Source organism: Amblyomma americanum, chromosome 3 (genome assembly GCF_052857255.1).
Source record: "Amblyomma americanum isolate KBUSLIRL-KWMA chromosome 3, ASM5285725v1, whole genome shotgun sequence".
Taxonomy (NCBI): domain Eukaryota; kingdom Metazoa; phylum Arthropoda; class Arachnida; order Ixodida; family Ixodidae; genus Amblyomma; species Amblyomma americanum.
The window spans coordinates 101,931,887-102,003,975 of NC_135499.1; the positions used below are offsets into that span (position 1 = coordinate 101,931,887).

Consider the following 72,089-nt stretch of genomic DNA (forward strand, 5'->3'; position numbering starts at 1 on the left):
TTATTGGCATTTGTAAGACTTCAATGGTAATTGCGGAAATAATACGATGAATTTTTGAAATATTGCTGCATATTGTTTTATCTCAATAACCTGTGGCTACATCTCAACAAAAACTAGCGTAAAAACAGCGCTGTGTGCACCGAACTATTTTGTTCTTGAACCCGTGTGCGTGAGTTTGCATTGTGACATTTTACAGGGTAATTCATCTGAAAAGATGCAGCACCCGGATAAATTATACAGCCAGAGGGGTTTGCTTCTAAGCTGTTTAGGAGGGCTCCTTGGCACATATATAGCATTTCAAAGCTTGGAGAGAATGAGGACACGAAGCTTCTTTATCCGATCAAGAAAACTTGTTTTGACGAAGGCGCCACCCGCTATGGACAATTGATTTATATTTATCGGAAACTGTATGTGTGTGTTGCAGCGCTTTGTGTTTTGTGCTGTGCGTGTGTGTGTTTCCGCGTTTTGTGCTGTGCCCGAAGTACGGCCGCTGGAAACCCTTCTGGACAGTGACGTGACTCATCATGCGCCAAACTCATAGGTGTCACTGTAGTTATTTTTTCTCCCTATATTTTTTTCGGGGGGGGGGGGTTATTAACTCGGGCGCAATGTAGCAGCCTTCTTCCAACCCCTATAAACACTCGTCTGAAATAATCATGTGCCAAAATGAAGACTGGTCCCAAGTCGAATATATATATATATATATATATATATATATATATATATATATATATATATATATATATATATATATATAGTTCATAGAGCTAGGTTAGGTTGGCAATACACTTTAAAGGGAACATATGTGGTCAAAAAACACTGCTTTTCTTGACGTTTCTTCCAGTGACCGGCCTTTGTCTGAAGAGCCCGAGCTGCAGGCAGTCTTTTAAATTTATATGATGAAGTTATAAGCATGTGCAGCAACGACGATAAATATGTAAGAAAAAAAAAACAAGCTACAATGAGGGCGCAGTCATGCGATCGCAAAGGCGCTAAAGTTACATATCATGGAGTCATCTGAGGTACAAGAGATCACACACACGTGGCGAACTTACAAGGTGAAGGATAATGCGGAGCACACGTGCCTAAAAGGGTGCCGTGCAAACAAAGAAGAAAAAAAAGGACACGAGGCGAAGCTTCATTTTGGTTGAATAGGCGTAGCTTGCGATATGCCCACATCTGATAAGATGAACAAAACCACGCAAGGGTAATGACTGACTGTGTCACGCTACCACAATGCAGACGTCTTCTGTCGTCATGTATAACGAATTTTATAAACCTAATAAAAGATACCAGTCAGGTCCCCGCTGTTCTAAAGAAGTTGGCCAAAAACGGGGCGATTAGGATAGGCAAGTTAGCTTACTTATGTTTTGTTTTATACCTGGCGAGATGACTTTAAACTTGTGAATTAAGAATGATTCTCTGACTTCTCGGCAGTGGTGTGATTGAACCTCAGATGCCAGGATGGTGGATTTTAATATATAAAATAAGTGACCCGAAACATTTAGATAACTAGATAAGGGCAGGTTGGGTGGACTTGTACTGCGAGCCTTATGATTGTTAAAGCACAATCTGAAAGACGTCGCAGTTTGTCGTGGATGCTGCAGCTGCAGACGCAACATTCTAGTAGATAAATTATGTTTTCACTGTTTCAGGTGAAGTTACCCCTAATTATTATACTGTAGCTCGAAGCAGTGCTATCTGTGACATCATCTGTAGGCTAATTTTACAGCGAGATTTGTTGCATGGTGCACAGCCTGAAAACACTGAACGGGTGACTTTGGAAGTTAATAGATCTCGCAAAGTTTTAGCACGTCGGAATATAGTTTGCGGTGTTTTGTTAAAGACGTTCTTTAAACGGCCACTTTGCATCACGATATTAAGATGTCTTCTTAGAATGCCTGTGACATTGTGGCAGCAGCCGTGTGGGTTAAAACTATGTTAGACTTTTCAAGATAGGTTCTTTTGTTTTGCACACTAATGACCCGCAGTCACGTGCATCTGCGTGCTTCACAGTGTCGTAAATTACGCCAGATACATCTGTTTCACAGGAACACTGCGAAGCTCTGCGCAATTCTAGCAAAAAGTTGATGGCTGTCAGCATATTCTTTTAAAGCGGACGGCCTGACTGCAGGAAATGCTAGTTTCACACTGCTTTGCATGACTGCTGTTAAAATGAAGGTCCTAATGGCGGTCCGTAGCTTTCCTCTAAAGGCAGGCTCTTAGTCTGTTATTGTCAAAGACACTGTGACATCAAGAAAATTAATAGTTGAAGATCAACACGCATGCGAGAATGAGATTGAAGAATGAGAACTATTAAATTCTGCAATAAACGTAAGCTGCCAGATTATAAAAATATCATCACTGAAGTGTCTTAAAACAGTGTTAAAGAACGGCTCTGAAAGAATTTGGTAACTAGGTAAACGATGGAGGTATTTGCAAAATCAGGTTCTAATTTGCTGCCCAACGAAGTTCTGCTAACTGCACGTAGTGATTTCCATTAAATGCAAAATTGTCCAGTTCAAACACAAGTTTCTAAATAGTGTGTTGAAGTGGTGATATTGAGGGATTTTTAATGGCAGTACTTTTCATAAGCGATCATTACAGACTGAGCACTATCCATTTGACCTTAATTTGTATACAATGAAGTCATATCTAATGTGACAAACAGCCTGCTTGGACACACCTGAAAGGGAGTGAGTGGTATCGTTAATGGAAGATGGTTTATGGTTTACGGGCGTTTAACGTCCCAAAGCGACTCAGGCTCTGAAGGACGCCGTAGTGAAGGGCTGTGGAAGTTTCGACCATCTGGAGTTCTTTAACGTGCGCTGCCATCACACAGTACACACACCTCTAGAATTTCGCCTCCATCGAAATTCGACCGTCGCGGCCGGGATCGAAACCGCGTCTTTCGGGTCAGCAGCCAAGAGCCATAACCACTCCGCCGCCGCGGCGGCTCTTTAATGAAAGAAGGGAACTTGGGAAGAATATTATTAACGATGGAATCCACATAACATATTTTAGTAACCGGGAACTGAATTAAGTGGAATTAGCGATTGGCGCACTTTACCTATAATTTTCCCAACTCTCAAGAGGCTTTATAGCATGTCAGTGACTTCTGAATTATGCTACACGAGTACACTGGCATGAGTATAGTACACAGGCCTTTAGCATTTCTCCTCCGTCGACCTACGTCTTCCGGGTCAGCAGCCCAGCACTACACCGACTGATACACCGCGGTGGCCTAATCTAAGGCGTTCATTATAAACACGAAGACTAAAAGCAAGTTTGCAGAAAACCACGAACCAGTATCGAGATGTTTAGTAATATTACAACTTATGCAAGTTGTAGTGCTAAAAATAAACCATTGGTGTGAACAGGTACTTCTTTTCGTCAGAGATTTGCTACGAATGCATCATTTTAAGTGGATTGAGAGACTATCAGACGGCACTCCTTACTGATGCTTGATCCGAGCACGGAAGTATTCGAAGTCGTGTGATGTCTTGCAGTCACAACGGCGATGGTCAGGCCGTGTCTATCAGTCATCACGTGCTAATGCAGGTAACCCCTGTCCATTGGAGACACGTGTTGGTCGGGGTCGCATATGGTAGCCTATACCGGTTCTCTGACTCATGATGGTTCACCAGAGGTGAGCACTTTCGTCGTGAAATTGAGAACTGGTAGCGTATAGTATGAAGTTTTTGGAAAAACCATATAATTCGATAACAAAGCTCAAAATGTCTTGAAAAGCAAGCACAATTCTGTGATACATGTGCAGATACAGGAATAGTATATTATAAGGTTACTTTCTTAATGAAGTTTTTTTTACAGTTCTTAAACACACGCTACCGTCCAATTGGGAAGCAGGAATTACGCCACAAAGTAAATTCTCGAATTTACGCTGGTGGCTCAGACCTTTTACTTCATCAACCCAAGATTGCTGGAAATTTAAATTTTTATAGATGTTATAACGACTTTGCAGAACTCTGCATTCTCCACGTGAGAAAATTCAGGTGCTACCTTAGACAAAGGCGAAGGAGTTACGATACCATATGCAGTTGAAGAAGAATTGGAGCAACCCCGATGTCGCCTACTATCCGCTTGATTATACCATTGTAAATCTTCGAATGCGGCCACTTGATATGCCACGGTTACTCTATCATTAGCAGATGTGGGTGTGGCATTAGCCTTGACCGACTGGCGGGCAATCCCCGGTTGTTGGCTTCGCACGTAATCTTTTAACGCGCTGGTACACATACAATGCTATCGCTAGGAGCAAAGGCAAAAAAAAAAGATAGCTATCAACATGCGCTGCATATAAAACTTCGGCAGAAGTCGGTGCTCATGAGCGTCTGATTCCCACGAGCCACTCATCGCATCTCGAGGCTTCAGTAACCGGTAAGTACTCATTGAAATATAGACTAATCTGCAAAGTGCGGGAACTTTTCATGTAAAAAATGCAGAAAGGAAACATATTTGAACACGATATATTGCATGCCAATGCCACTCTTCGCCAGAAATCGTTCAAGAGCGGGATGACAAGGAGGTTCTGTTCCTTATTGGTCTTAACCGTAGTGTCTTGATTTGTCTTTGTTGTATTTAAGCATCGTACACATTATGCAAGGGACCATATATTCAAAAAGCTATTAGATATGCATGTAGCTATAACAACTGAGATTGTGGACTCATAGAACTGTAACCTTTCCTAGCTCTATGAGTGCCGTCATTGTTATTGTGCTTGTGCAGAAAGTGCCCATAATCCCGAAAAGCCGACTCCATCGTTGGATTCAGCTTTTTTTGAGGCCGAAAATGATTACCTCTTCTTACTGGAAAATTGAAACAGGTCCAAAGGTTCACAATTTTTTAAATCACTAAATTGAGGTGGTAAGAGGCCTTCCTTTTCAACAAATATAATTCCCGAAATCCGAATTTAACATACACATTTCAGTGCTCGGTGTTTTCAGAAAAACCCCCAAAATGCAGGTAGCCATAAGTTTTCTGAATTTTCAGTCTTACCTCAAAATTGCCGGAGGTCTCACTCTGAATTTTCGCCGAATTTTGACCAGAAAATCTCAGTTACTGCCATCATGCAACAAGCTGCACGACAAAGGTTAAAGACATGCAGGACTGCAGCTATATAATGCATGGCTTTTGAGTATTCCAGCCTGAGTTAAAGGTCGGTCTCCCGTGTGCTCACTGACTCCAGCCCTTTATCCAAGAAGTCCTATAATATATGTACGCCTGTTAAGAGAATAATCTGCCTGACTACTTATTTCTAGCAGGAAATTGCGCATGCGCATCCTTTACATATTGCAACACTAAGAATAACGAGGCACTGATTAGAAGGGAACATTTCTGCCTTTCACCATTACTACCATATAGTAGGTGAGCAGTAGGACAGCACTGTAGACTGAGATGTTAGGCACACACAGTAATATACTCGCGATTCATCCTGACACTGTAAAAAATAATTAAGCTCAAACTAAAGGAGGTATTGTGAGGAATGTTGTCGAGAAATATAAGTCATGGTTTGCTGTCGTTGTGAACACAATGACGATGTTTACTCTCTTGTACCTCAGTTCTTGAAATATAAAGCCCATTTAAGTTATGAGCGAAGTTGTTGAAGCCAGTACCTCGAAGTGAACACGCAGTATAGCCTGGACCATCCTAGACGAGTGCAAGCGTGTAGTGCAAGCGTCGAAGCGGGTTTTCTGGTGGTCCTGCCTAGAAGAGAAAGGTGGATGCTGAAATTATAGGAGCAAACATGTACGAAAAACATGCCTGCATAGATTAGAATCAGTTGTGAAGAGAAAAAAAATGCTTTTTCTCCTGGGTATTTAATAAATAAACATCGAGAAACACCTACTATTGTGCATGACAAGAAGCAAAACTTTCATTGCAGGCCAATGTCTTGAAGAAAAGATTACGGAACGCGTTTACCAAAGCCCGCAAAAACTCCCGAACCTAGGCTGGAAATGGTGACAATGAATTCGAATGGAACAACGCTAGCTTTGTTCACAGAGCGCCTTGGCGCAAACTGTCTTTTCTTCTATTCAAGGTTCTTCCCAGAAAAACCAAACACAAGGACAGGGTAATGCTTGTATTTGCTGTACAGAAAATCAAAACTGCTGAAGGAACAGAACAAAGGACAGAAGTAGGCAGGACGAGCGCAAACTTCCAACATCAATGCGCATCCACGCCAAGCGCTCATGTTTGTGTTCATGTTTTTATGTTTAATATTTCATTACGTGATACCAATTAGCTCCCAATCGTAGAATCCTGGATTGTACTAGCCTGAAACAGGTGGACAGCCGGCGGCACTGGGAATCAAACCCGCACCTACAGGGTACAGTCTGATGCTCGGACAACTGAGCCACCACTGCGGCACTAAAGAAAAACATAGGAACATACATGATATACCGAAGTTTTAACGGCACATTAAATATTCGTTTGAGATATTGAATATCTAACTTCCAGTGGGGCGAAAACGAATTTTAAACCCGTAATCATCCCGTAATCATGCAGTGGAGAACCGGTCAAGAAATGCCGGGTGCTTGTTTGATTCAGAGTGGCGGACATTGCATGACTGAGAATAGTGCCGCTTTTCTTTCCACGCAGTCAAAATGAAGCACGTTCTTGCCACCATCTGTGCATTGGGCTTCGTCGCCTTCACCGGTGAGTTTAATGTCAAGCACCTTTTGCGTGAAATTAATACTGAATATGTATTTGAACTTTCACAGAAAGGCAAATTCGGTTAAAAAGCAGTCAAATCGAGGACTTCTAAACGAACAAAAACCGACTCCTCTAGTAGCTCCTGTTGTAGCTTCCATTGCCGTCAGATATTGTCACATTAGGTCTCAAAAATTAAGGTTTTTGCGCAATCGTCAAGACAGCTAGGTTGCATTTCGTAGCTGGACTAATTGTAGGATATGCACCATTGAGCGCAATACGTTGGAGTGTAGGAATCATAAAATATACTCGACTTAGAAAAATTAGTAATATACAGAAGTAAATTGCATATTCAACAGCGCCACATATTCGGGAAACCATCTAACATTATTGAATTCTTGGTGCATTTCGAGCAGAATTTAGTGTAGCAACCACAAAAGCGGCAGTGCGAATTGAATTAGAATTGAATTAGAATTATTCATGAAGGGCAGCAATTCTAACCGGTATTACTAACGTCTGTATTCCTGTTAGAAGATAAGCCAAGTCACTCAAAGAGGAGGAGTAATGTGCAAGTTTCGAAACATGTTACTGGGTGAACGAAGCTTTGTTTATGTTTGTGGAGAAATGCATTGGTATGAAGGCGTAATACTGTTGAAATGGTGTCCATTAATTTCTTTATGAAGCGAGCAGGTCGACTTCATTGTCATAATACAGGGCTGTCACGAAGTGCTGAATTCTCCGTCAAGTCTTCCTCAACATCGGCAACTAGCTCCGCCTGTGGGCGCCTTCTGTAACTCAGTGGGGACATTTGATAGTTGTAATTTTTAAAAACTGAAGAGTTCTGTGATATCTTGCGAGAACTCGGTGATTGTCACGGCCGAGTCTTCCTTCTTTGTGCCGAAGCTGATTTATAAAATGCAGTCTGCGCTTCCGTCAACTATTCCCAGGACAACATAAAATCAAAGAGGCACACAGAACATTCGAAACTCCCGCTGTGATTTTTAGTGTTCAGCGGCATGCGGCTCGTTGTGGCAGCCGTGCGAAATAGAAAGGATTGTCTAGGTATCCTGGGCTCCTTTACGCATTTAGAATGGACTACATGGAGTCTAGCACAACACTAGGCGGGTCCAAAGTTTTCATTGAAACAATGATTTCTGTTCCTGCAGCCACCGCTTACACACTTCCTGAAGAAGAGCCGGCCTTGGACGCAGTTCTCGACAGCCAAGTTAAGGCCGCCGCTGAAGAGGCCATCATTGTGGGCAAGATGCTTATTGACGTGGCACAACAGCTTGAGGATGAAGCGGATTTTGAAGCTGAGGTGAGGAAAGAAGTGACGTGCAGATCAGAGCTCTGCGGACAGTTTTCATGATTTATTCAGTTTGGTGCAGCAGTACATGTATTGTGAATTCAGTTCCCTAGACAGTAAGGTGTCGGAGGTGGAGACATTTTTATGCATCCGGAGCAGCATTCGCATGAAGAAAGGCGACCGGTCTTGGGCTTTGTAGTGTGAGGTAGTTCTCTCTGGCGCAATCAGCGCGTAAGGAGAGGCGGCAATTAGAATACTGGCATACATCGAATGATTATCGTTCTATTTTAATTTTCCTGACCTTGCAAGTTTAAAAGGTTAGCTGTGGTTCAACCCGGCTGAACCTAGTAAGACGAGCGAAGGCTTTGCTAAGGTAAGCACACGCCAGATGCTTTTATATAGCGAACGGCACGTCAAGCGATTTCCGGCAGTTGCGAGAGTACCGGCGGGTCCGCATACGCAGCTGCGGCGAGGCGAAGCGAGTCACGTGATTCTCTAACTGCGAGGCGAGTGAGCGCCGTCGGTTCAACGCGCGAAGCTGCGGCGAAGCGTGGCGATTCACCTGACATGACGTCAGTGTCAAGCCTCCTTTCCTCCTGGATTGAAGGTCAAACGTCATTGCCACATGACCTTCAGCTTTTTATGGAAGGAATAGAGCATTCGCTAAAAAAATGTATTGTCTCTAGAACGTGACTCAAATTGTAATGTAGCAGTTCTATGGCATTTGTCGGGACCACTAGCAAACTATTTCTATACAAGAGAGGGAGGATTAACGAATCTAAAGGAAACGCAGGCTGGGGCTATACAGTCGAAATAAAAAGTGCCAAGTACCTTATACCGAAATGTCTGCATTGCCTGTTGAGCCGAGGCGACAACGTGCGCGCAGTAATAATCACGGGCATAGGGAGTCAGTTGTTACGTTGGTTTTTTGTAATAAATAAAGCTATTTGCTTTAACTACAGCATAAAAGTAAACTGAAATAGGCACCGAGATTAAAAAAAAATAATGCTCAGTTATACACATTGTGGGACCTCCAATCTTTTTTCTTCTAAAATGTTTAAAGCATGACAAATTGAATATTTTAATTTTAACACATTGCCCTATATTTTAGCAGAAAAACAAAAACATCATTTTTAGCCTTCTCTGCGTTAGAGAGGTGTGAGGTGTAGGAAGTTCCACACGCGTTCTGAACTCATTAAAATACGCTCGACAACACCCAGATTTGCCCGGCCTCTGTACACTGTCGCCCTCAGAGGAAAAATATGGATTCTTCAGCACGAATCGCCATAAGATAAACGCAACGGTTTCAGAGGGTAGTTTCCGGTACATCTGGATAACATTTTTATTGACTGTCAACTGAATATGGTAGATCTGAATTTTCTGTATAATGCGTTCGGTAAGGATTCCATTCAGCGGAGTAGAGAAAGCACTTAGTTTGCGTTAGCGAGTCGGGAAAATAGGGATTTGTCGAGAGGGTCGTGTCGTCACAACGAGATGAGCTCGCGGAAGGAATTGAACCACCTTACAACAATTACGCAGCACAAGAGTGATGAGGTCACCACACAATTGGTCTATAGGTTTTTGACGTCATTCCGCAACCTTTACGTAGTGCCCCTTAAGAAAGAAAACCAATTGCGCTGAAAAGGTGTCAAGTAGGAACTTGAGGCAGTGCCCCTTGGTTGCAGTACCCATGATCCAGTGCCGCTACTCCTCAACCACTGAAGAACGTTGGTTAGACTTGGTTGAATGAAGTGCTCGTGTGTCTTGTGGTGAATAGAGAATATAAAAAAAACAAAAAAAAAAACAAAGAATACGGTTCTTGGCTGCGGAGCGATATGCTAAAGCCCCAATACGCTGAAGGAACCAATTAACGCTATCACGTCACTCCCTTAAAGCGAAGCTTAACGGTGCTATATAGTTGCGGTATGCCTGGGATGTTAACGGTCGCCGCTCCACGAGTATCTTCTACCAAAAATTACTTTAATATACTTTGCAGAAGCTGAGTTATCGAATAAGTAACTGAATTTCAGCGTCTTCGCAATTTTTCTCGCCTCTCGTCATTTTTGCACACTGAAAGGCCGGCGCTCTACCAAAGGCCCCACCGCCGACATGCACAGGAATTGTCAGGTGGGGGGGGGGGGGGAGAGGGGGGGGGGCGGAACTTCTTGGGAAGCCGGGGCGGCGCGCCTAAGTGGTCTCGGCCATGGTAGTAGCGTGAAGTCTGGAAGAATTTAACTAATAGCCATGCCTTAACAAGCATACACAAGAACCTGAAGCGGAGGACAGCTAGAATAGGAAAAAGTCGCCGTGAAGGGCTCGCCAACTTTCTTGCTGGTTGCTGGTTCTCTGCTGCCTGTAGAAGTGTATTATTTTGGGGAGGTGTTCATGACAACACAAGCCTGCAACACAAGCAGTACTTGTGTACTTCCCTCAGAAGGGGTTTCAGAGCCGCTTTAAGTGTACTTCGAATTTTTTTTGTATTCAGTCTGCACAGATTGTATCAAACGTTATCATGGATCTAGCAATGCGCATAATCGCACGCTATAAGTGTGCCTACTACTACCAGTCTTTTGGAATATATCAACTCAGTCAGTACAGTTAGCGTGGAAGGTAGAGTAAAAATGAGGGCATAATGATGCACATTTGTTTCGCCTCAGTATCCAACACAGCAAATGTTCGTGCTACCGATGTCCGTTCTTGCGAAAGCATAGTATCGCTCAGTGACCGCCGCATTATGTAATGAAAAGTACAGAGCACTCCTAAACAAGAGCAATGTGTATCCTTGGCATGTGTTTCAAAACATAGTACAGTACGGACAAGCAACTATGGACAAGCAAAGAGCAAGAAACTTGGGGCCTTCTTAACCACATTCTTAAAAGAAATGCGATAGCCTCTAGAAGCTCGCCTGTTGAAAAATATTCCATAGAACCCCACAGTTTTGAAAGTCGAAAAATAGATTTAATTTAATTATCGGAGATTTAGGGGTAGAATAAGTGGATTAGTGTGAAATGGTGGTTAATTTATGAAGAATTAGTGGGAGAATTAAGGTAGAAGAGGGGACAGGCTAGCTTAATTGCATGCATACCCAGAAATTATGGACAAAAGCATTTCTCAACGGGAAAGAGTTTATGAACCTATTATTTTATATATACTAAGATTTCACTATAACAATCGATATATGCGAAAATCTACCGACAGCAGGCATGTATTTTTTTTGCTAATAACGTTTTTGCTATCGTCAAAAACGTTTCCCAGTGGATTGGATGCCAGCGATGGAAAAACTTAGAAATATTTTGCTGCGCATCAGAAGAACGCGCTTATTACCTTCAACATGTACCAAACATTATCTGATATTATTCTAATATTCAAATTATTTGTCCAAGGATGCTAGTCAAGAATAATCGAATTGAACGCTTTTGAACATTACAGTCCTCATCCTTTCAAATTTGACGGCGCTGATGGCGTCACAACCACCTCCACAAATCAGGAAAATTCATTACAGAGAAAACCGATTGTTTTTTGCAAGCAGCCTAAATGGTTTTGGCTTAATTGGTGACGCATAAAGATATGCACAATATTTGTGAAAAAAAAACCTCACGCTAAAGTTGTAGGCTGATATTACAAAAAAATGTTAGATTATTTCAATACCCTATGAACGCTACTGCACAGTCACAATAAAAAAAAAACTTATCCTTTAGGTATAATTTGACTTTGGGTGTTCAGTTACTTTTAAATATCAATAAAGGATTCGTTACGAGGCACAAACAGCGAGTTTGGTTTCGCTGATTTTAATGCTAGATGTGTTAACTTACAACTACATGACGCGATTTAACTTGGATGCAAAACTACGCAGATATCAAATAGTGCTACAGATGCATTGCCAGTTTATTTGCCGTGAGCAGCGATTCAGAACCACCAGTTTAGGGAACATAAAGCTATGGAATGGAGGGAGGGCGCAAAATTATTCTCTGACCGATGCCTTAACGAATGAACTTCTCTTCATGTGCTGCGAAATATTATTAATTATCCTTCTTTACACGTAGTGCAAGATAGGTTTGCGCCTCAAAGAACTATATTCCTCTTGCCTCCTGTTGGGAGAGAAAAAAAATTTTATGGCGTTTTTCGCAGTTTGATTACAGATTCTATGGTTGACTGCTACAAACGTTGCTAACATTGTTAAAGAGCGAAGCCCAGCGTTCTGAAATTTTCGAAGCAGACATAACTACTTGCACAGCGAATAGAAAACAAGGATATCACTGAGGTTTGTGTACGGCTTTCGTATGTGATTTTCAATCAAAGGAACCGCGCAGTTTAACGCCTGAAATGTAATAGTGTGCACCTAATACAGCGTTATTACCATTCATTTCTTTTAGAATTAAACCTTGAAAACTTCTTAAGCGGAATTAGTAATATATCGACTTCTTGTTACGTTTGAAAGTCAATTCCATATTTATCACTAGATAATATGGTTTATGTTTCCCAATCTGCAATACTACAGTGCAATCAGTGCACAAAATTGCATGCATTTTATTATAGGCGTTGACAACGCATTTAAGGTAAAGGAATCAATTGTTATGCTTCATAGACGACTTTAAACTTTTACTAAGTATTGCCTTTACATGTGCGAGTATATCTCTTGCTTACTCTCGTCAGCGGCAAGAAAAAGGCTTAGTTTTGCCTGCGTCTCCCCAAAGAAGAAATGCCAATTGATGCATTGGGGAAGCTGCTAAAAAAAGCAAAAAACGAAGAGCAAGAACTTTTGCATTACGTCAGAGTAGTCTGACAGTTGACTGATTCTGATTATTTTCCAGGGGAATGTTATTGAATATATTTGTATTCAATTGCCTCTAAATATACGAGTGTATCTATGGCTTACTCTCGTCAGCGGCAAGCCGCAACGCTTTTTCTACTACGTTTTCATTAGAAACGACCAATTTATACCTTGGCCAAGATTTGTGTAGAACGCGGTGCATTTCTTCATAATATTCCTGCATTTACGCCCTATGTAAATATGCGCATCTCTATTAAAAAAATTGTGTTATTATTTCTTCTAGGATGACGAATACTTCATTAAGGGTCTCTGGGAAAAGACTAAAGCAGCCATGAAAAACGCCACCTCGAAATTCAAGACGGCAGTGAAAGATGCCTACAAAGATGCCAAGAGCCATGTGAAGGCCACCGCTAAGGAAGCGAAGAATAAGATCTCAGATAAGGTGACGGAGATACTTTCCAAAATCCTTGGAAAACTGGGCCAAAGTTATTCACTCGAAGACTCCGTGAGCCGCGTGGACATCGTGAAGGACGTGTGCGCCAACATTGCACGGGTGGGGCAGAGGCTGGTGGAGCAGGGACAATCTCTGCTGGAAAATTAACAGTCATTGCAATAAAGTACGCTGCCAAATGGACTCAGAAAGAAATGTTCGGAGTATTGCGTTCACATTAGTTCATGGTGCTGAAAAAGAAGAAAAAAAAAAGCGCTGGAACGCATTACGTCAGAATGGACTCACATGAAACTGACTCTGCTTGTTTTCCTTACTGAATGTAATTGAATCTAAATTTACCGCTGTTTAGCCAATTGCGAGGGCAGTAGTAGATATGTAGGAATTGTTGCGAAATTTCGTTGATGATAGTACCAGTGCTCAGCGCCCACACCTGCTCGAAGGAATAGGTAGAGGTTCAGTGGCACTTATGGCCTCAGAGTTTCTCCCAGGTGTTTCAAGGAAGACTTTAATTAATTTTCAGAAAAAGGCTTCTTGGAGTAAAAGTTGGCTTGTAGCACAGTATTGCCAATCTTGGCGGACACGGAAAAGCTGCTGAACTGTCTTCAGTAGTAAGCTCGTTAACTAATTTCTAATAAGCAACTTCTTAACTAACACAGCTAGGCAACTGATTGCAATTAGATTTGTAGCCCATCGTTAGTAATACCCATATAAGTTTTAAAAATTAAGAAAACGCTATTATTCTGCACGCACTGGCTAGACAAAATCTGGCTACATCGTGCCAAAATACATGCGCTTTCGAAAAGCATGCAGGCAAACCAAGCTTTCTTGTGGACGTAAGTAGTAAAAAAAACCAGATACTGCCGAGCCAGAGCGCCAAGAGTAATCTCGTTTTGTAAATTCCAAAAACTGATACAGCTATTACAAACAGTCGGCTACAAATCTCTAAATGCAACTAGTTGCCTAACTCTAATAGCCAAAACGGTAATTATTAAAGATTAGCTAATTGGCTTAATGCTTGAAACGATTCACCGGTTCTCTTTTGTCCGCCTAAACAGGTAACGCTATGCTGAAAAGCCATATTTTTACTTCTAAAACTTGTTTTCGAAAATTACTCGAAGTCTTTCCTGAAACACTGTTTACACTACGGATCTTAAGCTGCGCGAAAATCAAGGACAAAGCGAGCGAGAAGCCATGACACTCGCTCCCTCAGTCCTTGTTTTTCGCGCATCTTAAGTATTAATCCCCACCAACTTGAAAAATTTTCTGTCCTTATTATCTGCTCTCAAACTTCGGTGAAGCTAGTTGGCAGGGGGCGATGCCCAGGCTTGCGTTCACCTGACCGCACGCTACTGCTCCAAAGTGGGCAGCTAAAACTAGAGTGAGTAGTGAGCTCTAGTTTATCATAAATCTCGAGGCTGGTCCGGCTAGGGCTGCTGGCCAGGACAAGTACAGCAGTTTTTTCTGGGCCCGGGTTTTTAAAAGCCAAGCAGGGCCGTGCTAAAGCCTGTAAAATTGCCATCCTCAGCAATGCTCAGCTTTGCGCACTAAATAGTTACTTCTACTACAGACGCTCTCAAATTTTTGTACGGACAAGGTTAACAAAAAATGGCTGAAGAAAAAAGCTGAAATATCTAGCTTATCTATTTGCGGTGTACGAAATTATTAGAGTTGTGCGAAAATGACATGTTGGAAAGCAAAGTTAATACAATGAAGAAGAAATACTTCACATTTCCGTTTCGCTAAAGCTCATTTCCTCTTCCCTGTGATTCTGTTAGCTTGTGAACAACTTAAAGTATTTTAAATACCCTGCCCTCTTCGTTGCCATTTAGGCTGAGCGAAAAGGTGTATTTGATATTACAGCCATGAGTACAACGTCCGTGCTCTATTCAAAAGAATGTTCCTTCATCACTCGAAGGCAGCCTAGAACCAACACGAACAGATGTACTGTATTCACTGTTTTCTTCCAACAAAATTCACAGTAGTGGTCATCACACACACACACATATATATATATATATATAGAAAGATAAACGTATTTGGTTGCTAGAGGCAAAAATTCAAAGTAGAAAACGCTTCATTTAGCCATAGATTTATTTTAAGTCGACATTTCGGACAGAGCCTGTCGTTTCTCATATATATATATATATATATATATATATATATATATATAGGGGAAGTTTTTGTTTTTTGTTTTCAATATTTAGTGCTGGTAAATGGGAGAAATATACTTCGATTATTCTGACGCTTAACGATAACTACTTATACAGCAGCAGAAAAACAATCATGCAGCAGGTGGGATCCGAACCCACTACCTCCAAATATCGGGTCCGGTGCTCTACCAACTGAGCTACGGCGACGCCTTTTCAATCTGCTGCTCTCGTGGGTATTTATGTTTTGCGTGTAAGCGAACCATGAGAGAGTTCACCAGTGTCATCTACGTTCATAGCGCCAGACGTAGCACGTTCTATATTACCGCGATTGTGACGTGGAACGTCATGCAACGACGAAGGCAGAAAATGTGCGAGAACCCTCTTATATATATATATATATATATATATATATATATATATATATATATATATATATATATATATATATATATATATATATATATATATATATATATATATATATATATATATATATACTGCCCGCCATAGCAGGTTGAAGTTCAGTTAATGATAGACCGCGAGAGGTTGCTCAGAGCAACCTGAGCCTCACAAGCCCCACTGATGACAACACGTACCATCAAATGGCAGTGGCGCACTGCTTAACCACTGCACCATTGAGCCTGCAGTGTCACGAGAACACCCGAGGATCTATGAATGTAGAGAACGACCAATTCCACATCTATAGGCTTCATCAAATTATCGCTATCCAAGCTTCCATACGTGAAAAGTGGATCTGAACATAGGAACCGAAGTGAAAACCGAAGTGATTGGGCAGCTAATTCGCATTTCGCCTGAGAAAATCAGCAGTGAGTTTTTTCGGGTATTTTCGTTATTTTGTGTGTTTTATATAATGTCTTCAAAACAATAATTCGCCGGTGCAACTGTCACAGAGGAGGAAGGATTCCGGGAAGAATCAACTGATGGCATGCATACACATGCGTTCTCAATGTCTGGTTTAAAGGACACCCACTTTGTCCTGCAACTAAGCCAACGTCACGTGCTTGCTCTTCACGTTTGTCCTAAACCTAATTTATTTTACTTTGAACGGGCTCCTTGGCTTATAACACCCTGAAAACACTACCGATACCCCACATAAGCTCGCGATCTTCATCATGTGCGAAGCGCCGTGTTTGTTTAGAACAACTCCAGCTGGACACTCGGTATTGATTCATGACCTCCATACACTTCCTCCAAACTAGAGATTAGTATGAAGAAAAGCGCGAAAAAAGGTGGAAAGGTGGAAAAGTGGAAAAGCCTTAGGTGTAAAGGAATGGCTAAGGTGGAAAGGCCGAAAGCTCTCGTGTTGAATGCGACTCACCAAGTCTAAGACGCTATCTTGGACACTGAGACCTCGGCGGAATCCTGTCATACATGTTGGCAGTGCCTTGCTGTCGTCCAGCCACCACTATAAGCGTTTATTAACCAGCTTCTCCATCAGCTTAGCTACACAGGAGGTCCATGAAACATGGCGATACGATTCAAGGTCTGTCATGTCTTTGCCAGGCTTCAGTACTGGAACTACACATGGCAGCTTCAATGACGGAGGAACATCGCCAGTCTCCCAAACTCGATTGATGAAATTGAGGAGCTCCTTCCTGAGTTCCAGGGGCATATTATGCAGCATTTGTTTGGGGATACCGTCGGGACTTGGTGCACACCGGCGCCGCAGGCTACTAGGCGCAGTCTGAAGCTCCCTAAGCGTGAACTGGACATCCATGATATACATGGAGGAAGCAGATGGTGTATATATATCCATCCCAGAATTAGCACGTACAAGTGCGTCTGCAAACATCTCTGCCAAGCACGCCATAGGTTATCCTTATCATATTTCAAGAGCTTCAAAAGGCTTCCAAGGGTGGGAGTCTCCAGCAAGGCTGCCAATAACTCGCCATATTCCCGTAATCGGTGAGAACAAAGTCAAACTAGCGCAGAATGAGGCCCACCGCGACCTATAGAGCTTGTTTGTGTGCCGTCGAATCGCAGAATTCAGCCTATTGAATGTCGTCTTCAAGTCCCATCGTTCTTCTTCCCCATGAGTTTTCGGTCCACCCTTCTTCTCACTGTGCAAAGGTTCCCGAGTTTTAAATCCGGGGCCGGAAAATGATCAAGTTATTTGACCGCCGTAGTTGATGCCATGTTACTAGAAATAAGTTTATCAATAACATCACCAGAGACACGTTCTAGGTTCTCTCTGTAATTGATCCAGTTGACCACAATGCTGATTTTAGTACCACGCATACGAAAGTTGGCAGAAAACACAAAAATCAGATTAATGATCCCTTCCCATGCGGTTAGGCGACATTGACCACCTCAGGGGCACGTAAGGTAAATGAAATCGGCAACTGCGTATTTTGCGAATCCCACATCAATTTTTTCGGGGCGCTCTGAGTTGGGAGCGAATGCCAACACGATAGATTTGGTAGGTTTCGCAGCCCATTCTTTTTCCGGAGACTCCCATGACGCACAATTCGTTTCACGTGCAGAACACCTTGTGGTTTCAAATAATAAAATAGGTCGCGTTCTGAATACCACTTTGATACATCCTTAATAACACAGGTGTTCTTCATGTAGGAATGGGGCAACCGCACGTTAACTTTGATGCCAAAAATCTGAGAGCTCTGCAGGAGATTGTCAACCTGCTCTTCAGTCGAGGCATCCAGCTGAAGAGCCCCGTGCATGGTGAACCGACTACGAATCGGAGCTGATCCCAGCAGTGATTGAATGGCCGAAAAAAGTAAGATGGGATTCCTCTCTCTTAGATCAACCCCTTTATCTATGGGCACAACCACTACCGGAGTCCCGACCGTTCGTTCCTTGCGATTACTCACCAACTTGAAGCCATCGTTGTCCACGTCAGCCATATCGGCCACTGACTCGTCCCCGTCCACGATCGTTGACTCATCCACACTAAGCGATGAGGTCTCCATGGAAGGGTGGTTGTCTCCATATTCCGGTCGATCCACGGCCTGAGAAGCCATGGCCGCCTCTTCCGAGCCAACCTCCTTAGATTTGCGTGGTCCGTTTTAGACATGCCGGTGCCGGAGCAGCCGTACTCTTGCCATAGAGACAGTACCGCCTTGAAGATTCAGCTGTCCTGGGATAATCAAATTAAACAGGGTAAATTAGGCAAAATTAGGTAAATTACCACAGCTAAGGCGACAGTAGGTCGAACAACCATTGGGAACTGGTGCTTCGCAGGGACGTTTCAAAGTGAGAATTTCGTTCTGGCATCACACTGCGACGGTACGGTATTACACCTAATATGGTAGTGTATGTCGTTGTCACTGGGAGGGGATTGCAGCCAAAAAGGCGCGATTTATAACGCCATTAGGGGGGGGGGGGGTGCCGGATGTTACCTTAAGACCATTGCTTTGTAGTTTCTACGGAAGAGCGTATTCCTTGGCGAATTCTGTTAATTTCCCGGCGCCTGCACTTGGGCCGAATGATTATGCCTTGTGTTGAATATTGTGGGAGAAATAACTCATATGAATTGATTGTGTTCACAGTGCAGAAAAGCCACAATCAACATGGACTTAGCAATGTAATATAAATTGTAATCATAATGCAGAAGTCTTGCATGAAGTGCAATTTCAGTAATTTCAGGTATACATGACTTCTATATCGCTCAAAATACAGGGGTCGCTTTGGTATACGGAGAACTTTATAGCCCTATCTCTCAAAAGCGAGAATTTAGCGCATCCTTGAGCATTTGCTTAACATATTTCTGACTGAGCACTTAAAACGGGTACTCAGAAGGTCTTTGTATGCAGTGGCTTTTGTAGATATTATATTGTCGTGATAATTCTTTTTTATATTGCCTTGTTTTCGCAGATCACAGAAAGGTGCGATTTTTTTACGTGCCATGGTGTGCTTCCCTCGCAAATCTCTTGCCTGAGATGGTAATTTTGTTTGCGCGCTAGACAGAAAGCAGTTTTTAGTGATACTAGTTGTTTTATTGAAATCTTCCTCGATAATCTCTTAGGGCAACGCTTTGCATGGATATTTGTATGACTACAAACTCACTAATATTATTTGCTCATTAACCCGCAGCTTCTTTCTTCCTCATTGTGTCAGCCCATGACTTTATGCTTGATGTATTCTCGCAGCTTTTGATCGTATTAATCAACACGTCGGCCCACGATATGCTACAAAACTCAGCCCCAATGGCATTTCGAAAGCTCAGTAGCATTCAGGTCACTCTTGCGTCATATATTCGAGGCAGGCAACTAGCTCATTGTATTCTGTCAGTCTATATTTTAAAACTTTACTCGTGAACAAATACAGCCGTCTGTCTCTCAGTCTGAGTAGTGTATTGTGGTTTTCAGATTATTGTCTTGCAATAAAAAATTTTCTAATGTGTATTTTTGTGCAAGCGAAACACGCCCAACAATATTCTGTCACAGTGCACTCATTGCAAACTCGCGTGCTAGGAAACAGCTCCTGTAGGCCTGTGCCTGTCGAGGATTAATAAAATTTAGGGCCTTTTGTTACGGTAACACCTTGAAATTAGGCCCGACAAAGGAGTCGACTACAAGTGAAAAGACACTACGAGCGCTGAGTATCAGAAAACTGCAATTGTTCTTTAGCATTCGCCATGTCTTCTTTCTTCGCCCTCGTCTTGTGTGTGGCGATGACCGCCGAAGCGTTTTGAACATTTCTTTCCACCCCCCACCCCTCTCTAGCAGCCTACTTTCTATGACGTAACGTTTTTTTGTTTTTGGTTGACGTCACTGCTTAGCTATCGACACACTTCAGGGATGGCGATGGCTGTGTATTAGAAGCCATTATATTTGAAATGTAGGCGGTTCTGTTCAACCTACGCTACGCCGCTGCATTCTCAGAACAAGAATAAACTTTATTCCGAAAGGCTTCTCAATGAAGCAGTATGGGACGCTGAGAATTATTTTTCTAGTCCAGGGTTTCTTCGGAAATTTACCCAGAAAATCTCTAGACCATCGTTCGGGACTGCACAGCTGCTTAAAAACAAAGTCAACAGTATACGTTGCCAATCGAAGGTGTAGTCGAACCTGACACAAAAACAGCATGTGGCTGAAATGTTTGTCAGACAGAGTGTTAAGGGCAAGTTTCCCCCAGATTGTCGAGAAAGCCAAAAAAAAATATAGGCTTCATTCCAGAGAATTAGAAGCACGCCGATGGCTGATAGGATCGAAAACAAACTTTGCTTCCTTTTGTCTCCATTTCTAATTATCATCGCAGATCCCCGCGAATAAAGGCATCTTATATTTTGGTTCATTTTCGACACCTGAAGTCAAATTATTTGAAGCTAGGCATCCAAATGGAAGCAGAAAGCTGTTTCTAAAATGATCAGCTCCGTGTTTCAGGTAAATGCCAGTGTAATGCCAGAATGTGCGTCTATTAACCCATAAGGGTCCAAGAAAACTAACTGCGGGATTTTCTTCATTTTTAACCCGTAATGCTGTGTTATAACGCAAACCATATTCTTGAAAGTCCTTCAAGATTTCTTTGTAAGTTTGAAAGTTTAACTCGTGTACGTGAACGGTTGCGGTGGCTTACTGCTTATGGCGCTCGGCTGCTGACTCGAAAGACGCGGATTTGGGCTTAGCTTCGGCGGTCAAACTTCGTTGGAGGCGAAGTTCTAGAGGCCGGTGTGCCGTGCAATGTCAGTGTCCTTTAAATAACCCCAGGAGTTGCAAATTTCCGGAGCCCTTTAGTCCGGCGTTCCTAATAGCATCTGTCGCTTGCGGACGTTAAGAACCCCCCTTAAACCATTATTTTTGTAGTACGCATGCTCTTCCCTATAGCATAAATGGCTACTTCGCGATACTTCTACTTCGCTGCGTGAATTTTGTTAAAATATCCGAGGTTGATAAAACACTTCTCGCGGGCTCTCACGAATACTTTCTTGTTATACTGGCACCACAGTTGTTTCTCTAACTTGGCCGGGAAGTTTATTCCTTTCTCGAAGAAGCCTCACTGACAGTTGAGCCAGAGCGTCGAAAACGGCTGGTTGTTGCATGTCAAGACGTAGGTAATGGCGAGTGACCGTTCTTGCGAAAGTAACAATGGTCATCATGTTCGTCTCTAGCTATTTGGTTCTTTGTCCGGGCGTCCATATTTGCGAAGCTGAGCTTTCGTGTCAACCGCAGCCGACGCCACTTTTGGCTCTGATTCCAACTTAATAGCAGGTGACAGCTTGATTCGAAAATACGACACCTGACATACCAGTATTGTAAAAAGAAATGAATTTTGGTAGCCAAAAGTTGAGTTTTGGTGCGCTGTAGCGGCCAGCGCTTTAGAAAACGTATTGCCTCAATGCTGTCATAGTTGCTTGTAATAGTGACTACACTTTTGTACTTGCACTTGAGTAAAAGCGCGTAACCTAAGTGACTGAAACAAGAAACAATTTCTGCTTGTTGTTTCTATTTTGATTTCTTTTTTTGAGTAGAGTGGAAAGTTCCTAAGCCCGGTTTTGGCGAACGCTTCTTGTAGTCCAAATTCTTTTCCGGCGGAATGTAAAAACAATGTCTTGACTAAACATTAATTGCGAAAAAGACGTAATAGTCACTAAACGTTGAATTGCCTGACAACGACAAGACAAATTGCACTTATATACAGAGGTTTCTTTACCGCACTCAAGGACTTTCCACAGTAGGTGTCAAATTCATAAGACTAATCGTTTGTACTGCACCACGTTTAGGTCTTATTACCAAAACTTTTTTACAACCAATTAAAAACACATCAACGTGATATTTAGGATCGCTAGCCTCAAGTACCACACGCTCTAATGCCTTGTTTAGCACACAATGTGGTTTGTTTCTAACAAATTTTAAGGAACCAAAGATCCATCACCTGGAATAGTTAGGTGTCATTTATTTATTTATTTATTTATTTATTTATTTATTTGTTTATTTATTTATACACATACCTCACAGGCTCCAACTGAAGTATTGCGTGAGGGGGTAAGACAACCAACATATAGCGAAAACAGGAGCAAGAAACATAGCTAACAACAAATTAAAGAATCAAAAGAAGCAGAAAATTGAATCGAAAGACGCCGAACAACATCAAGCAAACGAAGAAGAACAACAACACTCTGGACGATCAGAAACGCGCATGGCTCATCGAATTCCTGCAATGAACTGCAAACGCATGTATATTTATAAACTGCTTGCAAGGATAGAGGATTACAGCCAAGTCGCATGGTGCAAATGAAACGTGTGCGCATCACTACGGAATCAATTTTTTAATGTTTCTCTAAACGTGTCTAGATTATTAATTTCAACAATGTGGCTTGGAAGATCGTTCCAAGCTGCTATTGCCAGAGGCAATGCAGATTTGTTAAATGCATTTGTGTGGCCAAAAACACGTGTGAAACTGTGTGCGTTATATAAGCGGTGAGATGTGCGAAATGGGCGGGAAAGGGGTAATGTAGTTGCGTGTTCACTGTGAGTGATTTTGTGCAGTAAGCAAAGCAGAGCTATCGTCCTTCTAGATTCAAGAGATGGGAGTGATAGTGATTTCTTTATAGCAGTTACGCTAGAATGCCTACTGTAATCTTTCGCGATGAAACGCGCAGCAAGGTTTTGAACAGATTCGAGAGAATTTATTAAATATTCCTGATGTGGTGACCAGATGGCGGAAGCGAATTCGAGCTGAGGACGAACAAAGGTTCTGTACGCTATTTCACGAGTGGCTGAAGGGGCTTCACGTAGGTTTCGTTTTAGGTAACCAAGTGTGCTAGACGCTTTTGCTGTAACATGTTTTATATGCGCCTTCTATGATAAGTTTCTTGTAATATGAATACCGAGATATTTGTACAAGGGGGTGACAGTGACAGCACTGTTATTAAGCGAGTAAGTGTAAAGAGAGTTAGTTTTCTTTCGGCTGACAGTCATTAATTTGCATTTTTCTGTATTTAGTGACATTTGCCATAGCGTGCACCAGTTTGTAATATTATCTAAATCTTTTTGAAGAGCGATGTGGTCGTCGGGTGTCTTAATTTGGCGATAAACTACGCAATCGTCAGCAAATAACCTGATTGCTGTTGTTATGTTGGATGGCAAATCATTTATGTAGATGAGAAACAATAGCGGACCCAGCACGCTACCTTGAGGTACACCGGATGAGACATCGGCCAAGGAAGAAGAATGATTGTCAGTAAACGTAAACTGTTTGCGGAATGTGAGGAAGTTCCTTATCCACGATATTGTAAGGCTGTCTAAATGTAATGATAATTTGGCTATTAATCTAGAGTGTGGAACGCGATCAAAGGCTTTGGCAAAGTCAATAAAGTTACTATCAATCTGGAAACCATTGTCTATGTATGTGAATAGCTCGTTAGTGAATTCGATTAGTTGAGTCTTACAGGAAAGCCCTTTCCTAAAACCGTGTTGCTTCGGATAGAAGAAATTGTTAGTTTCTAAGTGCTGAATAATATTTGATGCTATCACATGCTCTAGTAATTTACATGGAATGCTTGTTAATGATATGGGTCGGTAATTACGTATCTTACTTTTATCGCCCGACTTAAAGATGGGAATGATTTTCCCGATTTTACAGTCACATGGCAGTTCCCCTGTGGATAAGGATTGCTCAAAAATGCGTAATAGAATGGGGGCTGTATATGTGGATGTATGCTTCAAAATTTTATTATTTATACCATCAACGCCGGCTGAGGTAGAGACCTTTAGTTTCTTAATTAGGGATGAGATGCCAGAGGCATCAATCTTTATTGGTGCCATATACCTGTAGTTTACGTCTGCGATTGCGGGAATGGTAGAGTAATCCTCGCGTGTAAACATCGACATAAAAAAGTTATTAAAAGCAACTGAGGATTCTTCTGAAATAGGTGCTCCGGTATTGTCTTGGAGTGAAATACGGCTCGAGTCTTTTCGAGGGGAAATCACTGCCCAGAATTTTTTAGGATTATTTTGGATCATGGATTGGAGGTCATGTGAAAAGAATTTGTGCTTAGCGCTACGAATGTTGCAGCAATAATCTTTTTCGTACTCTTTGTTTTAACCACGCCACTGCGGTTCCTTGCCGCTTAGCAATTCTGAACAGGCGTTTCTTTTTATTTTTTAATGAGCGTAGCGTCCTGTGATACCATGGTTCTGAACTATTTACCCGGAAGTGAATTAGTGGAATATGAGCATGTGTAAGCTGCATTAGTGTTTCCTTAAAGAGCTTCCAGTTTTCCTCAACAGATCGGGAAACAAAATTACGTAAGAACGAGCTGTAGAAATTCTCCAAACCTATGTTGATGGCAGTGAAATCAGCCTTCTTATAATTAAATATGCGCTTAGGTGTCGTAGTGCGTTTGTATAAGGGTAGTTCTATTGTGAGGTTAACGAGTAGATGATCACTAAAGCCAGGCATCAAAGAAACTGATGCAACTGTTTCAGGGATGGATGTGAAAACGAGGTCAAGAACATTATTGCCACGGGTGGGTTTCTGAATCATTTGCACTAGAGAAAAATCTAGTGCAAGCGCTACGAAATCGCTGGAGTGTTGGCAGGGTGACGTTAGGTTAGCCCAGTCAATTTCTTGGTAATTAAAATCGCCAAATAAGAATATGTTAGCTTTAGGAAATTTCGTTGTAATTTCGCAAAGATTTTTATGCAAATAAGACGTGAACGTTTCTGTACTGTCTGGTGGTCGATAACATATTCCAAATACGTTCTTACATCGAGACGAACCCCGGTCCAGATCTCGCTCAGATTTCCAAGCAGCTAGAGGCAATTGCCGGAGACATAAAAAGCATCAAAGAGGAACGACTAGCATCAATTGAAGCTAAATTGGAAAACATGGCTGCCCTTGACAAAAAAATATTGGACTGCATAGACCAGGTCGCCAACATGCAAAAAGTCGTTGCCTCACTTGAACTAAAGCTTGATGACTTGGAAAACCGATCGAGGCGGAGTAACCTTTTAGTATACGGCATTACAGAAGATCCTGATGAAAACAGTGAGTCCTTAGAACAGATTTTTAATGAAGACATTGCTAAAAATATCCTTAAAATTCAACCTGTCGCCATTGAACGCATACATAGGTTGGGAAAGCCTTCAGCTGAAAAAACCAGGCCTGTAATACTAAAACTTCTTGACTATCGCGAAAAGACTCTTGGGCTAAAAAACTGTAGTAAACTTAAAGGTAGTGAATATGCGATCAGTGAAGATTTGTCAGCCCGAGTACGCGACGTAAGGAAAAAGTTGTGGATTAGTGCGAAAGCATTGAAAGATTCCGGGGCAAAGGTTGCACTAGTGTTCGACAAAATACGCATAAACGGTGAAATGTTCCAATGGGATGAAGAAAACAACTGCCGAGTACCCGCAAAGACACAGACAAACGCGACAACTAACTCGTGTCCGGAGACAAATGCGAGTACAAGCCAAAAAAACGAACATGGCAAAGCACCAAACCTACGCCCCCGTCATCCCACAAAACGAAACAGATAGCTTTTGCAAATGTAAATGCGCGAAGTATACTTAATAAACTTGAGTCACTAGAATCTCTTCTTATCGGCCTCGAACCTGACTTCATAGCGATTACAGAAACTTGGCTCACTGGCGATATCAGTGACAAAGAAATTGCCCCACCAAACTATGCTATTGTGCGCAAAGACAGGATAACACGTGGAGGAGGAGTGGCTATACTAATAAACAAAAAAATTCCCTTCGAAATCTTACCAGAAGTTGCGGGTGCCGAGGCACTCTTTTGTAAGTTGTTATTTGGAGCGAACACTGTCACTGTAGGTTGTGGTTACCACAGTCCTTCGGCAGATCAGCCTGCATTGATCTCGCTGTATGAATATATGCAACAATATGTTCAAAAATCCAGACTGATCCTTCTTGGGGACTTCAACCTACCAGATATAGATTGGCAAAGCATGTCGTACCGCTCACCGTGTTCTGAAACTCTCTGTGATATTATGTTTAGTTTTGACTTGTTCCAAGTTATCAACGAGCCTACACGTGTTCAAGGTAGTGCATCTAACATTCTTGACCTCATCTTCCTCAGCAATCACTTTGCGATCGATCAAACCAACTTAGCAGTCCTCGCTGGCATATCAGATCATAAGCTAACATTGTGCACCACACCCATTCAAGCAACAGCAGCTCGTACTATCTCGAAAACTATTTACCCAGACTTCACAAACGCTGATGATTCAAGCATACTTAATTACCTAATTTCGGAGTACGAATCGTTTTAAGAACTCGCTAATTACCAAGGTACAAATATAGATACGCTGTGGGGAAGCTTCAAGGCCATTGTATCGCACTGCAACAAAAACTTTGTACCATTGAAGACCAAACGAACAAATACGTGTAACCCTTGGATAACACGCGATATCATTCATGGGAAACGCAAAGTAAAACGACTAAGGAAATCACTAAAATCAAAAAATGACTCTCAGGTAAAACATAAGCTCGCGAACGCCATCCGTGAAATGAAAGCAAAAATTATGGCAGCGAAAACAAACTACTACTCAGTTACGCTTCTTAATTTTTTAAAACACTCCCCTGGAAAATTTTGGAAATACCTCAGCCCCAAAACACAAGAAGACACCTTCATTTGGCAAGGACAAAATCAAAATTTTGCAAATTCCTTAAATACATACTTCCAATCTGTGTTCACAGTTGACGATGGCTGCACACCGGAGAGTATTCAGCGCATTCAAACACCGCTAGACATGCCAACAATAACTGAGACAGGCGTGCTCAACCTACTATTATCAATAGACACAAAAAAAGCAAATGGTCCTGATAATATTCCAAACACTTTTTTGCAAAGATATTGCTACGGTTGTGCTTGTGCTCACGCGCTCGTACATTGCGAGCCAGTCCTCCACGTCGACGCCGTCCGTTCCGTTGAAGGTCCCAGGATCTCTCGGATGGGCAATGATGAACGCCGGGTTGGCGGACGCCGACGGAGCGGCCCCTTCGCTGGGCATGGTTGAAGAGCCGGCGAGCTGACGACCGCTGCGGAGTTCCGTGCTTGCTGTGGCTGTACCCCGCACCTCACACCAATAATGTAACGTGAAGATGTGCACACCAAAAGGGAAAAATATATTTACAGGGAAACAGCTTACAGCCACGCAGCCGAACAACCGGGCACGCGAAGCCCAGCCGCAGAAACGCACTTCGTCCTCTTCGCGTTCCAAGCGCGAGCGCACCAAGCACGAGCGTTTCAAGCACAAGCACAACCGTAGCTCGTCTTCGCCGTCGCCTAAGGAAAGTGCTCACTCCTGCCCCCTCAACTGTGGTCCGTGTTGCAGATGGCGGTATGTCTATTGTCGTCGGAATGTGTACTGCTCGTGTTTCAATAGCCGGCCGCCATACTTCTGTGCTCTTCACTGTCCTCGAACACTGCCCTCATGACATCATTCTCGGCCTTGACTTTCTCACCGACCATTCCGCCCTTATAGATTGCGCCACAAGCATCGTTCAACTCGCTCTACCTGTTCCTTCAGAGCCACCGGATCCAATTGTTCACCGACTGTGCACCGCCGACTTTGTCCGCCTGGACCCCGATGCCGCCACTTATGCCCGTTTCTCCTCTGTTCCGCCAGTTCCCGATGGTGACTACATCATTACTCCGGTTCCTGATGTGCCCTTTACACGCAGTGTTGCCCTTGCGCATACAGTTGTCACCATGTCGGCAAATCAAGCGTCCCTTCCGGTTCTCAACTTTGCCTCTTACGTTCAGCCGCTCCCACAAGGTATGTCGCTCGCCACGCTGTGCCCTGCTGCCGAATGCGTCGTATCGGCGGTGAGAAGCGTCCCACCCTCGTCGAACTGCCGCGACTCTGACGTCCCACCACCTGATGAATATGCAAAAATGATTGCTGCTGACCTCTTACCAGGGCAAGCTCACGACCTTCGGTATCTTCTGTCGTCTTTTCGCGACATCTTTGACTTCGATGACCGCCCTTTGGCTCGAACATCTGTGGTCACGCATCGCATCAACACCGGTGACGCAGCTCCTATTCACAGACGACCCTACAGAGTGTCCAGTACAGAACGCACCATCATACAGCAAGAGGTGGACAAGATGCTCAGTAAAGACATCATAGAGCCCTCGTCGAGCCCTTGGGCCTCACCAGTTGTGCTGGTTAAAAAGAAGGACGGCAGCTGGCGCTTTTGCGTTGATTACCGGCACCTAAACAACATAACAAAAAAAGACGTCTATCCACTCCCACGAATAGACGATGCTTTGGACTGCCTTCACGGAGCCAAATTTTTCTCTTCAATTGACCTTCGGTCCGGGTATTGGCAAATCTCTGTTGATGACAATGACCGCGAAAAGACGGCATTCGTCACACCGGACGGCTTATATCAGTTTAAAGTTATGCCATTCGGTCTCTGTAATGCGCCAGCTACCTTCGAAAGAATGATGGACTCCTTGCTTCGCGGCTTTAAATGGTCCACATGTCTATGTTACCTCGACGATGTTGTGGTTTTTTCGCCCACGTTTACCACGCACCTCGAAAGACTGGCGAGCATTCTTTCTGTCTTCCGTAGAGCCGGGCTACAGCTCAATTCGTCGAAATGTCAATTCGGTCGCCGCCAACTCACCATTCTCGGACATCAAGTCGACGCTTCTGGTGTCCGCCCGGATCCTGTTAAAGTTAAAGCCGTCAAGGACTTCCCTATTCCCCAGTCGTCTACGGATGTGCGCAGCTTCGTCGGCCTCTGCTCGTACTTCCGCCGTTTCATCAAAAATTTTGCCGGCACCGCTCGCCCCCTGACCGACCTTCTAAAAAAAGACACCCCTTTTACCTGGGGCCCTGCCCAAGAGGAGGCCTTTTCTTCGCTAGTCGACTTACTCACCTCCCCACCTATTCTGGCCCATTTTGATCCGTCGGCTCCGACTGAAGTTCGCACAGACGCCTGCGGTTATGGGATTGGCGCCGTGCTAGCCCAACGTCACCAAGGGCAAGAACGCGTTATTGCATATGCCAGCCGCCTCCTTTCTACAGCTGAGCGAAATTACTCAATTACAGAGCGCGAGTGTCTAGCTCTTGTTTGGGCTGTAGCTAAGTTCCGACCGTACCTGTTTGGCCGTCCATTCTCCGTAGTGACCGATCACCACGCCCTTTGTTGGCTGTCTTCACTGGAAGACCCCACAGGCCGGCTCGGACGTTGGACGTTGCGCCTCCAAGAGTATTCTTACACTGTTCATTACAAGTCAGGGCGTCTCCATCAAGACGCCGACTGCCTGTCTCGGCACCCTGTAGAGCCGCCTGATCCTGGAGACAACGACCTCGGCCCGTGCCTCTTCGCTATCTCCGATCTGGTTAACATCGCGGACGAGCAGCGACAAGACTCTTCCTTGCGTATTCTCATTGATCGCCTCAACTGTGCCAGCCGAGATCCTTCATTGCAACTGTTCGTCATTCAGGATGGCGTCCTATACCGCCGCAACCTTCGTCCTGACGGACCTCCGCTCCTGCTAGTCGTTCCCCACCGTCTCCGTTCATCTGTCCTAGCGGAACTACACGACCTACCGACCGCAGGCCACCTCGGCGTCTCCCGCACATACGATCGGGTCCGACGCCGCTTCTTTTGGCCTGGTCTATACCGCTCTGTTCGGCGTTACGTTGCCTCCTGCGACCTCTGTCAACGCAGGAAGAGACCATCAACGTTGCCTGCTGGCCTTCTACAGCCTATTGACGTACCTCTCGAACCATTCTACCGTGTTGGACTCGACCTTCTCGGACCTTTTCCGACGTCCTGCTCCGGCAACCGTTGGATTGCTGTCGCGACCGACTATGCGACCCGGTACGCTATCACGCGTGCGTTACCAACAAGTTGCGCAACCGATGTCGCCGACTTCCTATTGCAGAACGTAATCCTTCACCACGGCGCTCCACACCAATTGCTGACGGACCGCGGCCGCTACTTTTTGTCCCGAGTAGTTGACGATATCCTCCGGTCCTGTGGCACGCAGCATAAGCTCACTACAGCTTACCATCCCCAGACGAACGGGCTTACCGAGCGCCTCAACAGGACTCTGACCGATATGCTATCCATGTATGTCTCGCCCGACCACCGCGATTGGGACGTTGCCTTGCCTTATGTAACATTTGCTTATAATTCGTCGCGGCATGATACCACCGGCTATTCTCCTTTCTACCTTCTGTTTGGTCGGCATCCTGCGCTGCCATTGGATACATTACTACCGAGTTCTACTGCCTCGACCACAGAGTATGCACGTGCCGCCATCTCCCGAGCAACTATGGCCCGTGAAATCGCCCGAGACCGGCTCACCGCATCTCAGACCTACCAGAAGTCAGTTTACGACCGCCGGCATCGCCCAGTACACTATCCGCCGGGCTCACTCGTCCTCCTTTGGTCTCCTTCTCGCCGTGTAGGTCTCTCTGAGAAACTTCTACGTCCGTACAGTGGCCCTTATCGAGTTCTCCGTCAGGTGACCGACGTGACCTACGAGATTACACCTCTTCATGCTCCGACGTCGTCCACTAGCCCTTTGACTGACGTCGTTCATGTAGTCCGTCTCAAACCGTACCACACGCCTGCTACATCATCCACTTAGCACCGGGACGGTGCTTTTGCCGCCGGGAGTTATGCTACGGTTGTGCTTGTGCTTGGAACGCTCGTGCTTGGTGCGCTCGCGCTTGGAACGCGAAGAGGACGAAGTGCGTTTCTGCGGCTGGGCTTCGCGTGCCCGGTTGTTCGACTGCGTGGCTGTAAGCTGTTTCCCTGTAAATATATTTTTCCCTTTTGGTGTGCACATCTTCACGTTACATTATGATGAACTCAACGCGAAATATTTACATTTATTGTTCAATAAATCTTTATCAACCTGTAGTCTAGCTAATGAATGGAAAATAGCGAAAGTTATTCCTATACACAAAACAGGAAGCAAAGATGACGTTTCAAATTATAGACCAATATCACTAACGTGCACGGTAGGAAAATTATTGGAACACATCATACTAAAGCATATCACCAGTTATGTTAAGCAAGAAAACATTTTATCGCCTGTTCAACATGGATTTCGAAGGGGACTTTCAACTATCACCCAATTACTCGAACTAACACATGATTTGTTCCAGAGCATTGATAACCAAAAGCAAGTTGACTTGATTGCACTTGATTTCTCTAAGACGTTTGACAGAGTAAGCCATAAAAAACTAATTAGCAAACTTAGATCAACTTTAGGTAACGGCCCTATTATCAACTGGATCGAGGACTACTTAACTAACCGATCTCAGTATGTTGTAGTTAACAATGAAATTTCTTCTACTGCGCTCGTTACGTCGGGAGTACCCCAAGGGTGCGTCCTTGCTCCACTTTTATTTCTTATCTTCATTAATGATCTGCCCTCTAACATACAAGTTAAAATTAAACTTTTTGCCGATGACTGCATACTTTACAACGAAATTAACACTGTAAATGACCACAATGATTTAAACAGCGCCCTTCATGAAGTGGTAATATGGTGTCACAAATGGCAAATGGAACTGAACATTAAAAAAACAGCCTTCTTATGTGTAACACGTAAAAAACAAAGGTCCGAATATGTGTACAGCATCAATACCATACCGCTCACCCGAGTTCACGAACACAAATACCTTGGATTAATCATTTCACATGATCTAAGATGGGAATCACATATTAACAGTATAGTATCATCTGCTTTAAAACGATTGTTCTTCCTTAGAAGACGGCTTCAAGAAGCGCCACCGGAGACCAAACTGTTAGCATATAACACATTTATACGATCAGTTCTCGAATATGGAAACACGATTTGGTTTCCCTACACACAACAGCTCATTAACAAACTAGAAGGAGTACAGAGAAAGGCAATTAGATTTATCTTTAACAAATACAGGACCAGTGATTCACCATCCCAACTACTAAACCAAGCATGTATTCTTACTTTACAGAAACGCGCCAGACTAGCACGACTAAAATTATTGTTCCAATTAGTTCATAACTCGTTAAACATAGATACTTCGTTATATATATCTGTAGATGAATCGAGACCATCCCGGCATAAGCACCCATTAACCCTTAGAGAGTACGCATTCCGAACCGACTGTTTCAGATATTCATTTTTTCCGCTTGCCATAAAAGATTGGAATAGTTTGAACCCCTCTAACACTACTAATACATCTTTGCAGAAATTTGTAACTCTGGTAGAAGAACAGTTGCGCGATAATTAAAATAGAGAAATAAATAATAATTATACAAGTACAACAGACCGCTCGTATCACTGCATATAACAGCATCTGTATGAACATACTACTTACAATGTATAAAATCGCACCCTTTTCTGTGAAATATACTCTTTCGTTATGTGTTTTATTTTCAGCTATCTGTGTTTTTTTTCCCATACTCATGTAATTACTTGCAAACAACAGTGTTCTTAATATATACCATTCCATTTGTATTCGCTTTGTACCTTCTTACTATGTGCCCATCCTGTAAAAAACTTAATGGGATTGACAGTATCTGAAATAAAGATGGAATGCAGACCCAGGTTATTTCAAGTGGGCTTGAAACTTCAAGGGGAAGGCAGTAATGTCTTTTTTTACGGCTATCAATACCCCGCTGCCCCCTCTTCCGTCCCTGTCTTTACGATAGATGCTGTAGTCAACTGATGGTTGTAGGACTTCGTCATCAGTGATATCGGAGTGGAGCCATGTTTCTGTGACTAGTAGAATATCACAATTGCTGTTTTCCAGATGCGAGCAAACTTCGACACGTTTTGGGAGTAAACTGCGCATATTCGTGAACGATACCGAAATCTGCGCTACATCATTATGGACACTTGGATTAGGAGGTGGATCACAATCAGATGAGACTGCCGGCCTTTGAAACTGCTATCTAGATGATTAAATAACACTGTCAGTGTCAGCGCAGTAAGTGAACACGGTATTTTCTATGCGCAGTTTATCCACGACTAGTTTAAACGGCCCATTTTTGGACTTCGCAAATTCTTCGGCATATGACCTGTAGAAAAGAAGTGGTGCGTACGAACTACGGTACACAAACGCTAAAATATCGAATCGCTGATCTTCTAAATAAGTACCCGGGTATTATAGAAACCATTCACAACAGTCGTTCCATGAAAGCATTTAGCAAAAAGTTAACCCATTTCTTTTTGTGACATAGCAATGGCTTACTTTTTCTGCACATATCTGCCCTATATTAAAAAAAAGAAAAATCCATGTTTTTATTAGAAAAGAAAACCTTACTTTGGCCGGCATAGTTAAGCTCTTCTTTCCTTTTGTTATATTCAGTCACACCGATATTTGTATTTTATGTGCAATTTTGTGTAACAATGTTGACTCGCGAATATACTTTTTACAGCATTTCTTAATTGTGTACCTTAAATGAATATGTGCTGTTTTTTTATGTTTTCGTGTATAATGTTATATGCAATGTCTCTTTGGTTTTATGATCTGTTTTTCTTTGGTTAAACCTGCCCACTGCTCAGTTGTAGAGTGTAAAGGGGGCGGACGCTTCGTCAGGCAACTTTTGATTGCCTTTTTGTTCGCCTCCTCGGCAACCAAGTGTTGTTGAAATAAATCTGAATCTGAATCTGAATCTGAACTTTCTTCTGGCTACTCGTGTTTGCAATGAAAAGTCTTCGCGCACAGCAAAATTTGTATTTTTGAACTTATAACCTTTTTCTATTACTCTTTGCTTATCCTTGAAGAAGGTGAATTTAGTAATAATCGGTCTACATTTACCCACTTGGTATTTGCCAAGACGATTCGCACGGTCGAGTTGCGAAGATTCGATTGTAACGCCACTTTTTTGAACAAATATCAATGATTCTGCCTTCTGACGCTGACCATGTTTCATTGGAATCGTCGGGGTTGCCAAAAAAGAGGAGATTACATCGCCTTAGCCGATTTTCTGTGTCATCGCATCTTGATTCAATAGTCTTAATTTGCTCAGATATTGAATTAATAGCTTCAGGCGAGCGGAGTGGCAATGTACTTTGGTTTTTTTCAGCGATGATGTGTCAACCTCAAGAACACGTATTCTTGAAGATAGCTGTTGCAGTTCCTCGTTGACAGATGCTTGCCAGTGCTTAAGTGCGTGTAAATCACTACGCATATCTGCCTGCCCGCTTTCAATCCTTGCTACGTTTTCCAAAACAGTAGTTGACAATTTTTTGGTAGAAGGTCCTGGATTTGTCTCGACATCGCCAGATAGAAGCAGAGCCATTATTTTAACACACATTGCTACACAGCTGCTACAACGCTTACGCAAGTTAGAGAGCTCAGTGGGGCACAACACCACAACAAGACCCAGTGTACTATAAAAAGTACAGGAGTAAATACTGCATCATAGCAAAAAGAAATCAAAGATACGGGAAAATCAAAGCATCTATTGTTTGCTGCGATAACGCGGCAGCAAGAAAATTAGAAACAAGTGAATACCTGTGCATTTGGTGCGAAACAACCATCCTTGGCTTCCCCATGGACAGATGACATACGGAGGACAGGAAACGCGCCTTCCTATTTAACTGGCGTTGGCCTGGCCTAGCCCTCGGTGACAAAGGTACGATCCATCAGAAAATAAATATTCAATCTTTCACTCTGAGATCTTGCAAAATTTAACGACAGTTTTAAATGTACGATAGACCCTAAAAAGTTAAATTCACTCGTTTTTCACGTAAGAGCGTTTTAAAGAGCCTTTTAGCAGGCTTAATTTTTCACACAATGATGTTTTGATAGAAACAGGCAAAATCATTTTAATTGCCATCCTGAGTGTGATGCAAAATAATGATATGTAGATATCAGGATCCAAAAGAAATCGCAGAATTATTTATTTAGGCGCTCTAAATTTTTTCTTTGCTATGTAGTCATGTTGTGAGCGAAAATCAAATTTAGAAAGTTTTGCTCCGAAGGAATGATATTATTGGAATGAAGGCGATAACACAGGAGGTGGTATTTCAACTCTTGCCTTAACCCTCGACATGCAAGGTTGGCTGAGTCGTTATTCTACCTTTTCAAGAAACTTATCAAGATAAGTGCCTTTATTTCTCAATATATTCCCCCCAGAACTAATCCACTTTGTCCACTTTTGCCCAGCAAATGTGTCCCAGTAGAAAAAGGTATTCTTGCTGTTCTTCACAGTGGTCACCATTGCCATCTTGACATCGTCTCCTGCAGATTGCTGACCCTGACAGAAATTTTTAAAATGTCAATGTAAAAAATAATCCGACGAAGTTAGATGTGAACATTAGAGCGAGTGACTTTACGTTTGGAAACTATATAGTCGGATGGCAGCGTGGCCATTTCTAAAGATTCTCACCGGCGATTTTTCACGAAAGATCAGCACGCCTACACAGATCTTTTCTCGCCTCTTCTCTTTTACAGCCGCCCGCAAAAACAGTGATTGTGTTATCTTACGTCTTTCCAGTTCGGCTGCTGTTCTGTGGTTAATTCTAGAATCCAAGATCAATTTCCGTCCCAGAAAATTGTTCTCTTGATTTTTGAATTAAGTAGATTTTTGAAGCTTAAGCTTTTCAGGAGCCGGATGTGCAATGCAATTCTACTGAACGAACCCCATTTTAGAGTCCTAGATTTATATGCTGAACCCAAGTCTGGTCATTTGCATTAAACACGGCCAGAAAATGTTCTGCAGCCCGTATGAGATGCTACAATCCTCTTGGCAGCACTTTCAACGATTGCCCTTTTCTAAGCCGAAATCAGGTTTTTCTTAATCTGACACATTTTTTTTTTTCACAAGTCGCTTTTCCAGCACGTCGAGTGTAAGCGCCTTCCTTAGTCTAATCTTTTCCTCACTAAACTGGTTATTCGAAAATTGAACTGCATTGTCACATAGTAGGACTCCCCGTAATCTGCAAGTATGCGGTCAAAGATCACCTTTGGCTTTTTAGTTTTGGCAGCAAGAAACTTTTAACAGATCTTTGCTACAAATCCAGTAGGTTTTTTGAAACTTGACTGCCTGTAAATGTGACAGCTGCAATCGCAATGAGCTTGGGCTTCACAAGCGTCGCTTAAACATACCGGCTGAAGTGCGCACATTACTCTCTCATTACCTTCTTTGAAGTCTAAGTAGAAAAAATATTTTAACGCCCTTCGTACAGCTAAGACTGCCTCCTGCCAGCAGAAATTATTTACTCAGTCGCACTGTGTTAGTCACAAACTAATTGCTCGCTTAGTTGAAATATTTTCCGTAAACTTCTCAATCCAAAACCACACAGGAATTACGTTTAGCTGAGCGAAAACGTTGCTTAGGGCAGTCATACAAGGAAGTGCGCTGCTGTCTTTGTCGTTTAACGTGCTGCATAGTAGACGCATTCCTCTATTATTCCTTCGGTAACAATCTGCCTGCACACGTCTTAGAGCATGAAATTTGTGACTCTGGGTGTCGTAACATTTATTGTACTGATTGGTACTTCGCAGTATTCTATTACTTACTCACGGCCAGTCACATGTAAAAGCACTCGTCGCGTGTGTGGTGCATGGTGTGGTGCGTATGTGGTGCAAGAGCCGTGCCGGGTCGCTATCGTCTACTTAGCTCTGACTTCGGTTTTGGATTGAGAACATAATGCACTATTTTCGGACAATCTTTTATTGCCTAGGTCAACGCGGCAGATTATCTAGCATAGACGCTTGGAGGATGGCTCGTGCTTGCAACTCTTGATTGTTTTTGGTTTAAGTGGATGAATGACGTTTCGGTCTAAGTGCATTTTCAAAAGATTAAGCCCTCTGTATTTAGTGTGATATCTTCAAAAGACCAATTCATTTCTGAATGAAGTGTTACAAAAATTATGCTTCTAACACCGTTCCAATGACTCAACCAAGCTTGTAACCCGTAGCGTATCTCGGAAATCTGAAGCTGAAAGATTTACCGCAATGTAATTGCCTAAAGTGCGCAGCATTAGTTCTTTTCCTTTATTTTTTAGTTTGGATTAATAATGATTGTTTCTTAAATTGTATGTATAAATTAATGTTATGACTGCTTGTGTCCCATGTATATTAAGAAAAACTTTGTAAAATTAAAATATTTATATTTCTGATCTTTTAACAACTTGATTACGATAAAACAATGTCATTGTAAGAGGTGACACGTATGTGCACTTTACAACTGCTATGAAACATCTCTTTCACAACTTTGCTGCAAATATTATGTTCAGTGAGAGCCGGAAAGAAGTAAACAGAGATTAAAGCTTTTTGGAGGAAAATGCTGAATTCCCGAAAACTTTGGAACCGTTTCAACATGTCCCTGACAGAACCTGGTCAAGAACACTATGTGAAATCAAGCTGTCCTTACTTGTGCTGTGGCAACTCTACCTTCTGTTTGGAAAATATAGTATGCATTCATTCATTGATTTTGATACATATTACTGCTTACTACAATAAAAAAGTACATATTATTGCGGGTAAAAAGTTGCATTTTTGGAGCAGTATATTTTTTAAACAGCCAAATAGTGCTATGAGTGCGCTCGTCAAGTATTACAAAATTATAGCCATGCGCGCATTTTCATTTTCTGAGGGAATGAAATTCTGGTGCAATGACCGGGTATTGTATGAGCGAATTAGCCCTACCAATAGTTTAAATTCCACAAGGCGAAGTAAAATGAGAGAACTAAAACTTCAGATTCCAACAAACTGGAGGAATATTTTTATTATGTCTTTGTATTTATTGCTGCACGTAGAAATGGAATCTTTGGGAAGAAGTCTCTGCATGTCCAGTCTGCTGCATTTTTTGCTACATCCTTAATTTTAATTGCCTGTGCTTATGTAGAAGCCCGCGCTACAAAGGTGAAGCTTAGATATCATCTGGTAACTATTAATCAATCATTCATACAGTGTTTATATGCAGCGCTCTCAAAGAGCAAAAGCCTTTGTGCTGGCACAGCTTAGGGGGGAATAAAACTTGAAATAACAGCAAAAAATAGAGCTCGAATACGATAGCTAGAGATACATAAAACATGAACCCTATAATTGTGAGATCTCAGTTACGTCCGCCATCTAGGAGAAATAAATCTCCGTTCCCAATATTAGAGTAAAGAAACCAGGACGAAGTGAATGTGGCGAAAAAATAGCGAAGTGCACTTGTGCAAAGAGCTATTGAATGAGAAAAGTGGGTGTAAGATCTGAAAGACCCATCCGAATCAGATCGGTAAGCAAAAATGCTGAGGAGTGATTAGAAGCAGATAAATAACAAGCGCTTTCTTGACGTCCGTCTGGAAATGATTCATTTCGAGCCTACTTTGGTTTGCTTTTTCAGGGTTAAACGTCCCAAAGTGACACAGGCTATGGGGGACGCCGTAGTGAAGGGCTCCAGAAATTTCTACCACCTGGGGTTCTTTAACGTGCACTGACATTGCACTGTATACGGGCCTCTAGAATTTCGCCTCCATCGAAATGCGACCGCCGCAACCAGGATCAAACCCGCGTCTTTCGGGTCAGCAGCCGAGTGCCAGGACCACTGAGCCAACGCGGCTGCCAAACCGAGCCTACTTTAAAACAGGTAATGCGAGTACGTGGCATATATGCATTGTAGTTTCAAGGATGGACATGTACACTGCACCTTGTGCGTGTTCCTGACGGCATCAGGAAGCTCTGCTGCTGGCTTTTAGTGGTATTTTAATGCCTATTCTCCCAAGAGGTCAAGTCAACACAAAGTGCAACGTATAAGTTTGAATAAAAAGACGAGGTTAGTATGCGTGCATCTGGCGTTCAGAGAAGAAAGGGGATTGGAAGTGCATGAGTGGGATTGAGAGTCATCAGCGTTGCTAAAAAATGCTGCTTGTCAAGTGGCTAAAATTTCTTTGCACGATATTGATCATCCCATTGTTTGACCGCCATGTGCTGTTCGAACAACTCTAGAGTATTCAAACAGAGGTAGGCAGATGGTCTTGTGTCATATCTAGAAGGAACTGGAATGACCAAAGTTTTTTTATGCACTACATGAAGCACTCAATAAGTGGAAAACTCGATTCAGTGTCCGAATATAAGCCAGAAACCGACAGTGACATTAAAAATGGCGATGTCTATAATAACAGAAATACGATCTGAAGGGGTATTAAAAGGTGTATATGGAAATTAAGCGTAAGAATATGTGCGGCTCTATGCTCACACCCTCGTTTTTGAGGTGTTTAAAAGTATTTGTTTTTCTTAGAGGAGTATAGCTTCGTACAGTGATGGGTTATACATAAGGCGCCATTAACAATGAATTAGAACAGAAGAGGTCCAAGAATGACTCCGTGAGGGATGCCAATAGCGGCGACATAATTGAATGACTTCTGATTATTAAAGTTTACAAGAAAAAGGCACAACCTTGAAGGAAGCTCCTCGTCAATACTACAAAATACTCATGGACGACATTGAGGAGAAACGTGTTCAGTCTGTGTGTTCACTGAGTAAGGCCGCCATTAGGTATCCTGGGTACTCCATACGGTACGATGTACTAACCGCGCAAGCAGAATCGACGGTTTCAAGAACGATGGGAGTCAAATTTGGGATAACATGTCAAAAAATTCGGAGTGCTGAATGTTTCTTTTATGAAAATTTTCCAGATCCAGATCCTGATGATTCACCTGAATTGGAGCCTTGCTGTTTGCTGGGAAGTATTTGAACTCCGAAAGACGGCGGAAATGCAATATACGTTACGCCGTCTATCAGAAATGAAGCCTTCTACTCGGGAAGACACATTAATTAAATTCAGTGTAAACACTTCCGACCTTTTGTTATCCGATGCAATGGCTGGTAGTCAAGTGAAAAGGCAGTGAAACAAAAACAAACTACCGGCTGATCAGACATCTGAATGAGCACTCCTGCGAAAGCGGTTGGAATGATTATTTTGTTGCTTTGACTCTAAGCCCAGACGCCACACAAGCCAGAGAATTTTACTGACGTGTGCTGGTAGGTAGCTGTGCCTACCCTATTAGCACCTAAGCTTGTTTTTAAACTGATTATATAAGGTTCGTCGTCTTCTACTAATTGCTGTATTTTATCGCTCATGTCTAGAGCACTGCTAAATATGTTTGATGCTGCAAACGCCGGTGCTGTCACCACTTTTATTCAATCGACTCTCGGCCTCCAGACCTCTCTTCTTGGTCTTCAATTTATACATGGGAAAAATAAGGCCGCGGTTTATGATGGGAAGGGAGAAGAGGGTTCTTGGCCGTGAGCTCCAATCCCGGGGCATTCTGGTCACTTGGCTGAATGTACTGTCGGAAACTCCAAGAGCCACGTACTGCACAAATAAACCTCCACTGAAGGTGCGGCGATTGAGCGGGCTCTTGTGCGTTCTTGAATATTGTACAAATAAGAGACTACTTTGGCTTTTTTCGCGATTTCAGTTGCGTTCGAAGATATCATCTTTGTACATTGCATGCCGCCGCGGTGGCTCAGTGGTTATGGCGGTCGGCTGCTGACCCGAAAGACGCGGGTTCGTTCCGCACCACGCCGCTCTAATCTTGTTGGCGACGAAATTCAGAGGCCCGTGTAGTGTGCGATGTCAAGGCACGTTAAAGAACCCCATGTGGTTGAAATTTCCGGAGCCCTCCAGTACGACGTTTCTCATAGCCTGAGTCGCTTTTGGACGTTAAAGCCCCATAAACCATAAACTGTTCTGCATTGCGATGTGTGAGCGGTGTGCCAATTCGGAGGCAGCGAGCGATGTCTTACTGCTCTTTCTTTAAACCTGTAGTGTAAGAAGGCACGTGTTTCATCGTTCTGTATTTCATTTCATCGCGCCTATTTGAGGCAATGAATGTGGAACAGCTGTCTGTCTCCGTCCAAAGATGTAATATCACTGTCTCGTCCACTAAGCAGAAGAATGCATTAGTGGCCTAGTAGTTTCAGCATCAGCGTAGCATGCGAGAAGCACGAGGTTTGGGTTGAAATTTGGAGTAAATTGCTTGGAAAATGGGTCCTTGATCCCTCTTTGTGTAGCCAAACATAGCTTGTGCCATGGCGCACTTTGCCTAAAGTCTGCCCTTGCGCTAAACATTCATCTTTAACTTGATCGCGTTTTCTTCCGATAAATATACAATCCAGATTTTCAGCATGTTCAATATCACCTTCAGTATCTTTATTGAGTAAAGAATGCTCTGAATTCATCCGAGCTCTGCCAGAGCCCTCATTGAGCAAGTATAGACGTGTTTTTCTGGATATAGCTTAGAGCTTAGAAAAGTGCGCAAGGACAACACTCTGGATTTATGCCAGTTGGTGACGTGGGAACGTAATTACAAAAGAGTACAAAAATACAGGACACGAGAAGAGTGAACACGACGCTTCGCCTCTTCATAGGTTCCTTGGCAGCGGCTGCTTTCAAACTCAGCGCTTCTAATGCCGAGAGTGCCTTCGTGTTCGACGTACGCCTGGGAGCGCCGTTAGTTTTTTTAATAGGCTACGATAATCGTTTCGGTCGTATATGCGGCGTATTTGATCAAAGCCTCGTAGGTGCGCTGTTCTTAAATTTCCCGCCGTTGGAATCTCGAAACAACTAGTTGGCATGAGCCAACTCAAGGCTGATCCCGCTTCGTTATCCTTTAAGCACTGTGCTCTTTTATACAAACAGTGCCAGCTCTCGCCTCTAACCAGTGTTCTCCAAAATTATTAAAGTTTTTTTGCAACATCGACGTCAGAAAAAGAAACCACTCCTCTTTGGTGCATCACAGGGCACCTGTGCACCAGTGCAACAAGTGCAGTGGCGTGTGCTGGGGGCTGGTAATAATAATGTATTTAGCTTAAGAGTGATCATGCCGCACGTAACAAGTTCTCCAGGTTCTGCATAGAGCGTTTGTTAAGACGTTTATACAAATTTCGCTACTAGGTAGTCAGCCTTTCGATGTTTTTCCTACCAACCCTACCCGCCGCGGTGGCTCAGTGGTTAGGGCGCTCGGCTACTGATCCGGAGTTCCCGGGTTCGAACCCGACCGCGGTGGCTGCGTTTTTATGGAAGCAAAACGCTTAGGCGTTCGTGTGCTGTGCGATGTCAGTGCACGTTAAAGATCCCCAGGTGGTCGAAATTATTCCGGAGCCCTCCCCTATGGCACCTTTCTCTTCCCTTCTTCTTTCACTCCCTCCTTTATCCCTTCCCTTACGGCGTGGTTAAGGTGTACAACGATATATGAGACAGATACTGCGTATTTCCTTTCCCCCAAAACCAATAATTATTATTCCTACCAACCCTACGGCTTGGGACCGGAAAGCACGTAGCTTAGAGTGTGCTTGTTCGAAAGACGACAAAGCATCTTAGACGAGGTATTGCGAAATGAACGCGGCGCTCTTCGCAACGCGCACTATCGCGCCAATATGGAGATTCTGCAAGAATTTAGGGCTTTTTCGCAACATCAAGATACTATATATCTCTGAAATAATGCACGCGTTTACAATGCCCTCAATGCTTTTGTTTAAAAATTGAACATTATATAACTGAAAATGTGGGTCGTGTGCAGGATTCGCGTTCACAGTAGGCTGGAGTTATCTCTGAGCCCGTGCTATGAAAAATCTAGAAAGCCATAAGCTGGACATGAAATACTTAAATCCCAAGAATTGATATCTGCAGGATAAACGTTGAACTTCTGCAATATTATCACTTTTGTTTCTAATTATTCACTTTAATCTATGCCAAATCAAAGAAAATAAGTAAGTGGCACTAACTTGCTAAATTCCTGCAAGTCGACCTGGAATTTGAATGACTGTGCCACTTTGTTCACAGAAGTTCTTGAGAAAAGGGGGACTGGACTTTCCGTCTTGATACAAAGTTCAAGAACGGTTCAGGACGAATTACTGTTGAGAAAAGGGCGGAGGAATAGTTTACCGCCACCGACCCTTATCTTAGCACTGGATGGTGGTATCATCACCTACTCTCTACCACTACTAAAACTTATTATGCCACCCTATCTAGCACTATTAAAGGGTGCATCGGCAACCGTTTCGTTGCAGCATATTCCTCCTGTCGTTGCGAGAATTTATGGTGCGCCGAGTTTTATTAAAACGCCCTCAACGAGGAATGACGCGAGTGCCTACGTAAATGCGATACGAGAGCTTAATTGTTTTTCGAAATGGCTGCAGATACTGCGTTTTCTTTTTAGTATTTCTTTAGAACATAATTGATTGATCAGTCTGAAACTACAGATGGACCTTTGTTCTTTCAGCGATCATTGCATTTGTTTCTTGTCATAAGGGGCAACGATCAAGCTTATCGTTTTATCAGCCAGGAGCAGGCGAGGATGGCGAGGCGTGCTGCAATCCACCCCTTAAAAGACGGGTGTGAACTGGGGACACAAAAGTGGCTCAGTGCTAGTCTGCTCATCGTCTGCCCTGTGCTCTTATAATCGGTAAGTAGATTTTATACTTAGCATCGCGATTTTATAACCAAGTTGATTTATAGCTCGGTGCTTTAACTACGGGAAACTATGTACATGATAATTTACCATCAATGACTGCTTTGAGCTATTGCGTTGCAGAAGCCTATCGGAAGAAGATCCTTTTGTTATAAACGTGTTTTTGAGGAATATTTTGCTAATGTATTCTTTCTTGTTCATTAGTATTGGTATTGAACGCATACCATGTCAAGTGTCATAAGTAGTAAAGGGTGCCTAGAAGTTGATTTCGGAGGTTACTAATATCAAAGGAGCCGCGAATGAACGTGGATAAAAAAGCATGGCAGCAAAGAAAGTTTCATCTTGTATTGCCATGCGAAGTTGTACACTTTGAAACAGGGCAGGGAAGGTAACAGTATTTTCACACCTGAAACCTAAATTATTTATTATCCTGTTTGACCTGCAAATATATAAATATACAGGCGCAGGGAAGGCAGCGATAATTATTATTTCAGTTGCCGAAAAATATCGCCAACAATACTAAATTTTAAGGTGAATGGTAAAATCTATTCAGAATAAAACTTCGGTCGTTTCTTGAAGCATGCACCTTACATACCTATGGAGCTATGAACAACAAGTTACTCAGAATTGCATCTAAAGTATTTTGCACTGTTAAAGTATGCTCGTGCGCTCGAAGGACTTAACATGCAACCTATTTTTTTTCAACAGGACGTCAACTTTTTCAAGCCCTGCACAATGAAACAAGCTATTGCTAGCATCTGTATTTTCAGCGTGTTTCTTTTCGCAGGTAAGTCTTGGAAGTTTGTTCGCCCAGACATCTTGTCGCATTTAATGCCATAAGCTACCAATCAACACTGGAACGAATCGCTCGTTAGCACAATGTTCCTCACTGCGAGCGTTCTTGCGCCGGGAGGTCGTATACGCGGCGTCTCTAATACCCCGGCTGTTCGCAGGGCGAAGCTACAATGAACACCATTATGCTGTCGGCGCACTCGCGCTGCACACAGCGAAATAGAAGAAAAAGAAAGCCAGTTATAGGGCTCCTGTCAACCCACCGCAATTAAAGTTGTCATCAAGAACAGCGGTGTACAAACGCAGGAAGAGACAGCATGGTTCGAATGCCTAATAAACCATTCCTGCACCCAAACCTAATTTTGTTTTAGCAGCACCACGATCGGCGCCAGAAGGTTATGCACTTAAAGTATGACCAATTCTAACTTACGAAAAAAAATTGCCCTTTACCAATTTTACAGACCGGTCTACACCTTATTTGAAACAATGTTGACATCCACCAGTATATCGCCTGACCATAAACCAGAAGAAATATAATAGAATTCAGGCAAGCCAGCAGAATAGTAATGGCCAGAAAGCAATAACTGGCTGTAGCGTGGTGCCTAGTGCAAAGGAAAATGTGTACTGGCATGTTCTGCTGGCCAGGCTAGGTATATGAAGTACACAAGCCCAGTCTTAGACTCCGGCGTGAATTGTATTTACATCACAGAATCGCGGATTTTGAAGGCTTCAAGGAAGAAAATAATGCGTTATTCTTCACGAATATTGTCCGACTGACGTCTAAAGCTTTTCAATGAAAATTGTCCATTAGCGTAATGAACATAAATGAATATTCAGAAGTGTCAGAGACAAGAAAGCTTTCCTCTCCTATTACGCGATTCTGCTGTTTACGAAGCAACAACAGCGCCAGATTTTCTCAGCGCTGTTAAGAAGTTTTAGCATGGTATGTAGGAGAAGTGCACGTGGTAATCCACGAATAATAATGCCTTACGCATCATTACAAATAAAAAAACATGCACCCAAAATTTGAGTGTCTATACTCCTTTAGGGCACATTGGAGGTATCCACGAAGATGTAAGAGAGTTAATGCGCCATTTACTTTCCTCAAAAAGCAATTTTTGTATTGAAATCCTGGCGCAACTGTTCGTAGCACACCGTTTCGGGTGGTATCATGGGCGCGCGTGTGTGTGCGTGTGTGTGTGGGTAGACGTCAGTGAACCCAGGGACATATTAGTATTGCTGTCGCATTCCAACACGCAGGCCATCTGAAGTGTATCTGCCGAAATTTTTCTTTGTTTCCTCATGTCATAGGAATTGGCCAGGCAAATCCTTCATACATCTAGCTTATTCATGTACATCTGCATTTCAAGAGATACAGAAAGAGTTTGCCTCTCATGTCGAAGGGCGTGGCTAAGTTGGAATTTTGTTTGTCGCAAAGAAAAAAAGGGCTATGTGGTTATTGTGCTGCGTACACAAGGAATGCCGGGCGGTGCCTTTGTTTTCCTCGTCCTCTATTTATGTCTCCTGAGTAGGATGCCGTGAGAATGGAGTAAAGAAATATCTAATGGTGACATCGCTGCAGCAACATTATATCAACTACTATGACTCCGTTCCCTACACTCTGAGGTTGATGAGAAAATGTCTTGCCTGGTTCAGAAGAAGTGCTATGTATATTCGCTCTGCAACTAAATGAAGTTCTATTGTTACATAGGTGTCCTTAAATAGGTAACAAGAAATTCAGCTGACAGATATCAGTGATTTTCGAATATCCCAAAGCCACAAAATGTATTGCAATCTCAATATTTCAGTATTACAAGTGCGAACGTTTGTCAACTTTTGTATTTGTTACTATTCACGCTATCTTTTCTTTTATTGCGCAAATATGGCCTTCGGCATAAAATAATTATATGTAGATGTGCAGGATGTACGTTTAGCCTGCATTACGGACAACTTGATTTTAATAAAAGATCAGAAGAATGCGAAAGAGACAATGTATTGAGTCGCTCTAAATTGAATGGACATCTACTAGAGAAGGCGAAACTCACATCGTTTAATACATTAAGCTGATCCCATCTTTTGAGTGTCATTGCAAAGCACACTACTAATTTCAGGCAATATTTCTTTCCTTTCCAGCGTCAGCCTACAAGCTTTCTGAAGACGATTACAAGTTGGATGCTTTGGTCGATGCACAATTAAAAGGCGAAGCAGAGGAGGCGATCCTTGTTGGACAAATCTTGCGCGTCGCGGCAAAAGACATCTCCCAGAGCCATGCAGAGGGGCTTCAGGTAAGAAAAAGCAAATGTCGAAACGCCAATTCGACTCATTGAAATATGATCAAACATTGCCGAGATTTCACGAGGCTTTGGGCTGCTTCAGTAGGTAGAGGCCTTGAGTGAGTACTATATTAAGGCTTGTTTTGGGGCAATTTAGTTGAATCGGAACACATGTACACTTAAAAAGTACAAAGGGGGCCTTTTAAAAAGACACGGGCAGACCAGGCAGAGTTTCTCCACTTGCCTTTATATCCCATCTTTCCGCCGAATGAGTGTTGGGCGCATCAATACGCCTATTTTTCTGATATTGTCGTTAATCTATGTTTACTCAGCGTTATGAAATTCATCATCATCATCATAAGCATCAGCCTGACTACATCCACTGCAGGGCAAAGGCCTCTCACATGTCTCTCCAATTAACCCCGTCCTTTGCAAGCTGCGCCCACCCTATGCCTGCAAACTTCCTAATGTCATCCGCCCACCTAACGTTCTGCCGCCCCCTGCTACGCTTGCGTTCTTTTGGAACACACTCCGTTACCCTTAAGGACCAGTGGTTATCTTGCCTTCGCAGTGCATGCCCTGCCCAAGCCTCTTGATTTCGACTAGGATACCATTAACATGCGTTTGTTCCCTCACCCACTCTGCCCGCTTCTGGTCTCTTAACGTTACACCTGTCTTATTTCATTTCTATGGCTCACTGTGCTGTCCTTAACTTAAGATGAACCCTTTTCTTTAGCCTCCACGTTTCTGCCCCGTAGGTGAGTACCGGTAAGATACAGCTCTTGTAATTTTTTTTCTCTTGAGGGCTTTTTGGTAACCTGCTATTCATGATATGAGAGAACCTGCCACATGAGCGCCGCCCCATTTTTATTCTTCTAGTTATTTCGCTCTCAAGATCCGGATCAGCTGTCACTACCTGCCCTAAGTAAACGTATTCGTTTGCCACTTCCAGCACCTCGTTGCCATTTGTTAACTGCTGTACTCTTGCTGACTGTTGAACATTACTTTGGTTTTCTGCATGTTAATTTTCAGACCCACCGTACTGCTCTGTCTGTCTAGCTCATTGATCACGATCTGTACTTTATCTCCTTTTTGACTCAGCAAGGCAATGCCATCAGCGAATCGTAGATTACTTAGGTGTTCTCCATTAACTCTTATCCCCATCTGTCCCCAATTCGGGCCTCGTAATACCTCCTGTAAACATGCGGTGAATAGCACTGACGAGATCGTGTCTCCTTGCCTGACAGCCTTCCTTATTAGAATTTTTTTGCTGACTTTATAGAGGACTATGGTGGTTGTACAGTTCTCATATCTTCCAGTATTTTGACATAAGGCTCATCTCCACCCTGATTCCTCAATGCCTGTATGACTGCTTAGGTTTCCACTGAGTCGAATGTTTTCTCATAATCAATGAAGGCTATATAAGGGTTGGTTATATTGTGCGCATTTCTTTATGATCTGATTGATAGTGTGATTATGATTTGTTGTGGAATTACTTTTACGAGAGCCTGCCTAATCATTTGGTTGATTAAAGTCCAAGGTTGCCCTGACTCTATTAGCGATTACCTTAGTAAATAACTTGTAGGCAACGGACAGTAGGCTGATCAGTCTGTAATTTTTCTATCCTTGGTGTCTCCTTTCTTATGAATTAAGATAATATTTCCGTTCTTCCAAGCTTCTGGTACGGTCGATGTGATAAGGCATTGTGTATACAGGGTGGCTAGTTTTTCTAGCAGAATCTCCTCTTCGTCTTTCAACAGATCTTTCAAATAAGCATAGATAAGCATTAAGCATCCTTTCAAATAAACAGACTATTTTGAAAAGTCGATGGTCACATAAATATTCGGCGATCTGCCCATGATTTTGCTGCATCATGACATGAGCGGGATCGCGTTGCATTTAATTAAGTGTAACAGAGTACTTGCTGTGCCAAGGTGAGAAAGCGCCAGTACTTGGGCACACGGGCAGATGGCGCCAGGTGATTGCACGTGGCGCCTGAGCCAAAATTTGCGCATAAGAACAAGCAGCACAGCAGCTCTGAATTGCGGACCGCCGTAACAAATTGCAAGGTATATTAACGGCATTACGAATAGCATTACGAGCGGAGTGAAGAAAAAAGTCGCGCAACTCTGCTCCCACGAAACCATATGGGGATTCTACTGCGCTCCACCCCTTAGCGCCACCTTTGGGCTGCCAGTAGCAAAAATCACCTAAAGCAAAGGAAAATTTTCACCAGAGGTAACTTTAAAGCATGGTGACATGCTGCGCGAGCCAATTGACAGTACTATCCTGCTCATCCTATGCGCTATCATATGTGACGAGCAAAATGGTTTCTGTAGAGGCAGCAAATAATCCTCACGGCCACACATCGGCAATGAGTTGCACGAAGCATTTCGAATTCCCGCAGTAATTTCGGATATTCAGTGCCATGCGGCACGTGTGATCAGCCACGGTAGCCATGAGCAAGAATTCGCGGGCTTGTAATTGAAGCAAAATAATGAATAGAAGAGAGAAAAGGAAATGCAATATGCAGAAAGCTAATAGATTGGGAGCATTTTTGTCACTTGAGGAATTCAAATTTCTTTTTTTTTTGGCATTTCCTGGTTTTTGAAGTCAATGTTTGCATGATTAATTTCTCAGCATAATCCAAATATTTAGGTTAATATAAAAAAAGGGCTCTATAAAAAACATGGCAACATGAGTTAGCAGTAAGTTTGCAGTACAGTGCGGCCACTGAACGCCACTGCTTAAAGAATGAACATGGTAAGTTTATATGGACCCGCTTACTTAAGATCACGCTTGAAGCATACTGGATGTCTTCGTCAGGATGGCCATGCATCACCTCGGTGGTGCTGATTGTTCGATGAGAGCTTGATTCAATGGACCCCCGTTTTACCGACATCACTGCTAAGACACCATCCAAGTGTAATGTCGGAAACGCGTTTTCCACCTATAAACGAAAAACAATGCAATCGGGTGAGATATATGAGGGGCTGCTTAAGCCCACAAAACGCCGTAATCAAAATCAAGTCGATGAGAGGGATCTTGCATTCGGGAAAAAAAGAACACACCAATGAATGAAAAACGAAACGAACTTGACGGTCTCACGCCGTTTACGTGATTTGTCGAATTGAGAGTCCTTCCGATACATTACTCTTTGCGTTTTTATTCTTTCAGACGGAGGAGTACTCGCCCCGCGGATTTTGGGCGAAGGTCAAGGAAGCAATAAAAAAGGCCGCTCTTAAAATCAAGGGATTCTTCAAGATGATTGGAAAGGAAGTCATGGAATCTGCGAAGGAAGTCGCAAGTGCAGCCGCCAAAGCCGCCCTGGAGAAAGCCAAGGAAAAGGCTAAAGAGAAAGCCATAGTGCTTGTGAACAAGATTTTTGACCAAACCGTGGCCTCGTACAGCACGCAAGGCTCCGAGAACGACGCGGACTTTGTGAAATATTTCTGCGAACGAATGGACATCGTGGGGCAACGCCTCGTTGAGCATGGAAAGAAGCGACTTACTCAATAATACGGGTTTGCGGAATGCTGGCCGCTAAGATGACAGCGTTTAAATATGAAACTTCCTCCCCCCGCTCTTACATGGGGCGACTTTGTCCACAATGGATGAGACGAGGAGGCTAAACAATGGCGAATAAATCCCAGTCACCAAACGTACGATGGCTTCAGGTTGACTTTACATTCATTATAGCGATCTGGTTGTCTATCAGGGTAGTTTTCACAGAAAAATCACAATGTTCAACCGGCGTACGCATCCTTTCTTGGCCGCTGGATGACGGAAATAATTTTTTCGAAACGTCCGTTCCTAGCGCAGATGTTGACAGTTTTTAAAACTGTTAGATTTGCTTACCCTGTGCCTACTGATAACACATTATCTGCGCAGCAAGATGTGGTTTGTTTAATAAGCAATTTTTTTTTCATTCAGTGCAATTTGACAATGGGCAGCTACACATGTATCACGCGGTTGTTCGCGGCTAATGGTGGAGTATCTGAAAACACTCATTGTTATGGGTAAAAATGAAAATTGCTGCGCTTTACTAGAAGTGAACCTCTCCTTAACGCCAGTAACAGGGAAATAAGTAGGCAAAATTAACGTCAGGATCCTGCCAAAGCAAATTTGTTCTGAAAAGTATCACTTGTATGGTGCCCTATCACTTACAACAGGGTTCTTGACATTCAAACAGAGGTGTTCGTCTGCAAGTTTATTGTCACTCGTATGCAGAAGCACATGCCCTGAGCAAAATGCTGGCGCCTGGTGTCACTCGTCGACACCCGTGCGTAGCTGTGCGGGCACTCCGGTTTAAAGGCGGACAAATAAAAACGCTTGTTAATTTTTGTGCTAGAAGTCCTGATGCAATGCTGGTGTCGAAGCTTTCATTTGTATGAACTGGAAAAACGTTTAAGGGTGCATAAATGGTTGAAAAGCTTGTTTTTTTTTTCCTGAGAAGTGTATTGCCTCATGGCATAAGGAGGAAGTGGTTATAAATATGCAAGAAAAAATGATATATGTATAAATGAAAAGAGGTTTGAAGATTGAACGAAGTCTAGGAGGACCGATAACGTGGTTCCTGCTTTCAAATATACGGATCCTGAAAATCCCACGAAAGACCCACCGCAGCCAGGTGCCTTATTTTTGTCGCTTTTAAAGACCCACAGTAGATGCTGTATGTCGGTCTCTACTTTTTGGTAAAGGCACACTAAACACCTGGAATGGGGAAACAAGCCTCGTAAAACTTTTTGTTAGATGGAGATCGTGATAAACTACCGTAGCATTGTATGTCATTTTCAGCGCCGATATAATGATCTACGGTAGGACAACGTTAGGGTGCAATTAAATTAAAGTCTATATTTCCCGATATTTTGGGGAAATCAGAATTGGGAGAAGCTGCTATAGGGTGTCTTAATTATTCTGGTGACGCCGTCAAAAACGTGAGGTGTAGAGTGGAGAGCTATCAAGGAAGCTTTTACCCCAAGAACAGGTTAGGATGTTTGTGAACACACCCGCCCCATCAGCTCGCAAGAAATGGTGGCTTGTGAGATGCTTTTATTTTCACAGCGTATCCTGTCGCGTTATGCCGTTTTATTTATGTATTCGTTTTTCATCCGTTCTAGCAATTTAACCAGATTTGTTTCTTTCACCGCTATTGCTGTTTGGTTTGGCATCGTGTTGAAGGTCTAACTGCGCACGATATTTGCTTGGACTACGTTTTTTTGCTTTAGGATGACCTTGTGCAGCTTATACGTTGGAGTTCGACTTTTCGGTTTTCATCTTGTTGAAACTTCGGCGGAATTTTTTTGTGTGTCTATTTCACGACGCTATTTACATTTTTTTTTTCGGCGAATATTATTTCCGACGAGCGAAGTACTGATTTTCTGGTGACAATGTAGGTATTCTGTATGGTCAAAATTCATTTAAAGTCTCTCTCGATGTTTTTCCATCCTGAAAAAATTATTTACCCCTAATTAATGCGCGAATGGTAATACTTGGAGCTGAGCTGGTAAAAAATTCCAACCATCATTAAGAGCAACTGAATTGAAATGAAATAGCCAGACAAGGACGGAAGTGAAAGTCTACCTCTAAGCACTATGTTGGCCTCATATCGTTGGATGGTCGCGATGCGTAGAGTGCGATAGTTGGGTATCAAGTGGTATGCGTGCTGATGACAGCGATAGAACTGCCCCTAAATCGTCGTGGTAGAGAAAACATACTATTTCTTGACGCCCATGAGGGTTTCGTGCCAGTGTCCTACATATATTTGATTAAACTAATAAACCGACTAGCTGCTCTAAGTAGGCGATAATAGTGGACGAACAGTGCTTAGACGGCGAGGAGATGTTGCTTCCGGGCCTGGAGATGCATGCAAGCAAACGGAACAGTAGCTCAAATCGCACAACTTCGCTGCTTATACCGCAATACCATCGCCGCATCGTACCTCTTTCTTAACTACTTCGTCAATTTTCAACTATAATGAAATGTAACTCGCATTCAGCAGCCAGCTATCTCTGCCAAGCAAGCCACAAATACTGATATTTTTCGGTTAGAAAAGTGAATTCGGCGTACTTTTACCGGCTTTTTACGGTTTCAACCGAACAGTCTAACCCCTACTTAAAAGAAATTATTGCATATTATTGCTGCTTGACAGCTTGTCACGAAGAATTGAAGTGCAAATCCACGAGGGTCTAAACAACGAGGGCCAAAAGTGTATAGAATGAGAATGGGGTGGTGTGCATTTTGTAGGTACGTACTCTCAAGTCATGAATTGTAGTTGATCAGGCAGAAAGCGAGTGTTAAGATATCATACTCAAAATCAAGAAGAGGAAATAGGCACGGGCAACGCATGCAATGCCAAGGCCCGACAACCAATAGCCCTTACTTTTCATGGCCAATTCATGAAGGAACGAAAATGAATTTTGCTTTCATATTTTGCTAGCTTGAGTATTCATAATTGAGTAGAAATGTGTAACTTAAAAAAATATAAATTAAAGAAATTTGGTCACAGTAGTGTGAAAGACCAAATCGCTGGTGTCGAGCCAACTCTACTGTCCAGATAGTTGAACATTTTTTATGCAAGAAATATCTGTCTATTAATATCTGTCTAAGAAATATCCCACATCATTACAAAAAATTGAAGGCGAGAAATTAGTTGAAACTGGCTAGAAGTTGCAGATTTAATATATTATTTCGCCTTAGAGCTGGGCGTTGAGACCCTAAACATTTTGCCTAGGAAGACGTGACAATTTACAGCATGCTAACGTCAGATTTGCCTAGAGTTTTAAAGAAGTAATAAGTATACGGCGTGCGAGTGGGATATCAAGAATTTCGACACTGGGCATTGAAAGGGAACTGAGGACAGCTCGTTATATTTACGTTTGTGGTAAAAATATAATCTCAGGCACTTGCTCAGTATGTTGATGCTTGTCTCACAGTAAAAAACAAAATTATTTTTTATAATATTTCATTTGAAAATTTTCCCGTCCGCCTTTTCAACCTCGGATGTCTCTACCAATAAGACTCAGTGATATAATTTTCAGTTTAACCGCGCATGTAGCATCTATGAGATTGAGGCCAGAATGCGCCTACGCAGGCACTTTGCATATGAAATCGACCGGTGAAGGCAACACCTGCGTCCGTATTCTGTGTTTGCGTCATAATAAAAAATTGGCGGTGGTTTAGCTCTGGTTAAATCTGGAGTGACGCGGTAGCTACAGCAGTTGAATTGCAAAGTCAGCCTTTAGCCGCTCCGCTTACCTAGGCGTTTCTTCTTCATCTTCGTCCCACTTCACACGCGCATGCGCACGGCTGTTGCAGCTCAGTTTCACCGGCGGCAGTAGCACCTGCTCCGCACCACGTGGCCAACCAGGTGGCTGGTCACGTGACCAGCCGCGTGACGAACCACGTGGCCAGCCACGACGCCGCGCCGCCGGCAGCTGCTCCGCACCACGTGACCACGCCGTGACTGCGCCGCCATCACCACGGCGCCGCCACGCTGAAGGCCCGAAATGCTACCCTAATATAGCTCTCCCTTCAGAAGCGTCATAATCTGCCCCAGTTAGCACACCTGGTTGGTCGAAACGCCGGAAAAGGATTTGGTGATTCGGATTCAGCGGAAAGATTCGAAGAAACTGGACGGTGATGTCAGACACATAGCGTGCGCTCCTCTAGCAGCCGATGCTCAAGGACAGCCAACATGGCGGCGCGCTCTGAAACGGAGCCTCTCTCTTCGAAGTGAACTTGTCGGTGTTACTGCTTGTTTTGGCACGTGAACTGGCTATAATTTGATTATGGGACTCTCGCTTCATCTCATCTTGCTGAAATGAACGGCTACGCAACAAGAACACTAACGAGAAAGAGACACCACATGCGCACACCCCATGTGCGCATGTGGTGTCTCTTTCTCGTTAGTGCCCCTGTTGCGCCGCCTTTCATTTCATCGTGCGCCAACTCGCCCCTCAGGCCGCTAGTCTCATCTTTCCTATAACAAACTGGATGGGAGATAAATTTGGCCTGTTTTTTTATTTCGCTGGACGATTCGGTAGCTTGTATGCTTAACGAGCAGCAGTATGTTGCAGACATTGTTATCTTCATTCGAACCGAATGGCACCACTATAACCGGAGTTATCTCGTCTGCGCATGTTAAATGATGTAACATAATTCCCATACAAAAACGTCCAATGGGCGTCTGAGGAAAAAGCTATGTCCGTCAATGGCTTTTTATGAACGTCTATAAGCACCCATAGAGGTGCCTATTGCCAGCTATTGAAAAATCTGTGGCACTAAATCTATAGCTTTGGAACAATACCACTGTATTAAGCTCTCTATAGAAAAATATATCAGTTGTATATACAGCTATAGACAGAAATAGGAAAGGTCTATAGGTATTTGGGCCAAAATTCTTTAGCCGGCCATAGGACAATATTGAAAGCATAATGACTCGCAAAATTATTGCGTTTACCGCGAGCAAACGCGCATTCCCTATTCTAGAACTCATATATTAGCTGTTGAAGCGTCTTGCATCATGATCGTGTGTAATGCCTGCCAGCGTGAAGCCGCTCATGTGCACGGATCGTGAGTCGCCCACGACACGCTGCCACACTCATGCGTTTGACATACCAGAGGTGGTTTTTGAGCATCCCTGACGGTTATCGATAGCAGCGGTGGTGTGGCTCTGTATTGAGCTCGCGAGTAATCTTGCAAGTTAGTTTTCAGGCTTCAATGGGCATGCTTGCGCTTCGTATACAATGGCGAACTTATGAAAACTTCTGCGAAGTCTCTCAACGCATCCACGAAGAAAAACACAGCAAGAAAATCTTTTTAGCTCATCCCTTGTATTTATGGACTGCAGAAAAATTAAAAACTATCAGCGGCATCTCGCGGCCCTTGGAGTGCCTGCATAAAAGGAACGAAGAACGTAAATTACCGTCTGCACAGCCGTCCGATAACAGCACCAACTTACATTCAGCGATGTTGCCGACAGCAATTCGTCACGGCGTCTTGGTTCAGCACGGTACGGAGCGCGCATTGTGCAGCTAGTGAGTGCATGCCTACAAATCTTCCTCTCCGTTCTCTTTTACCCTCAAGATAATTGCAAAACACCGTGTTATGGGAACAAGCTAGCTAGCTGCCTTTTATTTACTCAGGCGACCGACAGCTGTAGCGGCGGCCTTCTGTCCCTGAAAAGCCATGAATGTTGCGTACAAGATTTTCTTCTTTAAGTATATTTCCGGTCTTTACGGTACAGAAAGGAGTACCTGAATTATTGTTTCAATTTGTTTTAAGTCGATGGGGGAAATAAAGCAGCTTTCATATTACCCCTTCACAGTGGAATCAGATGTGCAACTAAACTTGTGGCTGAATGTTTCTTCTATCGCATTGGTCTCGCTGCATTTATCGGAAAACAGGAAAAGCGCCGCTGGACGTTATGCTGCGGCAACCGCAACGCAGTGATATGCTGCCGCCGCTCCCAGCCGCAACCGATCTGGCATCCGCTTCCGGCGTTTTGACTAATCAGGTGCGGCCGCTGCGGCAGATTATGACGCTTTTTATTATGACAAAAACTCGGAATACGGCCCCTCTATTTCTTGTTTTGCCCTCCACTAGGTTATACGTAGCAGCTCCGTTTTTGGTTAATGTCAAGTCTTAGTCGTGAGAATGAGGTAATCTTTCTATACCGGCCAACTTTCGTTGGTCCTCAGTATCCGTTTAAAACGAATCTGTGTAACGGAGTGAATTATAAGAAAAGGCAAGCTAAATAGCGGGAAGCAGCGAGGAAGGTGGGTTCAGAGGATAGGAAGCTTGCTTTGGTTTATGTTGCCGCTGCTGGAAGAGGACAGGCTTATTTCGAAGGATACAGGGGAGGCCTTTTTCCGAAAATGTTTCCAGTAGGCTGACGATGATGGCGATGATTGGCTCTCTTATGTGTTTCAGTTGACTTTTCCGGCTTTTCAGTTTGGTGTTTTAGAGCGACAGCTTTTGAGTGCCCGTTCGTGGGTTTCGCGCCGCCGTAGTAATAGTAACAGCAGTTGACGTAGCCAATGAGTTGCAATTGAAACTACTGGAGGAACAGTTACCGTGGACGGGGAGGGTATGACGAGTAAAAGAATGCGTAACAGAGGGTGGTTACGACTGGAACCATACGGAGGGGGGCTGCATTGGTAGGCGGCAGATCTGGGCAGTGTGGAGATGAGTAAGGGAAGAGGAGTTGCGGTGGGTACCAGCCGCAAGTTGTTTACTGTGGGAGAAAGAGAAATGACTGGCGCTTCAGCATTGCTGAGCACTAAATGTTGTGCGAAAGCTAGGTTTTTTTGCTGGTGGTGGTATGCAGGTCGACATTACCGCCACCTAACTCAAAGCGCGATTGAATATCTACTTACCCTGGGGAGCCAGTTATGCACCTTTGCTTTCCTCATAATACACGAAGTCTAAACTTTGCGCTGGTCTTGAGAAATGAAAAGGCGCATAACAGTTCGCGCCGCAGATAGAAGTTTATCAAAATGCTACTCCGTAACGCACATCGCGAAAGTGTGCTGCACTTCAGCACGATGTTCTTTCCGCTGTGGCGAGAGCCTAGTATTGTAGCCCAGTATGTTAGCCTAGTAGCCTAGTAGACTGTACTAGGCAACAGCCTAGTATTGTAGCCTAGTAGCCTAGTATTGTCGCACAGCGGCCTAAGAAGCCGCTCTGTTCCCGCCTCCAAGGGTTCGATTGCCTGTCGTGCATATTGGTGTGCTTTTTTTTTCTTGCCTATTTTTTCATCCCCCCAAAGCGCACATAAAAGATAAGATCTCGAAATGCCCCGACCCTCCATGGTTGTGCTTTCGCACTACAAACGTGGTGAAACCAGAATGCGCAGCCGGAGATGGCTTACTGGGGAATGGAGGACAGTGTGGCGAGATTGTAAGCAGGCGCAGGTGCATGGTGGTTGCCACGAGAATAGGCATGACGGTAGTTACCGTTGAAGGTGGTGAGCTACAGTGGGAGGAGGAATGTATAATGCCGCGAATCTTAGCAGTGTTTGTTCATTCAGTTTAGTTGTTTTATGCTACAGGTGGGTTTAGCCTTGCTTTGTCTGCCGGCAATTGCTCCATCGCAGAGCCACTTATATGTTAAGAACAACCTAAAACCTGTCGGATCTGCCCCGCTATGCGCACCGTCACTTATAATACTTCACAATCTACTATCGCAGTCACCATCTATGCAGACATTCACTCCACACAGTCCACACCACAGTCTACTCCAGAAGTCACCATCCATTCACACATTCACTCAGAGTATAACATGATCCGCTCCAGAAGGCACCATCTACGCACACATTCTATCACAGTAGGCCATAGTTCGTTCCTGCTGTCACCATTTAGAAACAAGATCCGTGTCCTGCAGAAATGTTAAAAGGTGTGCAGCCTCCCTTCTGCATGTCTGGTTTCCACTCGAGTAGACAATGTCCTGAACTGTACTGTGAAGGGCTTCTGTCTTCTTGAAGGCAGTGAACATCACACACCTTTCCGCGGTGTACCCTGCGCAGTACATAATTAATGTTCGATATACCCGCACGCACCACATAAATAACATAGCGGAGACGATGCCATGCCCGTCTTATGCATCCAGGCAGGAGTGCGAGCAGAGACCGTGCGAATTAGATGTAGTAGAGTGGCCTGGGATCTCCTCAGTCCCTTGGTCACACATGGCTTGTGGGGCGCACTCCAAGGGCTGTTTGTTCATTCTTCAAAGCTGCGCCACACCGCTTTATCACTTTGCGGATGCAGGACCCGACCGGGTTTATCTCGACTGATCGCATCCATCGGAGTAGATTCTACGTCGTTACAGAATCTTTTAGTAACTTTGCATGCTTTATCTCAAAAGATCGCTATCAGCTCTAAATTGAGCATGGCCGGAAGCGGCGGGCATTCTTGTCGTCAACCGCCGAGCACGCTTGTTGGTACGCCGCCGCCGAGTGACTCAGTCCATTGTAGGCGCAAGTCAGCCCAAATGAAGTGTTTTGTTCCAACGCCATTTTAGCTGTGCTTCTGCTCTCCGAATGGCAGTCACCACATCATGACAATATCATGTGCGAAGAATGAGCAAGAGGGTAGTGACTGCCAAAAAAGAAAAAAAAAACATCAAAAGAGTGGTTACTGTCGAGAGAAGGGGAGTATGACGAGTGTGGTGTGGGTGCTAAATGCGCCGTCAGCGGAGAGGATCGCCTACAGCAGCGCCCTGAAGAAGAGCAGTAGCCGAAGAACAAGTGTGTGGAAAACTGAAAATAGCGCTCTGTATAATATACATACAGGATTGTCGCTCTGAATTTTTTTTTCTCGATGTATCTTGCAGTAAAATCCTCAGCAGCATTTACGAAACCTCGAGTTAAACAGTGTTAAGAGTCCAATGAGTTTTTTTTCCATTTTTCTTTTTTGATAAAACTCCTTTACTGGCTGTGGGGATTATACTACCGAAGCCGTACATGGGCGATGAAGGCCGCTGTAGTAAAGGGCAGAGGATTAATTTTGTCTCTTTGTTTTCTTTTCATGCTCACTAAGATCATAACATAAGGGAGTTTTCCCGTTCTAGCACATCGAAATGCTAGCCTGCACCACGTCTCAGCTTCAGGACGCCTGAGTTAGCCGACAGTGCGGGAGCGACAAGCATTTCAAGCTTCAAAGAAGCGGGCTTCCGGCAGGTCTCCGAATGCTAAGTGCTCCGTGACACCTAGTGGAGGTGGTGGGAGTCCGGAAAGTTCCGCTCGTGAGCCGCCGTACTAGCCTGCCCTGTGTTAAAGCAACCACAAGGCTGGCTGTGTATCACGTGGTCCAGGTGAATCGTATAGATTGTTCTGGTTTTTATGACGCAATAAACAGTTGATAGTCAGAGCCCGTCCTGTGTTTCGTGTTTCTTCTCGTCCTCGTTCCGTTGCGCTGTGTAAATCTGTGCCGTATTAAGGCAACCGTTGGCAATGTCTAAGAAAAGACGGTACTCTGAAAAAAACAAACACCAGCCTATTGGTAGGCACCGTGTAATTTCATTTGCAGCGGGAACATTACGAGCTATATAGATAACTTGGCAACTTGAGAATAGAACCCGTTAAGGAAAAATGACACACATTGTTTAGGTTACTGCTCGTGAAGTTAAATGTTTCAGTCATTAATACTTCGCTCTACAATGCTGTCCTCGATGTTCTCGCCCATAAAAGGAGAGCGGCTGTGGTCACGGAAACAATGCGTCAGAACAGCGAGACGAGTCACCGCGGGATGCGCACGTATCATCCAGAGAGCAATGACCTCAGAGGGCTTCATAAAACATTAATGCCAACATGCGTGCTCTATGAATTAAGAGCAAACTGAAAATATGCGACGCTAACTCGCCCAACGTGATCCTCGCATAAAAAGCAACGGCACGCAAAACATGCCAAGTGACACCATTTAAATTTCATAAGAAAGCCAGGCTAGACAGCAGTGCCACTGTGTTACGAAGCAGTTAATCCTCGATGTGGAGTGGAACAGGCCTGACCTCACGCTGACAATATACGTGGTGTTTCACCGAAGAATTTACATGATTTTTGAAGTAAGGCATTTCGAGTTAAATGAGTGCTTTTTTTGGGCAATAACTTTGTCAGCAGTGTAGCACATCAAAACACAGCTAATACGTGCTTACTAGCAAGGTGGTTAAAAGATACCGACTAGTTAAGTTTTTACCTATTACTGTTAGGCTGGTTATTTACTGAGAGGCGTGTAGCCCTCCGTAAGTAAGATCTATATCAGTTTTTATAAACTCTAAAACACGGTTGCCATCGACGGGGTGGCCCCAAATATTTTGGGCGTTTCAAGGAGTCACGTGTATGGAGAGGTTGTTTTGCCTGCAAGCTTTTTGAAAGCGCGTATATTTTGGCGCAACGTGGCCAAAATTTTTTCGGACACAGTGACAAGGGTAACCGCTGTTCGAAATTCTAAAGTGACATGGATAATACTTACGGTGGGCTATACGCCTATGAATAATTAAGGAGCCTAACATTAAGAGTATGATACCAGCATGATAGTTGGCACATAGCTGTATTCTGATCTTCAGCACCGCTGGTAATGTTATGCCGAAAGGTGTGCTCTTGTGATTCAAACACCCTATTTTTAAAAATTGTGTCAAGTCTCAGGTGAAACGCTCTGTATATTTATGCCCTTGTAGCGCGACGACTAGTGAAGGAAGCTTCGGGTGATGTGTCTAAAGCAATCATTACGGCCGGCGTGGCGTACATGCACAATGCATTCCTGGTTTGCATTCGCGTATTGCGCTCTGACCTTTCCGTGATGGTTTGTGTACACTACAAGACTCACGCCTACAATGCATTATTTTCTCTCACGGCTTTCATGGGGCTTGATAACCGTGGCCTGAAACACTATGGTAGAGAAATGCTGAGTCTGTTTTTTCTTTTTTGCCGTTCAGCTAGAAGAGATTAACAACTTTCTGGCACAAATTTGATTTAAAAACACGACCACTACGTTGCTGCTCTATAATGTTTCACTATTTGAAAGAGTTTTACGTATGACTACTGTTAATCCTCGTTGCCATGATGCTGAAAATATTCACGAATCGTTTATTTAGCAGCATAACAAAGAAGCCAGTGGAAATACTTTGCGCAGTTGAAGTGCTGACTATATTAAAATTCTTCAAGCCTATATACAAGAACAGCGAACTGGAAATCATTCATTTATCATAGAACCAAAAAACGCGAATATGAAGCGCGGTCTAGAGGGGACGGATAGTCGTCCTGTGGTTTTTCTTTTCGTTTTCGTGTCCTCAGCTCTTAAAAAGAATGCCTGCAAAATGGTCTGTTAAGACCAGACCATTTCATGAAAGGTGTACTCATATGGACGCTTCCCGTACTATACGTTTTAATAGGTACGGGCGCATTGCCTCATTAATTTTATCATAATTCATTTAATATCATCGTAAAAGAGAGAAAGAGAGAAAATTATTTTACTGTTACCAGGATATCAAGCCATGAGTTGAAACATGTCAAAGAGGGAATGGAAACATTCATCGAAAAGTTCGGTTCTGTTTTATGTGTGGGATGGAAGGGGAGGGGGCTTCCATATCTCAGCAGCAAGAAAGAATACACTTAGTTTTCGATTTTTTTTGAAAGAGCAGCTGTTAACCAGGGCGTTCTTAGTAATATTTCCATGCGACTTGAGCAAGGGAGCACGCTTTATGAGTTCTGTTTTTCAATAACTGGGATTTAAACTCACTGCGGCAAAAACCTGAGTCCTACTCATCAACACTTGGCTCGCAGATCAAGACAACGGGCATGCACGTATTTTTACGAGGAAACTGAACAATGTGCGCGTACCCTGAAAGGGAGGAGTACCATGAATCAGCATCTTCGTTTCTTTTCTACGACCTGACTAAATTGTCCGTTAACGATCCGCTAGCAGATCAATCTGGAGGCGATTGTTTTCTAGTAAATCTGAGCCCAAACGGCTATGTGCGTCCGGTGCGGCTGTTCTGCGCCCCGGTTACCTTCCTTCATTTGTGATGCTGCCACAAAAAAAATATTCTGCAAACAATATTTCTAACGCTAATGGAACTAAATCTATAATAATAAAAGAACGATTTAAAAAAAGAAAGACCCTAATAAATCATGTTTCCTAGACGCTACCTCAAGATCATTCATCTGTACTGAATCTATCCTGCACCGAGGAAGGTCAGTGAGCTCTGCATGACGAAGTGAAGGCAATATCCCTCATACCACTTATCAGACACAGCTCTTATCGCTGTTTACGCGGGAAAGTACACTAGATAGTGCAAGTGCGGACACAAGCCTCCTCAGCCGTGTCATAGTTGTTTACCACAAGGTTGTTAGCTTCCCCGTCAGGCAGCAAATGATAGAAAGCATTATCTCTCCTCGAATGCACGAAACCTGGGTAGGTATTCCTTCATGCCTTGCTAAACCTAGAATATTTAGCTGAAATATTTGGTTTGATATGGGACAGCATGTGACTCAAAGCTCCTCCTATGACTACAGTCTCTCTGGGAAATACGTTGCCCACATTCCGCCAGCAATGCAATTTAACACTACAATGTCTGATTTATGCCTGCGGTACAAATCACTATATTTTTTTCTCTTCGGTCCAACTTACGCAGGTTTGTGTGCACGCTGAATACTAAAAAGTAAGTTGAAGCGTTTCATATAAACTTTACGTGTAGAGTGGAAGCTTTCTCGCCACATTGCACCAGATCTGCAGGAATATCTTCTATATTATTGCATCGGCAAGACCCAGGACACTGGTGTGGCCAAACGTTCTCCAACATTTCAGGCCAGAAAGAGAGCTTACCTTGAAATGTGCCGGTCGTTTCAAAGTATTCGTAGGCGTTGCCTCTATTTCGCTTTGTTTTTTATGTTCAAGCCAGAATTCGGGGCTTTTCTTCAAAGCATATTTAAGTGTTGTACAGTAATATTCCGCGCTAAAAAATTAAACTGAATGAAAATTATGAATGTAATTATGACGATGAAGATTACAATAATGAGCTGCTTGCAAAGCAGTCCTGTTTAACATGAATGGCGTATAGGAAGCCGTTTTGATGTACAGAGGTCAAAACAGTTGTCTAGAACTACCGAACTGTGTGTTTCGCAGATTCCAAAGCCGCTGCGACCAGGAAGGCAAAAGATGGTGACGATATTAAATGAGTCTCAGTGTGCATGCTTACACCTAGACAATTTTAACCAAATGTTATCCCTAGATATCGTCTGTTCAGCCTGAAACACGCATAAAACTCGTTGTATACAAGCATTTTGCCCTCTGTTCCAGTTCCCATTTCCTATCACCCAAGCAGCTTGAATTGTGCTATTATGTTGGGACCCCTGACCGGTACCGTGTGGATTCTGCAACTGGGAACCACATCGGCTCCGCTTTGCTCTATAGATCACTCCGCTCGGCCCTATTACGAACCCATATGGGCAGCCTAAATAGGGCGTCTCATATTCGGCTCGCATTGCACAATGTTGGCCGCCCACCTAGCTCCCTCATCGATCCCATTTACTTGCTACACAGGTTCATCACATAAATGAACAAAAAAATTGTTTTATGGCTTTCAGCTCTAAAACAGTTACATTATTTATTTGGTTACAACTAATACACACACACACAAAACAGAAATATTTACAATCTTTTCCCAGGTTTATGTGCCTGCTGGCTTCTTTCATATGTATGCCATAACACGGCCTTTCATTTCCCTTCCTTTGTCTACTCAATAGCTTAACGAGAACCGTCGTTCTGGAAGTGAAGTGCGACATGTACCAAGGAGGGTTCTCGCATAGCTCCCGGCTTCACCGTTGGATCAAGTTCCTCGCGACACTGGCGATAATACAGGGTATACTACTTCCTCAGCTGTGGACGAGGGTTGCGTTGAACAACAGTATCAAGGTTAGGTTACACGCAACTGAAACATCTCTAATGTAAAGTGTGAGCAGTCGCCGCCGTAGCTAAGTTGGTAGAGCATCGTACACAAAATTCTGTGCCCGTCGATTCGGATCCCACCAGCAGCATACGATTCTTTCTTCTTGTACTTTTTAATCAATAATCCTTCAGGCATAAAATAGCTACACTGCTTATGTCTTATTGATTAACACTACAAATTAAAAAAAAAAGAGAAACATTCTCTATCCGTTCCCTGGTTTCGGCGAGTGTTGGCTTCGCTGTTATATTAAATCAAGGTACGCATGCATGCATGGCTGCGTGGAAAACGTACTTGCCCTCACATTTTTGCATAACTGATGCCGGCCTTCCCATTGAACATAGATAGTTAGCTTCGTACTCGAGAATCATGAGCAAAACACATATTACATGTGCTCAGCTTGTAGTGCTTACATACGAACTGTAAAAATCTAATCCGTTTCTTAGAGCGGATTTTAGAGCGACACAGTTTACATAAGATCAGCCCACATGTGACCACTCACTAACGTACGGCCACATCTACAGCCCCGTGAAGCCGCTGCTAGAGCGTGATTAAGAACAGAAGGGCTGACAAATCGCAACTATAACACGCAGGAGCTGGCTACTTTTTCTGGACTGTTTTAAGGCTCTTGAAAAATGGTTTTTAGGTACAGGAAAAAGCTCTTGCAAGGCAGCTTTCAAGAAGGTGAAATTACTGAACGAAGTTATTTCCGGACGACGTCGCAGGCATGCCGCATTGCTATCCTAAAGGCCTTTTAGTGCGAAAGCACTTATTCACGAGGTGAAATCGGTTCATTGGTTTGTGTGAAGCTTGACCTTGATGGTGACCTTGGCCAAACCATAAATAAAAAAATAGTTATGGTTCAACTTCTGTTTAACCCAGTTAGAGAGCGAAAGGTGTGGTGTAACAGATAAGTAGGCGCGGCTTTGCCCCTAACGTTGAGCGCGTTCCGCACACTGAATAGGCAGCGCGCCCACCCTGCCAGGTGGCGGTTAAATTAATGGTTGATTGCGGGAGGTCGGTAACACAAAGAACGCTGCGGCCTATTCCTGCATTGGCGCGTGTCTGCCACAACGCTGTCAGCTCTAATGCATGCAGCCGACAACTCTCTCTACCCACTGCCACGTACCTGAAAGAGCGACTGAGGCGTCCACTGCCCCAGGAAGCCAGTTATGCGCCTTCCTTTCCTCAAAATTATCGGAGTCTAGAACGTTGTCAACGCCAACGGCAAATAACACAATGAACGCCGACGGTCTATTGCTTCAGTGCCGCGTTTCTGCTACAACGCTGCGAATTTGAACGCAAGCAGCGCACGTGTGCCTCTATCGCCACCTAGCTTAAAGCAGGACTGAGGTGTCCACCGTCCCACAGGGCAAGATATGCGCCTTTCCTTTGCTTTCAAAGAAAACTGCATGTTGGAGAAAGCAAACGGCGTAGTAACTGTCCCACATATATCGGTGTCACATATATCCCAATGTTAAGTGCGATATTCATGCACGTTAAGAAGTTTAAAGTAATTTATTTCTGTGCAATCGACTAATGCGTTCCTCTTAGCCCATGTCTCCCGTCAAGAGGTTAAATCCTTCAGTTAATAAGGTATGTTAAGACTCCTGTGTTTAAGTAATGCTTTTATTTATCTCCACTGAAAAAGAAACTTTGCGAAACCTAAAAAACCTCATACCTGCAACACTTGCCTTTGTAGGTAAGGAATTTTCCATTTACGTATTTGTCAAGGAAATTGTGATTAATGTGAGAAATTACATAATGGCAAATGGGCTTAGGCTGCCCTTCAAGTGGTATTTAGCAGGTTTTTCCGCGCGTCCCATCTCTTCCTTTGTTACTTTGTCCGAGCGAGACATGGTCGGACGGTCAGCGCCAGACCGATCCAGCGCCTATTGTTGTTTGAACAGGAAAGCACTATTCACATCCGGAGTGTGGACACCTGCTTCAGTGTTATCAGGGTTGTTTACGATAACACAGCTGGCATGACTGTGAGAGCATAAAACAAGAGAAATAGACGCCTCACTGTCGGTTACAAAAACGAATTCTTTTTCTCGATTTGAATAAAAATGAAGCCTGTGATATCCAATGACTACCATTCGGAAAAGAAGTAAAGATGTTCAAAAAGAAAAATAATGGTTTCATAGTGCGCATTTTGTAGCCAACGTAGAATTTGACTTATGGAAACATTCGCGGTCTGTCGTAAAACGAAAATCTTAGAACAGCACATGATCCCCAGGTGGTCGAAATTACTCCGGAGCCCTCCACTACGGACCTATTTGTTCCTCTCTTCTTTCACTCCCTCCTTTATCCCTTCCCTTACGGCGCGGTTCAGGTGTCCAACGATATATGAGACAGATACTGCGCCATTTCCTTTCCACCAAAAACCAATTATTATTATTATAACAGCACAGTTTGATGTTGGCTTTTGAAATCCAATTTATAGCCATATGCCCCTCACATAGAGTTTGCAGCAAAAACGTTGTACCTTAGACACCAGTATGCAATTTGACTTATCGATAGAATAACGTAAAAATGCGCGTGCACAGGTTATATTGTTTCATGTGCGAATGTCTCTTGTGCGGCCTGGCAACCGGGCTCTCCGGTCTTCATGCTCTGGATGACAAGCGCGAGGGGAATACCTGATGAATTCGAATGAAGATAGGAAAACAACCTGAATCGGACTCCTGACCGGTTGTATGCTTTCGCCATTTTAATGCGAATATATATTTCGTGTATTCATGTTTCCTTTAAAGAAAACGAACTGCTTAAGGACAGTGGGTTGCCTTTCAGGGTATTCATTTGATATTGTTTTGTGGTGTAGCACCTGAAAAAAAAAGCAAAAATGTATAGGTTTTACTTGGAACAAGAAATTAGATATTACTTCCTTTAAATTTACATGCATTTTATCAACGAGATATAGTGCATTACGGATATTTGTCTAATTTTGGTTACGAAAGTTCTTTGCAGGTTTTTAATAAATGAAGTTTCCGGAAATTGATCGGCGAACTCCATGTAGTATACAAAAATAACTAGGGTGGATTTTGCCACGAAAGTAGAGATAAAAATTAGGGCTGGCTACGAACCCATAGCCTGAGGCCGTACTGGCTGATTGAAATGGGCAGTGTCGAAGTATGCCAGCCCCGCCTATAGTTGAGCCTCTCTAAAGACGCTGCACGCAGCTTCGGTGTTTTGTGTGCCCTTGCACATTAGCAAAAGAGGCGTTTATTCTTTGTGGTCATGGAAAATACACTGTGGCGTACTCTATCATTCCTCTGTGCTACGTCTGAGTGCGACCGTGCTGAAGCCATCGATTAATGACACCGTCATTTCTGTTAAAGAGTTATAGGAGCACAGTGATAGCAGAATGCGTACAACCTAGCTCTTTCGTTCATGCGCCACCTGAAGCGAAATGGCGTGTTTCTGTCATTTTGATGCGATAGCCCCGATATATCAGTTGATTTGCTTGGAATGCTACGGACTACCTTTGAAGAGAATTTATAAAATGCGGGAAAACACTTCATCATGACGTAGGTTTCGATAGCGTTATCAAGAAAATTTTGTAGGGAATGAAAAAGTGCAACATCAAAGTTCCGCAGTCGCACCCACCGACTACTGCAAGTCCAGATTTCTGGCTACCAGCCATTTGGGGCTCTTGACTAAAACTTAGGCTGTTAACTTCCACAGTATTGCAAACATTACAATATACAGGATAAACATTTTCTTTCATACTGAAAAAAAGAATTCACTGATCGCTCAACCATGTCTTTGTGCCACTATGCGTTCACCGCCTTCGTTAAACGAAAGCTTGTGATTTCTAAAATGAAAAATGCATTCTTTGTATCATGCTTGCAACAGGGCGCTCTTAATCCAGTTTATTTCTAAATTTTTCGCCTGACGTAACTGGGTAATATTGTATGTGCTGAACAGATTACCATCTTCCTTTTCAGCGTAACCACGTTCACAGCTGTGCAAACGTACATCATGGTCGACTGGATTTGAATAGAAAGTAGGGGAACCAAGAAACAGTAAGCAGGGAAGCAACGTCTGAGGCCTTCCTTCCTTCCTTCCTTCCCTGCTTACCGTTTCTTGGTTCCCCTACTTTCTATTCAAATCCAGTCTACCATGATGAAGAACAAGCCCTGAGGTAGTAGAAAACTCAAACCATTTATCCCGACTCTTAGGCAGGTTAGGAAACCTTTCCCCCACATCGCTGTTTAAATTTAACTGCCTTGGAAAGCCAGCACAAGTCCCACCTCTCAGACAGAAGATCTTGGCCAGTTGAGGACATATGTCCGAAATGTGTAGAGCGAACGAAAGTTACCTGTGTGTCTTCTTTAATCGCCTAAAACGCAGCAGTACTATTCTTCAAGAACGACTCAAACAAATAGAGACGTAGAAAAAAGTCAGCTGGGCGGATGAAATGACGCAGTTTGTAGAATTGCGGTGTCTTCAGCTGGCGCAGAACAGGGTTAACTGGAGGTCAGAGGGGACAAGATTTGTGTAGTTAATCTAGATGTAGTCAGATGTACAGCAGTCTGAGGATTGCGCAGTTAGGATGATTGGGGGGGGGGGGGATAAACACGCTACTTTGCAGCCTTTTCGGGACTGAGTGACCAATAGGCGACCTGTCAGCTGCAACAGATCCGTACTTCTTCTATCTTCTGATTCCTGTAAGAGCGCTGAGGGTCAACATTTTTAAAAAGAATCTATATAGACGAGCTGCGCTGCTCAATTTCTTTTTCATTATGCATGCTTGCGTTTGTTATGCTGGCAGCGTTTTTTCGAGAAAAGACGTACCTCACCAATCAACATCCGCTCGAGGACACTTGTGCTGTCGGTGGTCATTAGCTTTACTTGTTACCTTTAAGCGAAACAATCGAGCGTATCGGTTTATCAGCAGCCAGGCAGCGAAAGTAGGGAGGCATGCTGCCAGGCACCGCATAAAAGACGCATGCTGGCGGAAACGCAAGGGCGCCTGAGTTCCTAGGCCACACCGACGTTCCTAGAGTGCTGGTTGATTCGGTGAGTGAACGTATTCTCTAACACAGTATATCTTAAATGCAAGTGCTTTCTGTGAGAAGTTGATTGGGTTGGGTTGAATGGAGTGAGCCCTCAGACTCAATGCCGTTCCGATAGCTTCGTTACTCTTGGTTTCGATCGTTCATGACGTCTGGCGTAAGATTTATCAAGAAGCGCCCGCCGTCGTCTTTGGCGTCGGGGCCGGATTTGGCCAACACAAAAGAGGCAGTCGTAAAAACTTGACTTCGAAGAACTGCAAATTGCAGTCGTCTTTAGATATTTCTTTAAAAGTACTGCAATGATCGCTTGAATATTGTCGTAAATGTCAAGCCTTGTGGCTTTGAAACTAATTTCCTTATCTGCAAGCATGAACTTTTGCATAGCCTAAGCACAGCTGTAATAAGTCATAAGTCATCTTAGGCAGCCCGTGCTTTTAAGACGCGATAGCTATGCGTTGTGAATTGTAAATGACTGAGTTCAAGGCTTTCGTTGTGTTTATTATGTGCACAGTCCACTGTTTTATGACATTAATAAGATATGTAGTAGAATCTTAGCAGGAACATTTCCTATAGTCTTCTATATCGAACTCTTGTAGCATGGAAAAATCACCTTACAACCTTAATGATTTTTTTCAGGATGACAGCGTCGTATACAACAGTGCCGCAATGAAGGGAGCTGTCGTAAACATCTGCATATTCAGCTTGGTTTTCTTGGCATGTAAGTGCATTTGTTGAGAGAGATCAAGTACGAAAGAGCAATGAGTGCAGTCTTGTTGGGCGACTGATAAGTTCACTACAGTAAACGGGGTTTAAAGACGTGAAAACATCGGGGACATATAATTTGGAACCCTCGTGGGCTTACATATTGACGCTGTTTAAGGTATGAATATGTCCACACATGCCAAATTGATAGTTTTATATATTACCTTTCGATATGGCGGATATTAGACTGGTGAACTTGAAAAAAAGAAAAAGCCTTGTGCACAACGCGGTCAGCATAGTAGGCATTTAAGCAGAATTTAAGTGCAAGGACTGTTAATATATAAAGACATTATTAATTCAGGTGTGAAGCCAAGTTAACAGTACCTCAATTTCACTAAATTCAAAAGATATTCACGACAAAAAACAGCATATAGTGAGGTATCTTAACTACAGATGAGATTAGCTTTCCCTTAATATCCTGGTTGTTGTGTTACCGAAGCAACGCAGTGAAGGATAATTAAGATCAAGTGTTCGTGGGAGAGTTTTCTGTCCTAGCAAATCTCTATCGTCACACGCACAAGTGCCCAAAGAGGCTTGAAATATCGCGGCACGATCCTACACAGCCGGCCTCGAAAGGGTAACTTCAGAGGCTTTTCGTAGACCTTCAGCCAGTGCGACATTATATGTTTTATGTGTCCTGGTATTCATATCGGTATATAGCTGCAAGCATCAATTTAACCGATCTTGAAAGAGAAATAAGTGCAGCGGAAACTGCTTTGCGTTCTCAAAGCTATGGCGCAGAAATTATAGAAGGAATTGCTATATATCTTGTGCGCATGTTAAATGTTTGAGCTAGCGACTGTAAGCAAAGATTTCGTTCATGTAATCGGAAAAACAAAAAAACGCACGCACGAAGTTACTCTTTATGGGGCATATATTGCCTGTGAAGGAACAAATTTTTATATTTGAAAAGTGTGCCATGAGGCATAAGTTGAAAAAAGGGGAAGGAACGTGGGAGACAGAAAGGTGCCCTTAAGAATGCGCCCCTACTGAGATCGCAAAGTGGGAATTTCATGTTGGAATGCGTTTTGATAGCGCAACGGCGCAAAGCTGCAATATGTGCCAGAAATAGGTTAGTAAAGTAACCAGGCCCCACAGTAGACACTAAAAAAAATTAAAATGGAAAAGCCATTGGTGTTGCTTTTTAAAGCCCTAAGCTCAGACAGGCTCGGGTGTCGTCGTAGGAGAATTAGCGCTCTAGAGAAAGGTATCGCACTTCGTAAGTTCCTCACGTCAGTTTTGATCGTATTTGTAGACTGACACTTCGTAACGCTCTTCACGTAGATTGAAGTGCTTTTTATAACGAGTGCTTAGAGAAATAAATTCCCCAGCACTGACGGCGTCGCCACTGAGATTCTCAGGGGTTATCAACTGTTGGGAGAACAGAAATTAGATGATTAGGTAAAAACTGAGTGAGCGCGGATATTCCCGACATTAGAAGCATGCTGAAATGTACTATAACCTTTTACGATTCGTACAGGAATTAAGCATATACCGATTAAGAGTAAGTATTTTTAACATATACGCACCTCATATTCGTTTATATAAGAGATAAAGGATCTCAAGCAAATTCTCGGAGCTTACAGACAATGCCTGCAGCCATCGATATATATAGACATCTGAAATAAGCACTGCATAGGTGTCGCCATTTTTGTCGCTGTACTGTAGCCGGCATCTGGCGCAAACATAATAAAAGCCTTCTGCTTTCTGAACTGGTTTGCATCAGTCCAGAACGGAGGTATTTGAACGTCCGCCTGCGTGTGCACAATGGAAACGCATACATGTCCGCATGCTCCCATGCAATTTGTGGCCACATGGTGGTCGGAGGTTTTGTCGTTGCTTTAAGGCTTTGACACCCTGTGCTCTGAGGCTTTTAAAAATTGCCCCGCCATGGTGGCTTAGTGGTTATGGCACTCGGCTGTTCGCCTGAATGACGTGGGCTCGATCCCGGTCGTGGCGGTGGAATTTCGCTGGAGGCGAAATTCTAAACGCCGGTGCACTGTGCATGTCAGTGCACGTTGAAGAACCCCAGGTGGTGGAAATTTTCGGAGCCCTCCACTACGGCGTTCCTCATAGCCTGAGTCGCTTTGGGACGTTAAATCCTTATAAACCAAGCTGTAAAAAAATTG

The 72,089-nt window shown here is 43.3% G+C and overlaps 3 protein-coding genes across 3 annotated transcripts in view; all 3 read left to right on the plus strand.

Moving 5' to 3' along the window:
* The first annotated feature begins 4,300 nt into the window (after positions 1 to 4,300).
* LOC144124752 (uncharacterized) lies at positions 4,301 to 13,392 on the plus strand. The gene is made up of 4 exons (XM_077657616.1): positions 4,301 to 4,398; positions 6,619 to 6,675; positions 7,836 to 7,987; positions 13,030 to 13,392. The coding sequence occupies exons 2-4, from the start codon at positions 6,624 to 6,626 to the stop codon at positions 13,345 to 13,347; spliced, it is 522 nt and encodes a 173-aa protein (XP_077513742.1). The 5' UTR covers positions 4,301 to 4,398; positions 6,619 to 6,623; the 3' UTR covers positions 13,348 to 13,392.
* Positions 13,393 to 25,156: 11,764 nt separating this feature from the next.
* Positions 25,157 to 50,403, plus strand: LOC144123934 (uncharacterized). The gene is made up of 3 exons (XM_077656645.1): positions 25,157 to 25,316; positions 46,599 to 46,750; positions 49,916 to 50,403. The coding sequence occupies exons 1-3, from the start codon at positions 25,157 to 25,159 to the stop codon at positions 50,255 to 50,257; spliced, it is 654 nt and encodes a 217-aa protein (XP_077512771.1). The 3' UTR covers positions 50,258 to 50,403.
* Positions 50,404 to 69,086: 18,683 nt separating this feature from the next.
* Positions 69,087 to 72,089, plus strand: part of LOC144123179 (uncharacterized) — a 5,954-nt gene continuing 2,951 nt past the window's right edge. The window contains exons 1-2 of the mRNA XM_077656059.1: positions 69,087 to 69,202; positions 69,835 to 69,916. Of these exons, the coding sequence (XP_077512185.1) occupies positions 69,865 to 69,916 (52 nt within the window). The 5' untranslated portion in view covers positions 69,087 to 69,202; positions 69,835 to 69,864. The remainder of the gene's footprint in view (positions 69,203 to 69,834; positions 69,917 to 72,089) is intronic.

What these genes read in the sequence shown, in the direction of transcription:
- LOC144124752 (XM_077657616.1), top strand. Translation starts at nt 6,624, where the DNA reads ATGAAGCACGTTCTTGCCACCATCTGTGCATTGGGCTTCGTCGCCTTC. An exon ending in GGGCTTCGTCGCCTTCACCG is followed by an intron (nt 6,676 to 7,835) that starts GTGAGTTTAATG and finishes CTGTTCCTGCAG; the next exon opens with CCACCGCTTACACACTTCCT. An exon ending in AAGCGGATTTTGAAGCTGAG is followed by an intron (nt 7,988 to 13,029) that starts GTGAGGAAAGAA and finishes TATTTCTTCTAG; the next exon opens with GATGACGAATACTTCATTAA.
- LOC144123934 (XM_077656645.1), top strand. Translation starts at nt 25,157, where the DNA reads ATGGCTGCCCTTGACAAAAAAATATTGGACTGCATAGACCAGGTCGCC. An exon ending in AGAAGATCCTGATGAAAACA is followed by an intron (nt 25,317 to 46,598) that starts GTGAGTCCTTAG and finishes TTTCCTTTCCAG; the next exon opens with CGTCAGCCTACAAGCTTTCT. An exon ending in GCCATGCAGAGGGGCTTCAG is followed by an intron (nt 46,751 to 49,915) that starts GTAAGAAAAAGC and finishes TTATTCTTTCAG; the next exon opens with ACGGAGGAGTACTCGCCCCG.